This window comes from Lactuca sativa, chromosome 2 (genome assembly GCF_002870075.4).
Source record: "Lactuca sativa cultivar Salinas chromosome 2, Lsat_Salinas_v11, whole genome shotgun sequence".
NCBI classification, from domain to species: Eukaryota; Viridiplantae; Streptophyta; class Magnoliopsida; order Asterales; family Asteraceae; genus Lactuca; species Lactuca sativa.
Genome location: NC_056624.2, coordinates 199,276,476 through 199,348,564, shown reverse-complemented (window position 1 = coordinate 199,348,564; position 72,089 = coordinate 199,276,476). Strand labels below are relative to the sequence as shown.

Below are 72,089 nucleotides of genomic sequence, written 5' to 3'. Positions count from 1 at the left end.
AGGGATCAGATTGTGGATATTTTTACGAAGCCTTTATCTTCTCAGCGATTCCAGTTCTTGAGGTCAAGTTGCAAGTCGTTCCCCGCCTTCAACTTTGCGGGGGAGTGTTAGAACGTTTAGTGATTAATTATGATTATGATAAATAAAGGGTACTTAATTATAATATTCATCTCTATATAGAGAGAGATCATATGTAATCCTTATCTGATAATAAAAACTCACGCTTTTACTATTTATTCATATATCTTTATGTTTTTATTTTTTTATAATATTAAAGTTTTTTCTAAAAAAAGAAAAGAAAAGAAAACATGTTCTTTGTATCACGATTATAAAACCACACATTAAAACAATGATTTATAAATGATTTCCTTCTGTTATATATTCATGTATAAAATATTTTCAAAATATAAGAACTCGTCGTAAATAATTGTAAGATATTTACTACTACTTTTAAAATCATGTTTGGTTTTTGGTATTAAATTTAATACTATATTTATCTTGGATAACGTATTTAACGGTCCGATCCGACAACAATTTTTTTTATCCTATTGATTTTGCCATCGCATTTAAAATGGACACCTATGATTTTCAATCTTAGATTCGCCATTGCTTCCTCCTTCCACATCGGCGGCCGTCTCTCTCTCTCTCTCTCTCTCTCTCTCTCTCTCTCTCTCTCTCTCTCTCTCTCTCTCTCTCTCTCCCCGAAGTTTTCACTCGGACCACCATGAAATCACCATTGTACAGGTACACTACTAGAAAACTGGTGCAATAGCTACAACACAATCCGTAGCAATACGATGATAGCTACGGAAAAATGGGTGTAGCATAATGCCCCGTGACTAAATTATAGCTACGGATTAGCTACAAAATCGCTACGGAATTTTCCCTAGCTACCATAGCTACGGAATAGTTACGGAAATAAATAGCTACGGATTTCCTATAGAATAGCTACGGATCCAAATAGCTACAGAAGTGGATAGATACGGAAATAAATAGCTACGGAATAGCTACGGAACTAAATAGCTACGGAAATCCATAGCTATTCCGTAGCTAACTTCGTTTTATTTAAAAAAAATTAAAATTTAAAAATTTCCAATATTTTGTTAAATAACATATTCAATTCACATTTGTCCCAAACTAGGGAAGAATCCCCATGTTGTGGGGTTAGAATTGGTAAAGAAAACAACATAAAAACGTGAATTTATTAGCATAGATGCACCAACATTTATATAATGTTATAATTAATATAATGTTCTAAAATGGGCTGTTATTCTACTTAACTCTTCTCTCAGTGAAGAGGCTATTGCTGAGGTACTTAGTCTTAACAGTTCCCGTTTAATCTTTGACAGCTTTGGAATCTGTTTACATCAACTCATATGTTGAGAGAGTGCATTCCCTTCGTGATTCTCTGCGAAGCATTTCAAAATGTATCAATATATACCAATAAATGAAAAAGTATAATCTACAATAGATGTTACTATGATGTTTATGATTGAAACATATATGAATTGTAACAGTATAATATATCAAATAATAAACACTATTATTATACAACTTGGACATATAATTAAAAGATTAAATGACATAATCATATATACAACCAATGGAAACATGCAAAGCATCTGATACGTGCATATTATATATGTGCATGTCATACAATCCAATAATATTAGTACTTGAAGTTTTTAATTTATTTTAGAGAATTTTAAGATATACCTCAGTCTTATATTCATAGAATGCTTGCTGCATGCACGTGCAATAAATATATAATAAAATTGCTTGGTAGATTGTAAAAAATAATAAACTATTGTAAAAAATAATGAACCATTGTATACTCACCTTCAAAATAAAAGAACATTAGTTTAACATAAAGAAGCAGTTGCAAAAACTCACGGGCTAAAGGAAGCACATGCCAAAAATAGCAACCTACTTTTATTCATTTGTTTATTAATTATTCATAGATTATTGTCATTCTACATCATCAATAATTTAATATCAGTTGGGACGGGGCGGGGACAAGGCTTAAATTTCATACCCACAGCGGGAACGAATATGACATTATCCGCTCCGTTAAGACCCGATTATATATATATATATATATATATATATATATATATATATATATATATATATATATATATATATATATAGATCCGGTAAGAAATTTTTTTTGGTAGGAAGGTAAAAAAAAAAAAATTTTCTACATAATTTTTTGACGAACAAAAGAAATGAATCACTAGATGATTCATTTGTAAGATGATTCACAACAAAAAATTCCCAAAAAAACATATTTATGATTCATTTTTAAGAAAAAATTCACTTTTGTGACAATTTTAGTGAATAACAACAAAATCATTGTATAAATGAATCATCGAGATGCTTTTTTGAGAATTTTTTCTTGAGAATTTTAGTGATGATGATGATGATGATGATGATGATGGTTATGGTGGTGATGATGATGATGGTGGTGGTGGTGGTGATGATGATGATGGTAGTGGTTGTGGTGGTGATGAAGGTGATGGTGATGATGATGAAGATGGTGGTCGTGGTGGTGATGATGATGATGATGGTGGTGGTGGTGGTGGTGATGATGATGATGGTGGTGGTGGTGGTGGTGGTGGTGATGATGATGATGGTGATGATGATGATGATGGTGGTGGTGGTGGTGGTGATGATGGTAATGATGATGATGATCATCATCATGATAATGTAGGTATATGTATTTGTGAGATGTATGTGAACGTATTCATAAAGTGTTAAACCATTAAACGTGTAATGGATCCCGTATGTGCACACGGATTTATGAATGATATTAATAGCTATAAGTTGGTGAAAATATATATAATCATGTATAATAGAGGTTTGAAAAAAACGGAGTGAAAAAAACGACGTTTGGTGCCTGAAAAATCAAAAATAAGAAAAATTTGTAGCTACGGATTAGCTACAGAATTCTAACGAAAAACATATTTCGTAGCTAATCCGTAGGTAATTACCCACAGATTAGCTACGGAGTATGCTTTCCATTAGAATTCTGAAGCTAATCTATAGCTAATTAGCTACGAATTTTTCTTATTTTCGATTTTTCGGGTAGCAAACGTCGTTTTTTTCGCTCCGTTTTTTTCACACCTCTATTATACATGATTATCTATATTTTCACAAATTTATAGCTATTAATATCATTCATAAAGTCATGTGAACATACGAGATCCATTACTCGTTTAGTGTTTTAACACTATAATGCTTATGAATACGTTCACATACATCTCACAAACACGTAACATACACATATACCACAACTCATTCATGTAAATAAATATACATATACAAACATAATCCATCACAAGTTGGTGAAAAGTATATGCATTACAATGTTAAACTGTGAAACGAGTACTTGATCCCGAAGGGGCATATGATTTTATGAACGATATTATTAGCTACAAGTCTACCCTAATAAATGAAAATGACTTTGCCACATGTCATTCTCTAATAAAATTAGCCACATGTCATTTTGTCATAATTTGAGATATATTTATTTTCCACTTGTCATTACTTTAATTTTCATTTTCAATATATCATTAATTTAGTTTCCATAAATTAAACCTACCATAATAACTATTAATTTTAAATTTTAAATTTTAAATTTCAAATTAAATTTCAAATAAATTTACAGTTTAAACCTTTATGTTTAACATTTTGTTATAATTAACCTGTTTACTACACAATAAACACATAATTTTAATTTATTTATTTTTTGCATTTTTTTGTCATAATTTTCATTTATTTCAATTTCAAATTCAAATAAAATTTCTATTTAATCATTCGTACTTAAAGTTTTGTTTTAATCAACCCGTATAATATACGGGTCTCACAACTAGTCTAATAATAAATGCATATCATTTTCATTAATGAACTTTCCCTTTAATTTCAAAAATTACTAAATTAAAGTTTCATTAATTTCATTTATTTATTTATCTAAATCTAAATTATTTGTTTAAATTGAAAAGAGAAAAAAAAACATTTTAATTTCTATAATTCAATATTTTTCTTATTTTTCTTATAAATTCAAACTTCTCAAATATTTTGAATTTTGTATTTAAATTTTCTTTTAAATAAACCCATGTAATACATGGGTCTCACACCTAGTTGGTGAATATATGGATAATCATGTATAGTAGAGGTGTGAAAAAACGAAGCGAAAAAAGGACGTTTGGTGCCCAAAAAATCGAAAATAAGAAAAATCCGTAGCTACTTAGCTACGAAATTTTAACGAAAAGCATACTCCGTAGCTAATCTGTAGGTAATTAATATCCGTAGGTATTCCATAGTCATTTCGTAGTTAATTAGCTACAAATTAACATATGTAGCTATTCCATAGCTATTCCATTATTAAACTAGGGCATCCCATTCTGTAGCGATTCCGTAGCTATTTTCCGTAGGGAAACCCTATATTTTCTAGTAGGGGTAGTGGAATTTCTCTACATGGTTTTTGGTTCCGTTGGGATGGGGATTAAACAAGCACAAGGAATGTTATCATGGTGTATTGGTGGACGAAGAAAGCAAAGTCGATGGTAGATGATACAATATTTGGTTTTGAGATGGGTTGAAACTTGAAAGGATGATTATTAGTGTTACGGGCCCGGTTCACCACTACCACTGTAAGGCCAAATCATAGTCAAGACGACCAAAGCTTTTTTTCTTTCTTTTTCAGCCGATTTGAAAGGTGCTATGGATTGCGGACCCCACGGAGGTTGACAGATGAAGGGAAGTCGTTGGTGATTTAATGGGCTGGGGGTGGGACGTGGGAATCGTGTAGTATGTAAAATGGTACCACATATGAAACATGTCTTTTTTTAGTTATTGCATTGTAATAATCATTATAATAAACCTCACTATGTACTACGTAGGATACGTACTATATTTCAATTTATACATATTTTAGCATAATACACTTAAATATTTATGACGACGCCTATGATGTAAAGAAAGGTATCCATAGTCATGAAAAGCAAATTGCAGAAAATCACAAAAAGACGCAAGCTATTATCCAGATATCCATGATTGTCGCCGAAGTCAAACCCAGCTTTTATAAACATTAAATTCTGACCCTTTTCGTCATTGCATTCCATGAATAGTAAATCAGATCTCTCTTCCACACCCACCACTAGATTATAGATATTTCCAAAACCATGTAAATCACTTAATCTCATAATAATAAAACTCAATTTCTGCAGTTTGATTGGTGAAGATGCAGGCGGCAGCGCTCGCCGGAGATGATCTGGCGAGGTCAATGAGTTTTTCATCTTCCGGTAGGAGGAGCTGGGCTTCCGCTAGTATCAGGGAGGCTTTCTCGGCGGCACCAGGAGGCGGTGATCATGCTTTTGCCACAAGTGGACGCCACGAACACGACGATGAAGAAGAACTCAAATGGGCTGCAATCGAGAGGCTCCCTACATACGACAGATTAAAGAAAGGAATCTTGAAGCAAGTTCTTGATAATGGACAAATTGTTCATCAAGAAATCGATATCACAACTCTTGGACCTCAAGATAAGAAACTACTTATGGAGAGCATACTCAAAGTAGTAGAAGAAGATAATGAAAAGTTTCTAAATAGAGTTCGAGCTAGAACCGATAGGTGAAATTAAAACCTGTATAAGTGAGTTGTATTAAATTTTAAATTTAATTAATAAATAGTAATATTACTATGTTTTAAACAGGGTCGGGATTGATATTCCAAAGATCCAAGTACGCTACAAGAACTTGTCGATCGAAGGAGACATTCATGTCGGGTCCAGAGCTCTTCCTACTTTACTAAACGCCACCATCAATACCTTGGAGGTTAGTATGCTGATTTTTAGTACTTCATAAAAATCGATACTTTCTAAACTTTTACTCCATTTGTTATGGATAGGGACTTCTTCGATTCTTTAAGCTTGTTCCATCCAAGAAAAAAGTGATCAAAATCTTATGTGATGTGAGTGGGATTGTGAGGCCATCAAGGTACGTTTGGCGCCAATTTTAAACATCAGGAAGCGATTAATTTTTTATTTTATTTTACTGAATTTTCATTCTAGGATGACGTTACTTCTTGGACCTCCTGGTTCTGGAAAGACGACATTGCTGAGGGCACTTGCCGGAGTACTGGATTCAGATCTCAGAGTCGCCGGAGAAGTTACTTACTGTGGCCACCGGATGTCGGAGTTTATTCCTCAGAGGACTTGTGCGTATATTAGTCAACATGACGTCCATCATGGTGAGATGACAGTTAGGGAGACGTTTGATTTTGCTGGGCGGTGTCTAGGTGTAGGAACCAGGTACGACCTCCTGGAAGAACTTTCACGACGTGAGAAAGAAGAAGGGATTAAACCAGACCCGGAAATCGACGCTTTCATGAAAGCGACTGCAATATCTGGTCAAGAATCTAGTTTGGCCACAGATTATGTTTTAAAGGTTTATCTCAAACTCTTTGTTTTTTTGTTCAAAATTCTATTTAGTTTAATGGCAACATTAGTTAATTTGAACAAAATGCATACAGATTCTTGGATTAGATATTTGTGCTGATACCATGGTAGGTGATGAGATGAGAAGAGGAATCTCCGGTGGACAGAAAAAACGTGTCACTACCGGTATTATTTCATGTTCGCGTGTCTCTATATGCTTGGGCCATTGTTTAGGCACCAAGAGACCAACTATAAGACAACTTTAGACACTCATAATTCATATATACACAATTTCCAAAATCTAACTCGCCTATTTTCTACAACCAAAACCAATTGTGTCCAGGGTTCAAAGTCCGTTTAGGACGTAGCTGAAATTACAATTAGTTAGATTTGCCGTTCAAAAAAAAAAAAAAAAAAAAACTATTTCTACACTCTAAGCTTTCAAACGAGTTGATAACTTGAAACAATATTTTTTTTTCTTTTTCTAATTTCAGGAGAGATGTTGGTTGGGCCTGCAAAGGTGTTCTTCATGGACGAAATTTCAACAGGTTTAGACAGTTCAACAACTTTTCAAATCGTCAAATACATGAAACAACTGGTTCACATAATGGATGTAACCATGATCATTTCCCTTCTTCAACCCGCACCAGAAACATTTGAACTATTTGACGACATCATACTCCTCTCTGAAGGTCAAATCGTCTACCAAGGCCCACGTGAAGACATTCTTGATTTCTTCTCAAGTGCAGGATTCAAATGCCCAGAAAGAAAAGGAGTTGCAGATTTTTTGCAAGAAGTCACTTCAAGAAAAGACCAACAACAGTACTGGTTCAAAACAAACGAACCATACCATTACATTTCTGTATCTGAATTCAGTCTGCTTTTCAGCCAGTTTGCAACCGGTGAGCGCCTTTATGATGATCTTGCCATTCGTTATAACAAAACCCAAATGCATCCACCTACTTTGGTGACTAAGAAGTATGGTATTTCAAACATGGAGCTCCTTAAAGCAAACTTAGCAAGAGAATGGTTACTGATGAAACGTAATGCTTTCTTGTACATATTCAAGACGACTCAGATTACTATTATGTCGGTTATTACTTTCACAGTGTTCTTTAGAACCGAAATGAAGAGTGGTAGCCTTGAAGATGGTAGGAAGTTTTTTGGTGCTCTGTTCTTCAGTCTTCTGAATGTAATGTTTAATGGGGCTGCTGAGCTGGCGACTACGGTTATGAGGCTGCCTGTGTTCTTCAAACAGAGGGATTCGTTGTTTTACCCTGCATGGGCATTTGCAATACCCATATGGATCATGAAGATTCCTATATCAATCATGGAGTCAGTAATATGGATTGTTCTAACATATTACACTATAGGGTTTGCTCCTGCTGCTAAAAGGTAAGCAATTAAATATTTTCTGAAACTAAGTGAGATTGAAACTTGAATGAATATAACATGATTGATGTTTCCCTATTTGAATATTTATCAGGTTTTTCCGGCAGCTTTTGGCTTATATTGGCCTACATCAAATGGCTTTGTCTCTTTTCCGTTTCATTGCTGTACTTGGAAGAACACAAGTAGTTGCAAATGCTCTTGCCACCTTTTCATTGCTATTGGTTTTTGTACTCGGTGGATTCATTGTTGCAAAAGGTATATATATATATATATATATATATATATATATATATATATATATATATATATATATATATATATATATATATCCCAGCTATTGTTTTTACTTTTCTGTACTCAATTGAGAATGTTTGTAATTTATCTTGTTTCTTGTAGATGACATTGACCCATGGATGATATGGGGATATTACATTTCCCCAATGATGTATGGACAAAATGCTATTGTGATAAATGAGTTTTTAGATGATAGATGGAGCACTGTAAGCTTCATTTCAAAAGTATATATTTTTTGTCCATGCATGTTTCTGAAATAAATAGCTTTCACTTGTATGACAGCCGAACCCTGATCCACGAATTAGTGAACCAACTGTTGGGAAGGTTCTTCTCAAGTCAAGGGGAATGTTCACAACCGATTATATGTTTTGGGTTTGTGTAATTGCACTCTTCGGATTTTCACTTATATTTAACCTCTTCTTTGTGTTAGCTCTGACATATTTGAACCGTAAGACTGTCCTTTCTGTTTATTTGTTTAATCTTTTGTTATCTGCAAGAGTTCTTGTTGCATCTTATAAACAATTTCGATCCTATATCCAGCTCTTGGGGATTCAAAAACTGTTGTTCTGACAGAAGATCAGCAGAATCAGAAGCACCCACAAATAGAAATGGCAGGAAGAAACATCGTTAAGAAGGGAATGGTGCTCCCATTTCAGCCACTCTCACTAGCATTTAATCATGTCAATTACTATGTAGCCATGCCTGCTGTAAGTGCCGGTTATAACAAGATTCAGAAACATGATTTCCTCGGATAATCTGTGAAAGAATGACATAAATATTTGACAAATTTATCAGGAAATGAAAACACAAGGAATCGAAGAGGATCGTCTGCAACTCCTACAAGATGTCAGTGGCACATTCCGCCCAGGCATTCTGACAGCTTTGGTTGGAATCAGTGGGGCAGGAAAGACGACATTGATGGATGTGTTAGCTGGGAGAAAGACTAATGGGTATATTGAAGGAAGTATCAGCATCTCTGGTTACCCTAAAAAACAAGAAACATTTGCTCGTGTCAGTGGATACTGTGAACAAAACGACATCCATTCTCCCCATGTCACTGTTTATGAGTCCCTTGTGTACTCTGCCTGGTTACGCCTTGCTCCAGACATAACCACGGAAACAAGCCAGGTAATAAATTTTCTACTTTTCACAACTTTTACCATTTTACCCCCAGCACGTTTATATCTTCATAGAAACAAATACACTATGGGAGTTCAATTCCAATGTGGATTTGGATTCTAGTGGAATTAGCAGTATAGGGCAGTTCAGCAGGGACGGACGCAGGAATACATAGTAGGTGTTGCCGGGATGAATAGATGTTGCGGATACATGAAAAATAGTTTAAAAAAATCGAAAAATTGAAATTTTTTACACTGCAGCCAGAAAAATTAGGGGTTGCCGGTGCCACACTGGGAACCCCTTAAAACTGTCCCTGCAGTTCAGATGTTGCTCGAAGAATAACCCTAAAACCTTTGATCATTACTCTAAACATACCAACAACTACATGTCTTTTAGTTGTTTGTGGAAGAAATCATGGATTTGGTGGAACTGAACCCGTTAAGGAATGCAATAGTTGGGCTTCCAGGAGTAGATGGTCTTTCAACAGAACAAAGAAAGAGGCTGACAATAGCAGTAGAATTGGTTGCAAATCCATCAATCATCTTCATGGATGAGCCGACATCAGGCCTTGATGCAAGAGCTGCTGCCATTGTCATGCGTACCGTTAGAAACACGGTCGACACCGGTCGTACAGTCGTCTGCACGATTCACCAACCGAGTATCGACATTTTCGAGGCTTTTGACGAGGTTAGTCATCTAAATTTGAAGTGCTTGGTTTCCATTTCTTGGATTCAATGTTCTTTAAAACTTACTTCACATGTTATTACAGCTATTGTTGATGAAAAGAGGTGGGCAGGTCACTTACACCGGACCTCTTGGGCACCATTCTAACAAGCTAATAGAATATTTTGAAGTGAGTGCATCCTTACTTTTCATGCTCCCGTTCATACAACAAAAAAAAAATATAATAACTCGAACAAACTTGTCAGTCTATTCCAGGAGTTAACAAAATCAAAGAAGGTCAAAATCCGGCCACATGGATGCTCGAAGTTAGTTCTTCAACAGTTGAAGCTCAACTTGGTGTTGATTTTGCAAATATTTATGTCAACTCTGATCTTTATAAGTATGAATCTAGAATCCCTAAGCATCAACTTTTCACATTCTACCAAGTGTCTTACTAATAGGTTATGTTGAATAGGAGGAACCAAGAGCTCATTAAGGTGCTCAGTACACCAGTAACAGGGTCCCATGACCTTTACTTCCCTACAAAGTACTCTCAATCCTTTTGGACACAATGCATGGCTTGTTTATGGAAACAACACTGGTCTTACTGGAGGCATCCACAATATAATGTTGTTCGGTTCTTCATGACGACAGTGATTGGCATTCTCTTTGGATTGATTTTCTGGGACAAAGGCCAAAAAACGTAAGATATTTGAAATCAAACACATCATTTTCAAATTAAGAATATAATTCTAGAAGATTTTGTGTCGTTTTGACAGTGACAAACAACAAGATGTAATGAATCTGATGGGAGCTATGTATGCTGCTGTACTTTTTCTTGGTGGGACAAACACTTCAGCTGTACAGTCTGTGGTGTCTATAGAAAGAACGGTTTTCTACCGTGAGAAAGCGGCAGGAATGTATTCAGCAATCCCTTACGCATTTGCTCAAGTACAATAAAATTGTTTTCACTTTTTCTGTTTCTTTTTAGTTTTTATGGAAAACTGAAACTAGATCATTATTTTGGCTGAAGGTTGCTATTGAGGTGGTTTATGTAGGCATACAGACGATCATATACAGTCTTCTGATTTACTCCATGATTGGGTTCCAGTGGTCAGCAGACAAGTTTCTATGGTTCTACTTTTACATATTCATGTGCTTTGTCTATTTTACATTATACGGGATGATGCTTGTAGCCCTCACTCCAAATTATCAGATTGCAGCCATTACGATGTCGTTCTTCCTTAGTTTCTGGAACTTGTTTTCTGGTTTCATGATCCCCAGAACGGTATGACAACTAATCTAGAGTGATACTTAATTAGAATGAATTACATTACAAAATCTAACAAAACTAACCTGAACTTTGCAGGAAATACCGATCTGGTGGAGGTGGTATTACTGGGGTTCACCGGTGTCGTGGACTTTATACGGTCTGATCACATCTCAACTTGGTCAAAACGAAAGCCTCCTAGAGGTTCTAGACCAGAATTCTATTACAGTTAAGGAATTCATTAAAGAATTTCTAGGGTTTGAGTATGATTTTCTCGGATACGTTGCTTTGGCTCATGTGGGTTGGGTCGTTCTCTTTTGCGTTGTCTTTGCCTACGGCATCAAGTTTCTGAACTTCCAACGAAGATAAGGAAATCAACGAAGATGTAAATGTGTTTAATTAATCATAGAAAATATAAATACTTTTATCAAACCTCATAAATCGCGCCGTATGTATAATGCAATTTACAACAATAGTGGTGTTGATTGTAATTTTGGTAAACCGCATTATGCTTGCGGTTTTTTTTTTTCATTAGAAAACTACCGTCCAAACCTCATTGCACCGCCTCATATGCTTGATATTGTAATATGTTATAATGATGACTTAATTTGAAAGTAAGAAAGGATAGAACATTTAAATTATGTTTTATATTGATCATTAATTATGCAAATATGAAGAAAGCGGTACACAATTTCATAAACTAGACTTTCAGAATGAGAATGGAGTATTCGACTAAACTAACCACATGACCTAGGTTGAAATTAAGAATGCCAAGAAATGTTGTTGGAATTATATATGGGTTAATTTCAATCTAGTCCTACAAACTTTTCCCATTTGTTTTAAAGAATCGTTCCTTTTTTTTTTTTTTTTTTTTTTGGCTTTGTAAGGGTATAAACTCAAATCTTTTTGGGTTAAATGGTCATTTTCAAAAACCTGAAGGGTAACTGCTTTCTCATTAAAATGGGTCCACATGAATTTTGACTATCTAGTTGGCATCTTGACTTTGACTCTTTCCCACTCTCACTTTATCTCTCAGGGACTCAAACATACACATAAACACACACCACCATTGAAAAAAAAATCAAACTACCAAAGCATATTTTTGAAAGCATCGTTCCATCGTCTTTAACATCTAAAACAAAAACACCCGGTAAGAAGATGAACCAAAAGATGTAAGCTGCAAGTACATAGATCTTAACCTCCTTCATCATCAAAATATTGAATCTTGAAAATGGGTTTTGTTTATTTGATGCTTTTTGAATGGAAAAAGCTTGTAGGTTCAGCAGTGAAGTTGATCTTGGCAAGTTTCTTGGCAGCACATATGTCATTTTAGATGCTTATCGATTTCACACGACTCCTTCTGGGATCAAAGTTTTGGCTTTCAGCTGTTTACTTGATTACATAGACTACACGTCCGTTTTTGGAATTGAGAGTTCGATCTTGTGTCATCAGAAAACCACAAAGTCTTGGACTTCATTTCCACAAAAGTCAACCCCAAATTCTCCATTACAAACCTATGGTCTCTTTGCTCCTCGCCGCTAATAACCTCCCAATCACAACCCCACAAACCCAAACCTTCCCCGCCTCTTTAAAGGTTGTAATCAAGCTTATATCTTGAAGTTTTATCGGTGCTCAACAATTTTCAAACTTCCCGTCATGGATTCCGTTGATAAGACACTGAAAGCTGGGCAGTGATTCCGACGACCACCACCATGTCACTCCCATCTCTGATCATCTAATCCTGTTTTCCGACGAGGTGTTTGCTATAGATTTGAAATCCATCAGAGCACAATCTCTTTTGTGACTGTTTCATTTTCGTGAGGTTGATTCAGGTCGTCTCTCTAGTGGTTCTCAGAGATATGTAAGGCAATTGAAGGACGGAAACAAAGGGGGAGACTGAGGAGAAATTAACGATGGTGAGTTATATGGAGACGATGAAATAAAAACAAGGCCTTATGTCATACGTACCTGGCCCAAGGCCTAAAATGGCCCAAAAGGGCTTCAGGTGAGTACGCTCGTCATACTGGACCTTCACCGAATGGGGACACGGGCTAAACCGTTATGTTGTGTGTACCTAGAGGGTAGGCCCATCGTACTAGTTAGCTGCCCAAAAATGGTTATTATGCTCTTAATTCTTTTCGTCCAACTCAGAGAACTCATCCTAAGGAACATCTTAACTTATAAAGTCGACAACTTGATGCCTTTGCATGACTCAAAGAAGCCCAAAACCGAACTCTAACCGCCTAACTTTATATCATGAACAACAACTCAAGCATGATCGAACCAAAGCCACCAAGATACGATTTTTATGCATTAGGGAGCTTAGAAACATCAAGAAATGCTAACCTAAGCTTCTGAAGTAACTTTTACTCATAATAATCAACCCATGGGACCAAAATATGCCAAAACCTTAAGTTAAACTAGATCTAAGCAATGAACCATAAAGGTTGAGATTCTATACCTCTAGAAGGATGATCAAGATGAACAAGGTCTGGATCTACAAGCTCAAAGCAAACCAACACTTCTCCAATGAGCTCCTTCTTCTTCAGTATGCACCAAAAGCACACCAAATCACTCAAATGGCTCAAGAAACTCACAAATAGGGCTAGGGTTTCGAGGCGACTTCTTTAGAGGATGGAGGCCGAAGATAAGACCGGCCACAAGAGAGATAATGAGGTTTTATAGGGTCCAAACCCTAAAATTTAGGGTTTGCCTCTGCCACGAGTACGCCCAACGTACTTTAGGTACACCCAACGTACTCCAGGTATGCCCAACATACTCTAGGGAAATCGCGACCACGTTTTAATGAGTTACGCCTGGCATAACTATTAATTACGCCCAACGTAATGACCTTTCATGCAATAATCAACTATTTAAAAAAAAAACTTAAGAAGTTTACCTGGGAACCGGGCGTTACAGTTTGAGCATAAAAGGTTTGTAATGGAATAGGTTGAGATGGAATTATAGCTAATTTAATTGGGTGTTATGTAAGTTTGAGGGTGGGGTTATGGCTAATATAACAAAGTGATTCAAGTAAGTAAAATAAGGACACCGTCTTCATTCAAGATATGTTTAGGGATTGATAAAATGCATCTATAAATACCGATTCACTAGAAGAACAAAATTGATAGAACAATGTTTACTTGAAACATACCTAAAGTTTTGATACCATGTTAGTAAACATGTATATGGGTCAATAGATCAAGAAGATGAAGTTTGGGGATGTAGAGAAACTGCAACCGATGCCTCTTTGTTCGATTAAAGAGAAAAACATACAAAGGAAATACAATACAGTTGGTATTAACCTAGCTACTTAGGATCAATTATAGAAACTATCTCTAACTATTGATAAATACAAAATATAACCTTGACATATGCTAACAAAAAAGATGAAACTTATCATACTATATATATATATATATATATATATATATATATATATATATATATATATATATATATATATAAACTATTAAGTTCCAACTAGTCATGATTTTAATATATTGAGAGACTATGATCTTGAACAAGCAACCATTGTAATCTCATTAACTTTGAAACTTTCACTCTTCCTCTCTAGAATCTATTTTCTCTTTCTAGACTCTCATTATTAGAGTGAAGATAACAAGGGAAAATGACTTAAAAGCCTAACGAAGTTTCCAAACCATTCAAAAAAACTCAATCATGTTTTGTCTGTTCAAAAAAACCCAACGAACTTAACATTTTGTCTAAAAAGTCCAACAAAGTTACAAACCGTTTCAAAAAATCCTAATTTTGTTTTATTTAAGTTCGTTAGGTTTTTTTTGAACAGTCAAAACATGATTGAAGTTTTTTAAATGTTTTGGAAACTTCGTTGGTCTAACAAGTCATTTTATCAATACGGTAATAAGCCATGTCATCTGTTTTTCTTATTTGACTTTCAGGAAAGTGTAACTTAGTTGAGCTTTTTAGACAAAATGTTAAGTTTGTTGGGTTTTTTTGAACAGACAAAACATGATTGGGGTTTTTTGAACGGTTTGAAAACTTCGTTGGGGTCGTAAGTCATTTTCCCAAGATAACAACGCTACAAATATGATCTTGACAAAGCAACCGATTATTTGACAACGCCTCTCATGATCAATGTACCTCATCAGTCAAATATAAAAATCTCCCCCTAAATGTTTGTAACTGAGCAGTACTTCAATTTTCTTTTAATCATCAAACTCCCCTAAAATAGATGTTACTCTCAAGTTCATCTAAAGGTCTCCTTTTTATAATTTTTACAGAAAAAGGGTGTAGCTGCATCTCTGTAAGGAATAGTGTGATCACTTAGAATGTTGAAGCTTAAATGATTTATGGGTGTGTAGGAACTGAAATTTCTAAACAACAAAGACAACGTCAGTGCTTTTGCTCTCTGAACAGTTATGAAACTCCAGTCTGAACTAGTTTTCTTGATCTTTTTAGTTTGGACTTCTCAGAAGTTGTAGACAACCAATCAAAATCATTCAATGATTTTCTGAACTAATATCCCTCTAATAGTTTGGAAACAATTGCTTCATAGATCTTTTAAAGCATTGAAGTGACTGATCACCAACGTATGTCTATTTTACCCATTATATATTCTTGTTTCTAAAGAGAAACTTCTACGCCTTCGATTCTTAATCCCCTTTTTTTATTTCATCAACTGGTTCTGCACATTTTAAGAACGACTTGTTTCTGGATTTTTTCAAGAAAATACCTAGTGGTCTCTGAGAATCCCTAATTTGTTTCTAGTTTACCATGAAATTCCCTAAATTCATCTTCAAAGGGCTCGTGAAGTAGTCAAGTAATTGCATACAGAGAGAAGAACTGGGCCAGTAATCGTTTGAAGATGAATTTAGGGAAGAAGCCAATACCTTTTAAATGGGTATACAAGCGCAACATTTTGGTACCAAAAGTGCCTTTTTTCAGTTTCTCCATTAAAATAATATTATTATTTTAGTTATTACAATAAATGATCATAACAATAAATCTCATTAATTCAGAAACGACGAACACTACCTTATTTCATATTATATATATTCTAAGTAGCATGATAGAGATTGATATCCACGACATATAAAGGAATCTGTAGTCTTGTCTAAAAGCCACCCTCTTAAGTGATGACAAACGCATAATAGTCAGATTGCAGAAAAACTGAAAAGGTCGGAAGCTGTTCCACATACTAAGATGGAGACATGATATGTTATTGGTTCCATTAATAGCGAATCACATTTTACTTCCACGCACACCACCAAAAAACTTGTCATCTTATGATTATGGCCATGGGTATTTTCCAAAAGCATCAAAATCACTTATTTTCATAATAAAATTCAATTTAAGCAGCTTCAAATCTAGATTTCAGTTGGGATTTTCTGCAGTTTGAGTAGATGGCCGCAGCACCTGGAGATGATGTTGCTTTTTCCACAACTGAGCGGCAGGATGATGAAGAAGAGCTGAAATGGGCTGCATTGGAGAGACTCCCTACATACGATAGATTAAAAAAAGGAATCTTGAAGCAAGTTCTTGATAACGGACAAATTGTTCACCAAGAAATCGATATCACAACTCTTGGACCTCAAGATAAGAAACTGCTTATAGAGAGCATACTCAAAGTAGTAGAAGAAGATAACGAAAAGTTTCTAAATAGAATTCGATCTAGAACCGATAGGTGAATGAACTCTACTATTTTTCAAGTTATTTATTTGTAAATCATAATATTATACGTGTTAAACAGGGTCGGGATTGATATTCCAAAGATTCAAGTATGCTACAAGAACTTGTCGATCGAAGGAGACGTTCATGTTGGGTCCAGAGCTCTTCCTACTTTACTAAACGCCTCACTCAACACCATGGAGGTTTGTTTGTTGATTTTTAGTTCTAAAAATTCATCAAATTCAACACTGTTTAACATTTTTAACCAAAATAGGGGCTTCTTCGATTCTTTAAGCTTGTTCCATCGAAGAAAAGAGTTGTTAAAATCTTGCATGATGTGTGTGGGATTGTGAGGCCATCACGGTATGTTTCGCGCCATTTTCAAACATCGCGCGAAATTAACGGATAATTTTTTTTATTTTAGTTGACCGAGTTTGACCTTTTCAGCATGACATTGCTTCTTGGACCTCCTGCTTCTGGGAAGACCACATTGCTGAGGGCACTCGCCGGAGTACTGAATTCAGATCTAAGAGTCACCGGAGATGTTACTTACTGTGGTCATCAGATGTCGGAGTTTATTCCTCAGAGGACTTGTTCATATATTAGCCAACATGATGTTCATTATGGTGAGATGACAGTTAGGGAGACATTTGACTTTGCTGGGCGATGTCTAGGTGTAGGAACCAGATACGACCTCCTCCAAGAACTTTCACGACGTGAGAAAGAAGAAGGGATTAAGCCAGACCAGGAAATCGATGCTTTCATGAAAGCGACTGCAGTGTCTGGTCAAGAATCTAGCTTGGCTACAGACTATGTTTTAAAGGTTTATCTCAAATTCTCTGTTTTTTTGTTCAAATCTTCTAGTTATTTTAATGAGAAATTAAATATACTCCTACTTTTTGTTCCTAAAAATCCTCCTACCTAATTAAATGATAACAAGTGTCACATTTAATGCTCATTTAATGATATTTAAGTATAATAAAATGACACATGTAATCATTTAATTGGGTAGGATGATTTGTAGGAACAAAAGTAGAGGATATTTAATTTCTCTATTTTAATTGAGCTGATTTAAACTAAATGTAAACGTACAGATTCTTGGATTAGATATCTGTGCAGATATCATGGTCGGTGATGCGATGAGAAGGGGAATATCTGGCGGAGAGAAAAAACGTGTCACTACTGGTATTATTTCAAGTCCACATGTATTATACTCATATTGAGACTAAAATTGATGTCAATTAGACAAAAATCACAAAACAAAAAAAGTATAATTGAAAAACTCTAAAACCAAAGAAAAACCAAGATTTTGTTGAGAGAAATTCACTACATGACAACTTTTTTATACATTCATACAGAATAATATCTATTGTAATCCCCAAGAAACCACACTTTTCACCTTAACTTATTTCTTTCTGTACTCTAAAAAAACAAGAAAAAAGGAATCAAATACCGTAAATATTTTTTTAATATCAGTAAAATCTTAGTGAGTGGACTGCATCCACAATGCACAATTTAGTGAAATTATTGAATGAAATGACTTGTTGACATTCAGTAGATTAAACTAAACTATAATGGATGCCAGATTGACGTTAACAAATTTATGATCTTTTTAAAATAAATAAATAAAGTAAAATAAAATAGGTTCCGCCAATTGGGAATAACCCAATTGATAAAGGCATGGTCTCTTAGTTTGCGAGGATGGGGAGACTAGTGATCGATCCTTGGTGCCAACTGATAGTTGATAAAATCTTTCGTGTCTTATTCTCCAATCTCAATGGTATTTATAATACAAGAATAGTTGACCTAATCTAAGTTAGGAAAATATTTACAAAATAATTTCAGCATTATACAAAATATACGACTAATATAAAATATATGACTAATACACCCCCACAGTCGAAACGGTAGGTGGCCGGATGTTAAGACTGGATTTGAAGTCATCGAACAGAATGTGTGGGAGTCCCTTTGTGAAGATGTCTGCAATTTGAAACCGTGATGGCACATGAAAGACTTGAACTTCACCCCTAGCTACTTTTTCCCGAACGAAATGGATTTCGATTTCTATGAGTTTAGTGCGTTGATGTTGAACCGGATTGGTTGACAAATAAACAGCACTCACGTTATCACAGCAGACACTGGTTGCTTTGCGAGGGGGATGATGTAACTCACATAAAAGATTTCGTAGCCAACAAGATTCTGAGACAACGTTTGCAACCCCTCGGTATTCGGCTTCGGCGCTCGATCTAGAAATAGTGGTATGCCGTTTGGAGGACCAAGAAAGGAGATTGTTTCCCATAAAGATGCATTATCCAGATGTCGAACGCCGGGTGTCGGGACAGCCCGCCCAATCAGCATCGGTGTAGGATAAAAATGATGTAGTGTTGGAGCCGGTAAGAGTTAAGCCATGATCTATTGTGCCACAAATGTATTGAAGTATTCTTTTTAGAGCCGTGAAATGGGGAACTCGAGGGGCATGCATGTGCATGCAAATTTGTTGAACTGCATAGCTAACGTTCGGGCGTGTAAAAGTGAGATATTGAAGGGCCCCTGCTAGCTGCCGAAATTATGTCGGATTCTCCAAAAGTTCACCGGTTTTGGCGCTAACTTTTCCTGATGAGTCGACCGGTGTTGGAAGAGGTTTGCAATTTTCGAAGCCTGCCTTTTTAGAATTTCCGCAACATATTTTTGCAGTGAAAGGAACATCGAACCTGCAGATTAGCGTGTGATTGCAATACCCATAAAAAAACTTAAGGGCCCAAGGTCTTTCGTTGCAAACTCCTTGGCAAGGAGACCCATTAATTTATTTCGTAGAGAATCGAAGGATGTCACAAGAAGAATATCATCCACGTATAACAATAGGTAGGCGGTATCACCTCCATGTCGGTAGATGAATAGTGAATGATCAGAGCGACTATGTTGGAACCCAATTTGGAAGGCGTATTCAGCGAACCTTAGATAACATGCTCTCGGGGCTTGTTTTAGGCCTTATAGGGACTTCTTTAAGAGACATACATGGTTGGGAAATTGTGTGTCGCGAAATCCCATTGGTTGATGCATATAAACTGTTTCATCCAAATGCCCGTGAAGAAACGCGTTTTTGACATCTAATTGGTGAATTCGCCAAGATTGAGAGAGAGCAATGGTAAGCACGGTTCTGATGGTCGCTGGCTTGACCACAGGACTACATGGTTGGGGGTGTATTAGCCATTCTCCATCTCGAGAGTGATCGAAATAAAGTTCCGAATGTTGGTGATCAAGAGAGCAGGGTGAAGTTTTCCCGCCATGTAAGTCACAGGTTGAAGGAGAATATAGAGGAGAAAGACAGAAAAGAAATATAAATCGCAGGTTTGAAGAAGATAGAAAAAAAGAGGGTTGCGACTAGGGTTGGATGTAGGTCTGCTCTGATACCATGATAGTTGATAAAATCTTCCGTGCCTTATTCCCCAATCTCAATGGTATTTATAATACAAGAATAGTTGACCTAATCTAAGTTAGGAAAATATTTACAAAATAATTTCAGCATTATACAAAATATACGACTAATATAAAATATATGGCTAATACTAACAAGAATTGGAGGATTGACAATAACACATAACCAGTCAAGATGTCTTTAAAAAAAAAGGTTCCATTGTACTTTTTTATAAAGAGTTGGACCAGACATAAGCTTTTAGGTTATTTTCGTGATGAGGAGTAGTGCGTTCATGTTTTTCGCATGTTTCAATCAAGTTGATAACATGAGACAATTGTATAATATTTTTCCAAATTTCAGGAGAAATGTTGGTTGGGCCTGCAAAAATGTTCTTCATGGATGGAATCTCGACCGGTTTAGACAGTTCGACCACTTTTCAAATTGTCAAATACATGACACAATTGGTTCATATAATGGATGTAACAATGATCATTTCCCTTCTTCAACCCGCACCAGAAACGTTTGAACTATTTGACGACATTATACTCCTCTCCGAAGGTCAAATAGTCTACCAAGGCCCACGTGAAGATATTCTTGCTTTCTTTGAGAGTGTAGGGTTCGAATGCCCAGAAAGGAAAGGAGTTGCAGACTTTTTGCAAGAAGTTACTTCAAGAAAAGACCAACAACAATACTGGTTCAGAACAAACGAACCATACCTTTACATCTCTGTATCTGAATTCAGTCAGCTTTTTAGCCAATTTGAAACCAGTGAGTGTCTTTATGACGATCTTTCCCTTCCTTACGACAAAACCCAAATGCAACCTGCTGCTTTGGGGACCAAAAAGTATGGTATTTCAAACATGGATCTCCTTAAAGCAAACTTAGCAAGAGAATGGTTATTGATGAAACGGAATGCTTTCTTGTACATATTCAAGACGTTTCAGATTACTATCATGTCGATTATTACTTTCACGGTGTTCTTTAGAACTGAAATGAAGAGTGGTCGACTTGAAGATGGTGGCAAGTTTTTTGGTGCTTTGTTCTTCAGTCTTTTGAATGTGATGTTTAATGGGGCTGTTGAGCTGGCATTAACGGTTAAGAGGCTGCCTGTGTTCTTTAAACAGAGGGATTCACTGTTTTACCCTTCATGGGCTTTTGCAATACCCATATGGATCATGAGGATTCCCATATCGTTCACGGAGTCACTAATTTGGGTTGTTCTGACATATTACACTATCGGTTTTGCTCCTTCGGCTAGTAGGCAAGTATCAACACTTCTGTGAAACTAAATTAGGTAGAAACTTGAACGAATCTAACATGTTTGAATATTTATCAGGTTTTTCAAGCAGCTTTTGGCTTATATAGTCCTACATCAAATGGCTTCGGCTCTTTACCGTTTAATGGCTGCCATTGGAAGAACGCAGGTCATAGCAAATGCTCTTGGTACCTTTATGTTGCTAGTGGTTTTTATACTTGGTGGATTCATCATTGCAAAAGGTATGTTTACTAAAAACTACCTGGAGTGAAATTCTATAATTGAGGTCATGGGTTCAAAACCCGGGCACACTCTATTTACGGTCAGGGTATCCACAATGCATTGCACTTTATGAAGTTTAATGGATTGTCACATCATCATTCTACTTTACATACAACTCTATCATCCTTTTTCTATAATGCATTAGATCCTACATAATTCAATGGAACATATTAAAAAGATCATTTATTACAAAACCTAGTTTATGATATCTATTTAAGGATTAAAAGTTTTTCTTTTTCCCATTGAAGAGTCTAATGGCCACTGAACTCCAAAGTGACATCCCACTATTGAGTTTAATCCATTGAATGTCAAACTAGGCATTCCACCTCATTCAACTCTTCTGTTAAACTATACATGGTCAATTTTGCCCTCACACATATGGTTTACCCTTTTTTTATACATAGTATTTGTATCTTGCAGATGACATTGAACCTTGGATGATATGGGGTTATTATATTTCCCCCATGATGTATGGACAAAATGCCATTGCGATCAATGAGTTTTTAGATGATAGATGGAGCACCGTAAGCTTTGTTACTCAAAATTTACATATTTTTTGCTTGTCTATGAACTAAATAGCTTTCCGTTGCCTTACAGCCAAATCCTGATCCAAGAATCAATAAAACGACTGTAGGGAAGGTTCTTCTGAAGTCGAAGGGGATGTTCACAACTGATTATATGTATTGGGTTTGTGTCATTGCACTCTTTGGTTTTTCTCTTCTCTTCAACCTCCTCTTTGTGTTAGCTCTCACATACTTGAATCGTAAGATTTTCTTTCAGTTATTTTTGTAATTCATTATCTGCACACGTTATTGTTTCTTATATACCATTTTCATCCAAAATTCAGCTCTCAGAGATTCAAAAACTGTTGTTCCGACAGAAGATGAGCAGAATAAGAAGCACCAGAAAACAGACACAGAAATGGCAGCAAGAATGAAAGGAATGGTGCTCCCGTTTCAGCCACTGTCACTGGCATTTGATCATGTCAACTACTATGTAGACATGCCTGCTGTAAGTCCAAGTTACAATAAGATTCAAAAATCTGGATTTTTCAGTGAAAGGATGACATAGAAATTTGAGAATTTTATCAGGAAATGAAAAAAACACAAGGAATAGAAGAGAATCGTCTACAACTACTACAAGATGTCAGTGGGACATTCCGGCCGGGCATCCTGACAGCATTAGTTGGCATAAGCGGGGCCGGAAAAACGACCCTGATGGACGTGTTAGCTGGAAGAAAGACCAGTGGGTATGTTGGAGGAAGTATCAGCATCTCTGGTTACCCTAAAAACCAAGAAACATTTACTCGTGTTAGTGGATACTGTGAACAAAACGACATCCACTCTCCCCATGTCACCATTTATGAGTCCCTTGTCTACTCTGCTTGGTTACGTCTTTCTCCAGACATAACCACAGAAACACGTCAGGTAATTTTTTTTTTTTTTCTAGTTTTCACTACTTCGACAATTGTGCCCCCGGTACGGGGTTTATCTTTGCAAATACACACGAAAGTTCAAGTCTCATCAGCAGCAGTGTGAGAGTTTCAATTCCAATGTGGAATGGTCTGTGTGGGGCAACTCAAGGGTTGTTGGAACTAAAAGCATATATAACCATTTTGAAGAAACTTTGATTACTGCTCCAGATACCAACAACTACATTTATTTCTTATGGTTTAGATGTTTGTGGAAGAAATCATGGATTTGGTGGAACTGAACCCGTTAAGGAATGCAATAGTTGGGCTTCCAGGAGTAGATGGTCTTTCAACAGAACAAAGAAAGAGGCTGACAATAGCAGTAGAATTGGTTGCAAATCCATCAATCATCTTCATGGATGAGCCGACATCAGGCCTTGATGCAAGAGCTGCTGCCATTGTCATGCGTACTGTCAGAAACACGGTAGACACCGGTCGTACAGTTGTCTGCACGATTCACCAACCGAGTATCGACATTTTTGAGGCTTTTGACGAGGTAAGTCATCTAAAGTTGAAGTGCTCGGTTTCCATTTCTTGGATTCAATGTTCTTTAAACCTTACTTCTCATTTTCTTGCAGTTATTGTTGATGAAAAGAGGTGGGCAGGTCACTTACACCGGACCTCTTGGGCACCATTCTAACAAGCTAATAGAATATTTTGAAGTGAGTGCATCCTTACTTTTCATGCTCCCATACATACAACAAAAAAAAATCTAAAAACTCGATCAAACTTTTCAGTCTATTCCAGGAGTTAACAAAATCAAACAAGGTCAAAATCCCGCCACATGGATGCTTGAAGTTACTTCTTCAGCAGTCGAAACTCAACTTGGTGTTGATTTTGCAGAGATTTATGCCAATTCTGATCTTTACAAGTATGAATCTTTGAACCTGTCTTTTAGATTCTACTAAGCTTCTTGCTAATGGGTTCTTTCTAACAGGCAGAGCCAGGAGCTCATTGAGGTAGTAAGTACACCAGTACCAGGGTCCAAGGACCTTTACTTCCCTACAAAGTACTCTCAATCCTTTTGGACACAATGCATGGCTTGTTTTTGGAAACAACACTGGTCATACTGGAGGCATCCACAGTATAATGTTGTTCGGTTCTTCATGACAACAATAATTGGCATTCTATTTGGAGTGATTTTCTGGGACAAAGGCCAAAAGACGTAAGAAATCAAAAGCATCATATCGTTTTCACATTCAGAATGTAATTCTAAATGAATTTGTGTCGCTTTGACAGTGAAAAACAACAAGATGTAATGAATCTGATGGGAGCTATGTATGCTGCTGTATTGTTTCTTGGTGGAACCAACACTTCAACTGTGCAGTCTGTGGTGTCTATAGAACGAACAGTTTTCTATCGTGAGAAAGCAGCAGGGATGTATTCACCAATCCCTTATGCATTTGCTCAGGTATGAGAAAGCTGTTAGCTTTTCTGTTTCTAATGGCATTTCTAGAAAACTCAAAGGAGATGATTATTTTTATCTGCAGGTGGCCATTGAGGTGGTTTATGTAGGCATCCAAACGATCATATACAGTCTTCTGATTTACTCCATGATTGGATTCCAGTGGTCCGCAGACAGGTTCTTATGGTTCTACTTCTACATGTTCATGTCCTTTGTCTATTTCACATTATACGGAATGATGCTTGTGGCCCTCACACCCAATTATCAGATTGCAGCCATTTCTATGACCTTCTTCCTCAATTTCTGGAACTTGTTCTCCGGTTTCCTGATCCCTAGAACGGTATGACAACCTAAATCACTAATCTAAAAGTCACTGATTAGAATGAATTACGTTAATAAAATCTAACAGATTTAAACTAACCTGAACATTACAGCAAATACCGATCTGGTGGAGGTGGTATTACTGGGGATCACCGGTAGCGTGGACTTTATACGGCCTGATCACATCTCAGCTTGGTCAAAACGAAAGCCTTGTAGAGGTTCTAGACCAGAATTCCGTCACAGTGAAGGAATTCATTAAAGAATTTCTAGGGTTTGAGTACGATTTTCTCGGATACGTTGCTTTGGTTCATGTTTGTTGGGCCGTCCTCTTTTGTGTCGTCTTTGCCTACGGCATCAAGTTTCTGAATTTCCAACGAAGATAGCAAAATCATCGAATACTCAGTCTAAATGCGTTTAGATGATTATAGAAAATATACGGTTGCCTTTTCTTTTCGGGAAACCATTGATTGATTTACGAACAGTCCGAACACAAACAAACAAACGAGAACCTAATATTCTAAAACACCGTAGTTGAAGTATATGTGCGATCATCAATTTTCCTGCTATCACTATTAGGAATTCAGGATTCAGGTGTGCATCAATGGCAATCAAGGCAACGGAGAAGCAAAATTTTATGGGCTGCTTGACTTATCATTTGTGTTTTATTTTTATTTTTATTTAATAAAATATTATATTTCTATTGTTCTGTTTTTATCTAATTTATATTTATATTTTTGTGCAATGAAATATTATCGATGTATTGTTTTGTTTTTATGTAAGGTTTCCATATATATATATATATATATATATATATATATATATATATATATATATATATATATATATATATATATATATATATATATATATATGTTCAGATATTTAAAATAATTATTGTATTATTGTATGTATAAATGTTGGTCAATCAAAATTTAAAATAAAAATAAATAATTAAATTAATAAATAAGGGTAAATAGATAATTTGATAATTAGTTTCCACAAATAATATTTTATAATTATGGTAATTTGATATTAATCACATATATTTATAGATGACAATTTTAGGGTTTCAATTTTCCAATTGACTTCTACCCATAGCCAAGATCAAAATCCCGATTTCTCGACATCAACACATCACTCATCAGCTTCGTGACATTCATTGTCCGTCGATACTCGATTGCTTGTCCGTCTTCACCGAATCACCGTCTTTGGTCGTCTTCACCGTCTCTGATCGTCTTCCTCGTCTCCGTCTGCCGACTGCCGACCTGCTGCTGCCTCCGATCAAGCCTCACCGACCCTCCTATCTTGACGAAAAAGCAACCCTAAGAAGCCCCTACACCATGTCGATATCGCGCGACTACACCCATTCCGACCACAAACAACCCCACCTAAGAACCCCTACACGATGTAAAATTAGGTTACAAATCAACGAATCTGATTTTGTTTATTTACATACTGCAACTAGCAAGGGAGGCTATAAGTGGGCTTTTCCCGCTAACTCCTGCAATGTGGCAGCAATGGGCAAATGACGAAATTTCTCTCACCCTGTGTCTTCTAGGTAGGCTATTGTTATGGCTGGAGTGTTGGGTATTTATGGTTTGATTATCGTTATGATTATCAGTACTGTAATTAACACTAAGGCTACATCCTATTACCTTTTCCATGGATATGCTCATCTTTCCTCCGGTATTGCTTGTGGCCTTGCTGGTCTTTTTCTGCTGGTATGGCTATCGGAATCATCGGTGATGCTGGTGTTAGGTAATTTCCTTCAATATCTCATTCTATACGTCTTTGGTACTGTTTTATTTTAAATACTTCAAACTTATATTTTCCACATCTCAGATCAATATCCACATTATAATCTGTAAGATAACATGAACGTTTTATCATGAATCCATTAAGATTAATTCAATTTCTCATAAGTTGAAAGCTTTATCATACATACAGTTGAAGTTCCAAGATTTTGATTATCTCAAGTTCTTGTTTTCATACATTGCAACTGCAACAAGACTACAACCCTTCATTCATCTCTAGTTTCTTGAAATCTTGGTAACTTGAATTTGTTTCTTCAGAGCCAATGCACAACAACCAAAACTATTTGTTGGGATGATCCTCATCCTTATTTTTGTTGAAGCTCTTGCCCTATATGGTCTCATTGTTGGCATCATTCTTTCTTCTCGTGTTGGTCAATCCAAAGCAGATTAAAAGGTATTCATTCTTTCTGATTTAACACTTCATTTATGTGGATAGTGCATGATCTTGATAAGGTTGAATTCTAAAAAGGTATCAAGTTTGTTTTTTTATAGATGATTCAATGGTTGATATTGATGAGATTCAAATTCTACTAGAATGGAATCACGAATTCCAATTCTGTTGGAATGCAAAACGGGAGCCCAATTCTGTTGGAATCACAGAATTTGATGCTTGAAGAACGGACCACAAAATTGAAACGGACCACATTATTCTTTTAGAAAGTATTAGTCGTTGTTAGATTTTGATGTTTTCTTTCCCGTTTTGAAAGTTTTTTTAGTTTAATTCTTTAACAATAAATATAATTCTTAACGATTGTTACCTGCATTCTATAAGAAATAATGTATTTTTTTGTTTTTATTCTTCAATTGATTGTTCAATAATTTGTTATTCTACAAAGAAGTTTTTAAATTCATGATTAAGAAATAGGTTCAAGAATATTTTTATTATTTATGGTTTAAGAATGTTTTTATTTTTTGAAGACAAAATTACAAAAATGGTCTCTATGGTTTGCCAAAAGTCACAAAGTTAGTCCCTACTAATTTTTTTTATATAAATGGTCCTTATGGTTTGCAAAAGTTGCACTGATGGCCCTTTTTACTAACACCGTTAGTATTCAACCGTTAGGGACTGAATCTGTAAGGGCATTTTCATCTTTTTAAGTATAAAGACATTTTCGTCTTTTCAAGTATAAAGGGAATGAATCTGTGACATTTAGTAAACCACAGGGACCATTTTTGAAATTTGTTTAAAAAAGACAATTATATGGCGGTGGAGGGTTCGAACTCATGACCTCCACCTCCTAAAACCAAAGCCTTAACCAATTGAGTTGCATGCATTCTTGGTTTATTGTTTCCCAAAACTAATTTATATAATAATAGAATCGTTAAAAATAAACAATAAATAAACTACAAAAAACATTTTTTTAAATAATTTTTTTTTAAAATAAAACAAACGTATTTTAGTTATATTATACAAAAATATTTTTTTTACAAACAATTTGTATGTATTTATTTTACCTAAAATATATTTTTTTTTTGTCTTTGAACCCTGAACTTGCACTCCTGAACTCGGGATGTTACAATATTTTTTAAAAACAAAAAAAAAATATATTTTACGTAAAATAAATATATAAAAATACATACAAATTGTTTGTAAAAAAAGTATTTTTTCTATAATATAACTAAAATACGTTTGTTTTATTTTAAAAAAATCATTTAAAAAAATATTTTTTGTAGTTTATTTATTGTTTATTTTTAACGATTCTATTATTATATAATTAGTTTTGGGAAAGAATAAACCAAGAACACATGTAGTTCAATTGGTTAAGACTTTGGTTTTAAGAGGTGGAGGTCATGAGTTCGAACTCTCCCCAGCCATATAATTGTCTTTTTTAAACAAATTTCAAAAATGGTCCTTGTGGTTTACTAAACGTTACGAATTCAGTTCCTTTATACTTGAAAAGACGAAAATGCCCTTACAGATTCAGTCCCTAATGGCTGAATACTAACGGTGTTAGTAAAAAGGGCCATCAATGTAATTTTTGCAAACCTTAAGGACCATTTATATCAAAAAAAATTAGGAGAGACTAACTTTATGACTTTTGGTAAACCACAGGGTCTATTTTTGTAATTTTGTCTAAACATATAATTGTCTTTTTTAAACAAATTTCAAAAATGGTCCCTGTGGTTTACTAAACGTCACGGATTCAGTCCCTTTATACTTGAAAAGACGAAAATGCCCTAACAGATTCAGTCCCTAACGGCTGAATACTAACGGTGTTAGTAAAAAGGGCCATCAGTGTAATTTTTGCAAACCACAAGGACCATTTATATCAAAATAAATTAGGAGGGACTAACTTTGTGACTTTTGGTAAATCATAGGGACCATTTTTATAATTTTGTCTAAAATATACTCAAAAAAATATTCTGTCAGAATGTCCGAATTAAAAGAATTATAATTCGTAAAATCGGATTTTTAAAATTAATAGAATCTATGATCCCTTAAAAATGCAATTTTTATTTATTAAATCTATATTAATTAACTAAATTACCCTTGTAATTAATTAAGATGATAATTTTCAATTATATTTAATTCAATAATATATATTAATCACTTTCTTAAAATAAATAAATTTGATTGACCCACATTTATGCATACAATAGCACAATAATTACTTTGAATATAATAATCTAAGCATATATATCTCTATACTAATAAAAGAGTAGTTTTTTTTGCCATGTGTCATTATATTAGACTTCTTAATTAATGTATTGCCACTTGTCAATCTATTAGTTCTCAATTTTAAATTTATTAGACCTCCTCATTAATGTGATGCTATTTGTCAATGTATTTATTCTTTATTTTAAATTTTAAAATTTATATTATTGTTTTCATTAGTTCACAAATAAAAAATGTCTAATATATATTAAAAATTAATTTTACATATTTATTTGAATCAACGATTATAATTTCACATAACTAATAAAAATATATCTTAATTAGTAATTTATTTAAAATAATTGATTAATAATTTTGAGTTTGTATTATAAAAGTTTAATTAATTTTATAACCGTGGTTCCCACGGGTTATAAACTAATATATATATATATATATATATATATATATATATATATATATATATATATATATATATATATATATATATATATATATATATATATATATATATACACTTGAATTTTTTTTCCAAAAAAGATCTAACTTTTATCCATAATTTGTTATTCCAAACATCAATGGGTCACTAACAAGTAAAACGTAGATAAATTTGAGTTTTTTTTCTTTCACAGACGATTCTTCATTCTATATATATATATATATATATATATATATATATATATATATATATATATATATATATATATATATATATATATATATATATATATATATTCGATTTAGACCTAAAACTTTCTTTTTGCTTAAAATAAACTCAACTTTAACATATTTTTTTGTTATTTCTTTAAATGTATATTTTTTATTTTATAAATATAATATATGCTTAAAAATAGAAATTACATGAGTGGCTTTTTAAAATATTTCTTAAAGATTAAAATAAATTAGATAATCGTAAAATAGTCATTCATCTAATTGTTGAATATTTGATAATCACATGAGAAAACTATCAAACCAATTGGACACCAACATCCCTAAAATGGACATTATCTGATAATCATCCTTGAGGACGAGGGGTTTACATGAGAGAAATTTCAAACCAATTATACACAAGTGTCACGCTTTCTATCCAGGAGACTCTGGTTATAATTTCAGGACTTGGTTGGTACTTAAATAAGTATGTGAAGTGTGTCTCACAAATGCTATATTGACGGTTACATGTAGAATAATGAAAAGTTACCTTGTAATGGATAAACTGTAAGTATATCTCATAAACTATATTTATTATAGTTTATATGTTTGTTTTCCATAATGTTTTATGAGTATGTAAAATGATCCATAAGCTATATATATATATATATATATATATATATATATATATATATATATATATATATATATATATTATAGTTTATATGTTGGGTTTCTGCATTGTATTATGAACTTTGAAAAGTAATATGTAAGTTCCATAAACTATACCTATTATAGTTTATATGTTGGTGTTTTACTGAAACGAAAACTTATGTATTGTTAATAATTCGACAAGTTTAAATCATAAAATTTGTGATACGGTTGTTCCGTGAATTTCATATTTATGTCAAAATGGCGATGCTCTTTGTGTTAAAATACGTGAAATTATTCGATGTCGTAATAGTATTTAAACATATAATAATATGTGATTAATATTATACAAGTAATATAAGCGTTGAGTAACACAGGTTTTTATCAATAAAACTTACCAAAGCTTGTAAGTATTTGGAAGCAAAATAGTTTCCTGGAGTTTACGTGATCCTAAAGTTGAAGGAATTTGGGCTTAATATTTGAGAGAGAATTGAGAGTATTTTTGTTACTGTAGGTGTGAGAATGAAAGTGATTTCCATTATGTGACTTAAATATGAAGTAAAAAGTAGGCGATTTGAAGCTAAATATCTAGATATTATGGGGTTTTCGGCCATAAAGTAGATGATTTTGACGCATGTTCTCGGTCCAAGGTTTGCGGTGTGAAATGGAGTTTGCGGTCTGAACCGCAAACTTGATTTCGGTCCGAGAGGGGAGGGGGGGGGGGGGGGGAGGGTCCTACGAAGGTTCTCGGTTCCAAAGCTTGTTTTTGGTGGGTGGTTTTCGGTTTAGGCTTTTTAATTCTAAAAATCAAAAACACGCATATATAATAAAGTTATTTCCCTTATATTAAATCAAATGTTTTTATTTATTTGACTTTGTTTTGACTTTCCTCGACTTTTATTGATTCGGGTATTAAATTATATATGCATAATTTTTTTTAATATATAAGTGTTTATAACTTATATATAAGTATGATTATCAAAGCATGCAAATAAAATAACTTATATAAACATGCCCTTAAGGCATTTAAGTTCTTATTGTATTAATGATATAACATGGATTTACTTGTATACGATTGTAGTTTAAACTTTTATTTGGATAGGTTTGATTTACATTGACCTGAAATAACGGGTTGTTACATTATCCCCCTGTTAGAGGGAATTTTGTCCCGAAATTGTTTTTAAACTGGTATTCATGAACTAGGGAAAAAATGTGGGTACTTTTGTTTCATTTGATCTTCCCGTTCCCAAGTGAATTCAGGTCCCCGCTTAGCATTCCAACGAACCTTCACTATTGATATACGACTTTGTTTTGTTCTTTTGATTTCCCTATCTATGCTCTCCACTGGTTCTTCTACGAAGTGTAGACTCTCGTTTAACTCAATTTCGTCGATTGAGATAACAAGAGTCTCGTCAGACAGACACTTCTTGAGATTAGATATGTGAAAAGTGGGTGAATGTTACTGAGTTCATGTGGTAGTTTGAGTATGTAAGCCACCGGGCCAATTCTAACAAGAATCTCGAATGGTCTGATGTACTTTGGATTTAGTTTTCCACGTTTGTCGAAACGTATCATTCCTTTTCAGGGTGAGACCTTTAACAGGACGCGGCCACTAACCTGGAATTCCAAGGGTTTTTGACGTTTGTCCGCATTACTCTTTTGTCTGTCTCTAGAAGCTTTCAATCGTTCCCGGATTTGGACGATCTTTTCTGTTGTTTCTCGAATGATCTCGGGACCAGTCTGAGTACTGTCGGGTATTTGGTTCTTGGCTAGCTATGTGTCACCCACTTCAGCCTATCACAGAGGGGATCTGCACTTACGACCATAGAGGGCTTCAAAGGGAGCAACTTTGATGCTAGCGTGATAACTGTTAATGTACGAGAATTCAATGAGTGGTAAATGGGTATCCTAAGCTTTACCAAAATCTATCACTAAGCCTCAACATGTCTTCCAACGTTTGTATGGTTCTCTCAATTTGCCCATCAGTCCGAGGAAGGTACGCTATACTCATGTCAAGATTGGTTCCAAAGGACTTTTCGAGGTCTTTTTTTGACAAATATTGGGCCATGCTTAGCCTACGGGCTTTTGTCGGGTCTGCTTGATGGGGGGCATCATCTTATTTCTTTTTTATACCTTTACCCATACTTTTTAGAGTTAGATTGGGCTGACCGAATCTTGAACATAAACACAGACATCATGCTTTTTTTAGTTTTATTTTTTTTATACATTTGGCACAAACATTACACGAACGAGAATTTAAATTTAAATTTCGATTTGATTTCATTTTGTGTTGTATCATGGAATGTCAACCTAATATGTCATTTTCTAATGGACTTTTATTTATTATTTAAGCTAGAGTAATCTTAAATTTCTTTTCCATTAATTGTGTTTATTTCCTATTCTTTGTAATTTGGTTTTGTAATGTTAAGGCCATTTGGTATACCCAAGACGAACCGACTTGCAGTCTATGTGGCCACGAGCATTTTCTGTGCACACTACCCCGACCATTCGTGGTCGGGCGTTTTTGTTGTGGATCATTGTGCCAAAGACAAGAGACAACACCCAATCGACGCTTCTTCCTCTCTTTTTCTCTCTCTCTCTCTCTCTCTGTGTGTGTGTGTGTGTGTGTGTGTGTGTTCGTGGTCATGACCGGTACACCGATAATGGTTCGTGGTTGGTGATGTCACTCCTCGTTTGTTGTCCGTCCTCGATATTACCATTACTGGATGGTCTAATAAAACTAATGGGCTGTTTAGTAGGATCTGAATTTTTAAAATCTGAATTTCTAAGAGGTCTGAATTTTTAAGATCTGAACTTTTAACATAATGTTTGGTTGAAACCTCTGAATTACTATGTTGAATGATAAAAATGACTTTTTTACCCTTCTGATTAAAAATAATAATAAATATCCAATAAAACTATCAAAATTTTGAGAAATCCACATTTACATATAAACATTTTACCAATATTTAAACCACTTTCAACATAGCGTTTATGAAAAAATATTGACCATTTTTTCCAAGCTAATGACTCTGATGTGAACCTTCCAAAAGAGATTCAATCTCCAAGAACATGTACATGGTTCCTCTATAAACAAGTAATTTTAATAGATTTATCATTTTAGATTAAAGAAACACTCCAATTATGTGTAAGAAAACTGCTGAGAGTATGCTTTTAGTGAAGTTCAACTCATTGGAGCATTTCTACAAACACTTTGTAGTCAATAACTCACTCCCAACATTCTACAATAAGAAATCTGTCGAGTACCCATAAAAGTTCACCAAAACATATTTTCAGTAAAATTCAACTCAATGGAGCACTTTGACAAACACTTGGTACAATAAGAAATCAGTCGAGACTTACATGGTTATTGGGTTAAGGTAGAGAATGCAGGAGATATGTTGACTCTCCCATGTCTATCAAGAAGACGAATCACAGAGAAGAAAATGACCCAGAAGCAATAAAGTATATCAAGGTAAGGGTTTCGTTACAAAATATTTACTTCAATCGACCAATTACTCAAAGACTTGAAATTCAAATAAAAAGAGTCGTATGCTTTAGAAAAATTCGTCTGGGTTTCTTCTTTTCCAAATGTTGGTTGGGTCCTGCCGGCGCTGTCAAAGAGCTTGGCGTTGGTGGTCGTAACTTGGCGAGGCGATGATGGGTGTGGCGGTGCTGTGCGAGGTCGATGATGGGAGGAGGTGGGAGGCGCTGAAGTTGGTCGGAGGAGGGAGAAGACTAGAAGGATGATCACAGTGAAAGGTGTGTGTGTTTTATGGAAGCATGCGTACGAATGCAAAAGAGGAACGACCGTCTCTTCTTTTTATTTAGATACTGAGCAAATCTGAAAGTTTAAGATGCTTTTAAAAAATTAAGAGACTTTTATTAATATGTAAGCACACTGAATCTGAAAAATTAAAAGGTTGCCTCTTAATTTTACAATTAAGAGGCTACCAAATAGCCATAAAGCCGTTTTGTTTCTAAATTATTATGATTATCACTTTATCAGTATTCCAAAAATAGAAAAAGCTGCAATGATTACTGCTTTGATTACGCCATGCTTAACTCTTTTCATTGGCTTACTTGTAGGTGCATAAAAGTTAGAATTGATTGGGCGTCGTGGGTGTATCCTCTTGAAATGATGTGATTTCTTCGCAACTCTTTGTTGTTTCAGGCTTTCAGCCCTGCTAGTTTTTTTGGCATTTCTTAATATATTTGGCCGTTTCAAAAAGGCCCAAAAAAGTCAACTTCTAAACTGTCATATATAAAACAGCGCTTGAACAAGGAAAGGAAAACGAAGAAAATGACAGCTGCAGCAATTCTTTTGGCGTAGAATCTCATTAATTCAAATACGAACACCAGCAAAGCTTATTCATATTATTATATACATTTTAGCATGATAAACATTGTTGTTCACGACGTATAAAAGGTGAAGAAGACTAAAAGAGGAATCTGTAGTCTTGTAAAAGCCACCCTTTAAGTGGACGAACACATTATAGGCAAATTGCAGATAAACTTAAAAGGACAGAAGCTATTCTACATACTACAATGGAGACATGTTATTCATTCCAGATTAGCAAATAAGATCTTACTTACACACCCACCACCAAAAAACTTCTCTTTTTATGAGTATGGATATCTCCAAAAGCATCAAAATCACTTCTTTTCATAATGATTCAATTTCAGCAGCTTCAAATTTAGATTTTATTTGGGCTTTTCTACAGTTTGAGTAGTGAAGATCGGAGGAGGAGATGACGGCAGCACCTGGAGGTGGTATTGCTTTTTCCACAAATGAGCGGCAGGTTGATGAAGATGAACTCAAAAGGGCTGCCTTTGAGAGAATCCCAACACACAGATTAAAAAAAGGATTCTTGAAGCAAGTTCTTGATAACGGACAAATTGTTGGTCAAGAGATTGATATCGCAGATCTTGGACCTCAAGATAAGAAACTACTAATAGAAAGCATACTCAAAGTAGTAGAAGAAGATAACGAAAAGCTTCTAAATAGAGTTCGAGCTAGAACCAATAGGTGAAATTAAAACTTACCAAAAGCATCCACAAAACTCGAGTTTAATGAATTGCATCGTCACAATTCTACTTTTATGCAAGTTTATTATTATTTTTTACAATGCATTGAACTCTATAAAATTAAATAAAATATATATTTTTTTTAATATTTATTACAAAACTTAATTTACAACATTTACTTAAGGATTAAACAGTTTTCTTTTCCCATGGAAGAGTTCAATCATTAAAGTCCATAATCTAATAATAGCTAGTGTTTTCTTCTAGTTATTTATTCATAAATCATAGTAATATTATACATGTTAAACAGGGTCGGGATCGATATTCCAAAGATCCAAGTCCGCTACAAAAACTTGTTGATCGAAGGAGACGTTCATGTTGGGTCTAGAGCTCTTCCTACTTTGCTAAATGCCACACTCAATACCATGGAGGTTCGTTTCTTGATTTTTAGCACTAATTACAACGTATTAAAACTCGGCACTTTCTAACATTTCTTTAGAAAAAAAAATAGGGACTTCTTCAACTCTTCAATCTTGTTCCTTCGAAGAAAAGGGTTGTCAAGATCTTACGTGATGTAAGTGGGATTGTGAGACCATCGCGGTAAGTTTTGCGCCAATTTTAAACACTTTGGGAACGATAAATTCTCAATTTTAGTTGACTAAGTTTGACCTTTTTCAGCATGACCTTACTTCTTGGACCTCCTGGTTCTGGAAAGACTACATTGCTGAGGGCACTTGCAGGAGTACTAAATTCCAATTTAAGAGTCACCGGAGAAGTTACCTACTGTGGTCACCGGATGTCAGAGTTTATTCCTCAGAGGACTTGTGCGTATATTAGTCAACATGACTTTCATAATGGTGAGATGACAGTTAGGGAGACATTTGACTTTGCTGGGCGATGTCTAGGTGTAGGAACCAGATACGACCTCCTGGAAGAACTTTCACGACGTGAAAAAGATGAAGGGATTAAACCAGACCCGGAAATTGAAGCTTTCATGAAAGCCACAGCAGTATCTGGTCAAGAATCTAGTTTGGCTACAGACTATGTTTTAAAGGTTTATCTCAAACTCTCGGTTTAATTTTATTTAACTTTTCTAGTTATTTTATACGAGCTTATTTGAACTGAATGTAAACAGATTCTTGGATTAGATATCTGTGCTGATATGGTGGTAGGTGATGTGATGAGAAGAGGAATATCTGGTGGCGAGAAAAAACGTGTCACTACTGGTATTTGTCCACACGTATTGTACTATTCCATTGAGACTAAAACTGATGTCATTTAGATCAAATCATAATAATAGAAGAAACTCCAAAACTAAAGAAAAACACAGTCCATAGACAAATTCAATATAATTTACATTTGATAACATGAGACGATTGTTTTATTTCTTTTTCAAACTTCAGGAGAAATGTTGGTTGGGCCTGCAAAAGTGTTCTTCATGGATGAAATCTCGACTGGTTTAGACAGTTCGACCACTTTTCAGATCGTCAAATACATGAAACAACTGGTTCACATAATGGATGTAACAATGATCATTTCCCTTCTTCAACCCGCACCAGAAACATTTGAACTATTTGACGACATCATACTCCTCTCTGAAGGTCAAATAGTCTACCAAGGCCCACGTGAAGACATTCTTGCTTTCTTTGAGAGTGTAGGATTCAAATGCCCAGAAAGGAAAGGAGTTGCAGACTTTTTGCAAGAAGTCACTTCAAGAAAAGACCAAGAACAATACTGGTTCAAAAGAAACGAACCATACCATTACATCTCTGTACCTGAATTCAGTCGGCTTTTCAGCCAGTTTGAAACCGGTGAGCGCCTTTATGACGATCTTGCTCTTCCTTATGACAAAACCCAAATGCATCCTGCTGCATTGGTGACCGAAAAGTATGGTATTTCAAACATGGAGCTCCTTAAAGCAAACTTAGCAAGAGAATGGTTGCTGATGAAACGGAATGCTTTCTTGTACATATTCAAGACAACTCAAATTACTATTATGTCGGTTATTACTTTCACAGTGTTCTTTAGAGCTGAAGCGAAGACTGGTCGACTTGAAGATGGTGGCAAGTTTTATGGTGCTTTGTTCTTTAGTCTTCTGAATGTGATGTTTAACGGGGCTGTTGAGCTCGCATTGACGGTTATGAGGCTGCCTGTGTTCTTTAAACAGAGGGATTCGCTGTTTTACCCTGCGTGGGCATTTGCAATACCTATATGGATAATGAGTATTCCTATATCAATCATGGAGTCAATAATATGGATTGTTCTAACATATTACACTATTGGGTTTGCTCCTTCTCCTAACAGGTAAGTAGTTAAAAAATTTCTGAAACTAAATGAGGTTGAAACTTGAATGAATCTTACATGATTGATGTTTCCCTATTTGAATATGTATCAGGTTTTTCCGACAGCTTTTGGCTTATATTGGCCTACATCAAACGGCTTCGTCTCTTTACCGTTTCATGGCTGCCCTTGGAAGAACGCAGGTCATAGCAAATGCTCTTGGTACCTTTATGTTGCTATTGGTTTTTGTACTCGGTGGATTCATCGTTGCAAAAGGTATGCATCCTAAATCTTCATAGTTTGTTTACTACAAATTGCTTAGGAAAACGGTTGAGGAGTGAAATTCTATAATGGAGGTCTTGGGTGTATGTTTACCCCTTTTCTATACTTAATTTTTTTTTCTTGCAGACGACATTGAGCCATGGATGATATGGGGATATTACATTTCCCCAATGATGTATGGACAAAATGCCCTTGAAATCAATGAGTTTCTAGATGATAGATGGAGCACTGTAAGCTTCGTTACCAAAAAAAAGTTATGTATTTTTTGCTTATGTCTATGAACTAAATAGCTTTCCCTTGTGTTACACAGCCAAATCCTGATCCAAGAATCAACGAAACAACTGTAGGGAAGGTTCTTCTAAAGTCGAGGGGGATGTTCACAACCGATTACATGTATTGGGTTTGTGTCATTGCACTCTTTGGGTTTTCTCTTCTTTTTAACCTCTTGTTTGTGTTAGCTCTCACGTACTTGAATCGTAAGATTTTCTTACTTTTATATGTGTAATATTTTTTTTATATGCACACGTTCTTGTATCTTATATACCATTTTGATCCAAACTCCAGCCCTTGGAGATTCAACAACCATTGTTCCAACAGAAGATGAGCAGAATAAGAAGTACCCAGAAACAGGCACAGAAATGGCAGCAAGAAAGAAAGGAATGGTGCTCCCGTTTGAGCCATTGTCACTTGCATTTGATCATGTCAATTACTATGTAGATATGCCTGCTGTAAGTACCAGTTATAACAAATTAAGTTCAGAAACTTGATTTTCATGTGGAAGGATGATAGAAATTTGGGAAATTTCTCAGGAAATGAAAACAAAAGGAATAGAAGAGAATCGTCTACAACTCCTACAAGATGTTAGTGGAACGTTCCAGCCAGGCATCCTGACAGCATTGGTTGGAATCAGTGGGGCAGGAAAGACGACATTGATGGATGTGTTAGCTGGGAGAAAGACTAGTGGGTATATTGAAGGAAGTATCAGCATCTCTGGTTACCCTAAAAAACAAGAAACATTTGCTCGTGTCAGTGGATACTGTGAACAAAACGACATCCATTCTCCCCATGTCACTGTTTATGAGTCCCTTGTGTACTCTGCCTGGTTACGCCTTGCTCCAGACATAACCCCACAAACTTGCCAGGTAATTTTTTATAGTTTTCACAGCTTTGACCATTTTGCCCTCGGACATATCAACACACTGTGGGAGTTTTAATTCCAATATGCCACATGACAATGTAGGCCAGCACAGGGATTGTTGGAAGTATATATAACCATTTTGCAAAAACTTTGATTGCTGCTCATGATACCAACAACTACATTTATTTCTTATGGTTTAGATGTTTGTGGAAGAAGTCATGGATTTGGTTGAACTGAGCCGGTTAAGGAATGCAATAGTTGGGCTTCCAGGAGTAGATGGTCTTTCAACAGAACAAAGAAAGAGGCTGACAATAGCAATAGAATTGGTTGCAAATCCATCAATCATCTTCATGGATGAGCCCACATCAGGACTTGATGCAAGAGCTGCTGCCATTGTCATGCGTACTGTCAGAAACACGGTAGACACCGGTCGTACAGTTGTCTGCACGATTCACCAACCGAGTATCGACATTTTTGAGGCTTTTGATGAGGTAAGTCATCTAAAATTGAAGTACTCAGTTTCCATTTCATGGGTTCAATTTCAATGTTCTTTAAAACCTACTTCTCATTTTCTTGCAGTTATTGTTGATGAAAAGAGGTGGACAGGTCACTTACACCGGACCTCTTGGGCACCAATCTAACCACCTAATAGAATATTTTGAAGTGAGTACATCCTTAAATTTCATGCTCCCATTCATACAACGCGGAGAATCTAATAACTCGAATAAACTTGCCAGTCTATTCCTGGAGTCGACAAAATCAAACAAGGTCAAAATCCTGCTACATGGATGCTTGAAGTTACTTCTTTAGCAGTCGAAACTCAACTTGGTGTTGATTTTGCAGAGATTTATGCCAATTCTGATCTTTATAAGTATGAATCTGTAAGCCTGTCTTTAAGATTCTAGTAAGCTTCTTGCTAATGGGTTCTATCAAACATCAACCAGGAGAAGCCAGAAGCTCATTAAGGTGCTAAGTACACCCATAAAAGGGTCCAAGGACCTTTACTTCCCTACAAAGTACTCTCATTCCTTCTGGACACAATGCAAAGCTTGCTTATGGAAACAACATTGGTCATACTGGAGGCATCCACAGTATAATGTTGTTCGGTTCTTCATGACAACAATTATTGGCACTCTTTTTGGAGTAATTTTCTGGGACAAAGGCCAAAAAACGTAAGAGATCAAACACATTTTATTTTCACATTTAGAATGTAATTCTAAATGATTATGTGTCGCTTTGACAGTGACAAACAACAAGATGTAATGAATCTGATGGGGGCTATGTATGGTGCTGTACTTTTTCTTGGTGGAACCAACACTGCGGCTGTGCAGTCTGTGGTGTCTATAGAAAGGACAGTTTTCTATCGCGAGAAGGCAGCAGGGATATATTCACCAATCCCTTACGCATTTTCTCAGGTATGAGAAAAATGTTAACTTTTTAGTTTGAGAAATTAAATATCCTCCTACTTTTTCTTCCTACAAATCTTCCTACCCAATTAAATGATGACATGTGTCACATTTAATGCTCATTTAATGGTATTTTAGCATACTAAAATGACATATGTAATCATTTAATTGGGTAGGATGATTTGTATGAATAAAAGTAGGAGGATATTTAATTTCTCAGTTTGAGAAATTAAATATCCTCCTACTTTTTCTTCCTACAAATCTTCCTACCCAATTAAATGATGACATGTGTCACATTTAATGCTCATTTAATGGTATTTTAGCATACTAAAATGACATATGTAATCATTTAATTGGGTAGGATGATTTGTAGGAATAAAAGTAGGAGGATATTTAATTTCTCTTTTAGAGAAGTTTTATAGAAAACTTAAAGAAGATGATTATTTTAATTGTAGGTTGCCATTGAGGTGGTTTATGTAGGCATCCAGACAATCATATACAGTCTTTTGATTTACTCCATGATTGGATTCGAGTGTTCAATATACAAGTTCTTATGTTTCCACTTCTATATGTTCATGTCCTTTCTTTATTTTACATTATATGGGATGATGCTTGTGGCCCTCACACCGAATTATCAGATTGCAGCCATTACCATGTCGTTCTTCCTCAATTTCTGGAACTTGTTCTCTGGTTTCTTAATCCCCAGAAAGGTATGACAACCTAAAGCACTAAACTAGAGTGATATCTGAGTAGAATGATTTACATTAAAAAAAATTAACAAAATTACGTGGACATTATTGCAGCAAATACCGATCTGGTGGAGGTGGTATTACTAGGGTTCACCGGTGGCATGGACGCTATATGGCCTGATCACATCTCAGTTTGGTGAAAACGAAAGCCTTGTTGTGGTTCTAGATCAAAATTCCGTCACAGTGAAGGAATTTATTAAAGAATTTTTAGGGTTTGAATATGATTTTCTCGGATACGTTGCTTTGGTTCATGTTGGTTGGGTCATCCTCTTCTGCGTCGTCTTTGCCTACAGCATCAAATTTCTGAACTTCCAACAAAGATAGGCAGATCAGATAGTCAAATATTGTAGGGAAAATAACTCAGTGTATTTTGTTCAAATTTGGTCCTTTTTTTTAAGCAAACTTATTGTTTGTGTTTATCATAACTTTTTTGACCGGCTATCATAGCCGGTCAGAAAGTTTATGGTGAACACAAACAACAAGTTCGATAGACCGGTCCAAACTGATTAGGGGCTCGAGGCAAATAAAAAAAATAAGGCTCTTTAAAATTTTAAAAAGTAGTATTTTATGAAAATCAAGGGATTTTATATGTTAAAATGCTATCATATACCTAGTACCTAGCAAATACAAAGACAATAAAATGAGAGTGTTTTTTATGTAGTGTAGGTACAACGTTTGAGAAAATATCAATAAACTTTAGGCTGTAAAATCCAATCATCTAAGGTATTAAAAAGAAAATTTTAAGCAAAAACATACTTAATTACACATGTGTATATCCAAAACACAATGGCTATTGTCTTACACTTACAAGTTCAGTTCAACAATTTATGGTGCTTTGAGTTCCTGAACAACAAACAAGGTGAGATAGAAGCTGTTCTTAAACTTCCATTAGGATCCAAAATTTGAGCCATAACTACAATTTAAGAATTCAATCTACCCGAATTATTATAAAAACATCAAACAAACAGCCAAAAGTTTAACTCTAAATTGTATAAGTCTCCTAGGCATTTTATCAAACATGTGGTGCCCATACCCATTAAAGGGAAAAACAAGCTTCAAGATATCATTCTATCTTTCCTCAATGACGGTTATTTATCTTTCATTTACCCTATTTGAATATCTCTGCCTCTCTACAATTTTCAGTACCTAAAAATTAACAACTTCATATTATGTATTGTACAACTAGACGAACAAAGAAAAGCACATACATAAAAGTGAGCTTCAACAGTTAAACCTAATATGTGGCATCCTCATTTTTACGGCCAGAAAAAACCGATTTTGTTTATGATTTTATAATAAAATCAGAGTAATATTTTAAAGAAAAGTGTTGCGGAATTTGTTTCCAAAAACAAAATATGATAAAAAAAATTTATCAAATCATTTCTTAAAGAAATGTATTTTCATTACATTACAAAACTTGGGATGTCATCGTTAATACAGATCAAAAGCATAAACAAAATATCATAGGCCACAAAACAAAATTGGCCTCAAAACAATATAGGCCTTACAACATTCTATTTATTTTCTACTGGCCTATAAATCCATACTCTCTCGTCAGATCATCCAACTATGCTTTTGCCACTACCTGTAATACAAGAAACTGAGTGGGTCAGGCTGGGGAGTCTGGTGAGCATATAGGCTTTTCAATCCACAATAAATAAGTTTATTATTTTCAACAGTTATTCAACCCGATTACGTGTTCCCGTTATCCTCACTTTACGTCCCTAAAACATCTATTATAAGGGACCTATCCTAAGGAATTTCATCGGGATGGATACTACTGCTAAGGGGATTCCTCAGTCATAAGGGTCCGTAAGGCAACCATTGGGGGCGGGGGGGGGGGGGGGGGATGGAGTACACCGGTGAACACATCGTTCACAAACACCTACAGGTTGCGAGGCTGCTAGCATTCCACTAGACTTCCTAGAAAAGTCCGTGGTCATCATCCATACTCCGCTAGATGACTGGATCATCGTCAACACCGAGGCCTCTCATCATTTTATTTCATCACACACCAACTATTTCATCTACCCATGTTTTACCCAACATATTTGTAGATATAAAATACATATACAGCTCAGATATAAAAACGAAGTTTATATCTTTCATACAACTTAGATCTCAAGTATAAATTATTCATATATAAGGTTTAGATCTGAAAAGTTCAGATCTGAAGTGAGAAAGTCTAGATTTGAAGGAAAAGGTTTAGATCTGGAAGAAAAGTTTAGATCTGAAAGAAAAAGTTTAGATCTGAAGGAAAAAGTTCATATCTGAAAAGAAAGAGGTTCATATCTTTCATCCAGCATAGATCTCAAGTAAATAGGTAATATATATACACATAACAATGTAATTTATATAAAATACTTCATATATATGTGTAAGATGAAAGTGACTATACACTCACCTAATAAGGAGGTGATTCGTACAGTGCTTCGCTTCTTAAAATAATATTCTTTGATGAAACCGGTAGGTTTGCTTGAAAACCGGGCTCTGCAGGGGCAGAGTTTCAAACCGAAAAACTTTTTTTTCTCGGAGCCTCTAGGGGCTTCGGGGCTTTCTTTTAATGCTAGGGAGGTTTCCTAGGATTCGGGGGTGTTTAGGAAGGCTAGAGAGAGATAGAGAGAGTAGAGAGTGAAAGATAGTTGAAAAAGTGTGAAAAATGGGGCTGCACCTCGCACCCTTATATAGGAGCGAGGCCTCGCAGGTACGCGGGGTGTACCCTCGGTTTATGCGGGGCATAGAGACACACGTCGTAATTCGGATGGAGCTTCGTGGCCACTTCGGAACCGCATAAAAAGTCAAACCACGGGGCGTACGCTTTTCGTATGCAGGGCGTACTCTAGAACGCTTGGCGTCTGAGGATACGCTGGGCGTACCCCCTCCCCCTCGGACAGTCTCACAAATTGTCATCCCGAATTCTAAAATTCATAACTTTCGCATACGATCTCAGTTTTCGATGTTCTTTATATCCACGCGTGGGTGGGACCATACTCTACAACTTTCGTTTAGACTCCCTCAGCTAATTTTGACTTTGTTTTTAAAGTTATAGTTTTAATAGGTCGGGACAGGAAAAGTCGGTTAAATATTCATAATTCCTTCATCCAATGTCCGTTTTCGCCTGTCTTTTTACCATTGAACTACTATTAACGAGACCTTCGATTCTCATTTAGGTTGCGTCGGCCAGAAATCGTTCGATCTAATATTCGAACTCCGGGCTACATACTGCTAAACCGAAAGTTAGAAAAATCATAACTTCTTCATACAAAGTCAAATTTGGGAGTTCTTTTTATGCATGTTCTTGGTTTGATGAACACTATGACTTTAGTTTAGATCGCTAAGGCTAAAAAGTCTTATATCACAACTTCACTATTTACGTTTCACAGTGTCGTGCCGGTTCTGTCGCGAAACTTCGACAGGTCATAACTTCTTCGTTATAACTTGGATTTTGGCATTCTTCATATGCCTGGAATCCTTGTGACGACCACTACAACTTCCTTTATAGACATTGGGCTTATCTAACGTTTTATTTTTGACGTTTATTTTTATTATATCTTTACAAACAAGTATATAATCACATGAAAGCACATAATTCACATAATACTCAAGTAATTCATATTTATTACTTTAAAATAGGTTACAACATTTGACCTTGACTATTAAATCATCTCATAAATGCTTAGCCTTGAAACACGAGTGTTACAATTCTCTCCGCTTTAGGATGATTCTGTCCCGGAATCTTGCATCAGCAAACAAGTGCAGATAGCGACTCATAATGTCACTCTCCGATTCCCAGGTGAGATTTGGCTCATTCAAATGTTTCCATCGTACAAGCACTAAGTTGACCATCTTGCGTCGCGACTTCTTCGTCTTATGGTCAACAATCGCTTCCGGTTTTTAAATTAGCCTCTTGTTTTCATCCATCCTTAACTCAAAAATTGGAATTATGTCGGGAACTTCTCCCGTGAATTTCCTCAAATAACACACATTGAAAGTGTTATGAATACCATCTAGTTCTTCAGGCAATCACAGCTTGTAGGCATGGTTCCCAATCCTCTGGAAAAGTTTGAACGATCTAATGAACCTTGGACTCAACTTTCCTCTTACCCGAATCTTATAAGTCCCTTCCACAGTGAGATTTTAAGCAAAACCGAATCTCCAACTTCGAATGTCACTGATCGTCTCTTTTTGTCAGCATAGCTCTTTTAACGATCTTGAGCTGCTAACATCCTTTCCTTAATTACCTTCAGCTTTTCAGCAGTCTGATGGACTATCTCGGGGCCCATAAGCTGCTTTTCTCCAGCTTCAAGCCAACAAGACGGCGTACGACACTTTTGTCCATACAAAGCTTGATAAGGTGCCATCTTGATGCTCGAATGATAACTATTGTTGTAGGAAAATTCTACCAGAGGCAAATGTTCATCCTAGTTACCTTGAAACTCTAGGGTACAGGCTCTCAACATATCTTTTAGTGTTTCAATCGTTCTTTCGCTCTGACCATCGGTCTGCGGATGGTAGGTTGTACTTAAACACAACTTCATACCCAATTCCTCTTGTAGACTCCTCCAAAACCTTGACGTGAAACGGCTATCACGGTCTGATACAATCGTTAAAGGAACACCGTGAAGTCTTACTACTTCCTTCACGTAAGCATTTGCAAGCTTATCCATATACCATCTTTCATTGGCTGCTATGAAGTGCGCACTTTTAGTGAACCGATCAACGACCACCCAAATCATGTCGTGACCATCCTTTGTTCTGGGCATTTTAGTGACAAAATCCATGGTGATGTATTCCTGTTTACCCATGGGTACCAGTAAAGATTCTAAACTCCTATACGGTTTCTGATGTTGTGCCTTAACTCTCGTACATGTCACACACTCGGCCACATACTTCACAACATTGAGCTTCATTGTCGGCCACCAATAGTAGGGTTTAAGATCCTATACATTTTTGTGCTGCCTGGATGAATCGAGTATATGGTCTTGTGAGCTTCTTCCATCAGAAGATCTCTTATTCCTCCCGTCTTAGGTACCTAAATCCTATCTTGGAATACCTTTAATCCTTGATTGTTTGTACTGAACACTAACATTTTGCCCAAACGCTCTTCCTTTCGGTCATTTTTCTCTGTAGCTTCTTCCTGAGCTTTCTTGATGCGTTCCACAATCGTTGAGACAACTTTAATCCTTAATGCTCTTGGCCTTTTCCTTTCAAGGCTCACTTTTCGGCTCAAAGCATCAGCTATGACGTTTGCTTTACCAGGGTAGTAAAGTATCTCACAGTTATAATCTTTAAGCAACTCTAGCTAGCGTTGTTGCCTCATATTCAACTCTTTTTGTTCAAAGAGATACTAAAGACTCTTATGATCAGTGAAGAGTTTGCACTTTGTTCAGTAAATATAATGCCTCCATATCTTTAGTGCAAATACTACCGTTGCCAACTCCAAATCATGAGTGAGGTAGTTCTTTTCATGCTCTTTCAGTTGTCTCGATGCATATGCTATCACCTTATCCCTTTGGGTCAGAACACAACCTAACCCAACTCCGGATGCATCGCTATAAACTACGAAGTCTTCAACTTCATCCGATAGAGAAAGAATTGGTGCTTCATACAACTTCTTCTTTAGCTTCTCGAATGTTTCCTCGTGCTTCTCACTCCAAGTATAAGTAGCTCCTTTAGGTTGCATAGGCCAGAAATCGTTCGATCTAATATTCGAACTCGGGGCTGCATACTGCTAAGCCGAAACTTAGAAAAATCATAACTCCTCATACGAAGTTAGATTTGGGCGTTCTTTTTTATGCACGTTCTTGGTTTGACGAACACTACGACTTTTGTTTAGATCGCTAAGGCTAAAAAGTCCTATATCGCAAATTCACTATTTACGTCTCACAGTGTCGTGTCGGTTCTGTCGCAAAACTTCGACAGGTCATAACTTCTTCGTTATAACTCGGATTTCGGCATTCTTCATATGTCAGAAATCTTTGTCATGACCACAACAACTTCCTTTATAGACATCGGACTTATCTAACGTTTTATTTTTTACGCTTATTTTTATTATATCTTTACAAACAAGTATATAATCACATAAAAGCACATAATTCATATAATATTCAAGTAATTCATCTTTATTACTTTAAAATAGGTTACAACGGTTGACCTAGACTATTACGTCGTCGCATCAATGCTTAGCCTCGAAACACAGGCGTTACACAAATAGAACTTACAAACTACAACTCTTTGTAAACAAATTCATCTTAAGCAACCATAAATCAAAACCAAGTTTACATAAAAAAAACTAATAAACATATGATCAATATCATTGAAGGAAGGATCAAACAAGATGGAAGGTTGATTGAGGATTTGAGGACTTTGATTAAACTTGTTAAAGCTTGATTCTTGAAGGATGGCCTATGAATGAAGAATCGACAGTGTAGTGAACTAAAATACATAGAACTCTCGGTCTGAAATCTGAATCGATAAAAAGCCATAAAAACATAACTCATTATAAAAAGGTTGGTTCTTGAAAACCGAGAAGTCGGTTTGGAAATCGAGAGAACGTGAATATGTTATTGAAAAGTGAGAAGTCACTAAAACATTCAAAGACTACGTCAAAACAATTAAAACAAGATTCAAACTAAGTTCTTCCACCCTAAAGTTTTGTGTGCCGTAATTATCTCAACTACAAATGTCTTCGGTGTTTTTGCTACAACGTACTTTTATATCTACTAAAACTATATGTATAAATATTAACCATGTTTCTTAGGGGGGCCCAATATTTGGTGAGGCCCAGGGCATTCGCCCAGCTTGCCCGCCCTCTAGGGTCGGCCCTGTATATTGCATACAAAAAAAAAAAAGGAAACGAGCCAAATATGAAAAAAAAATAATCAACAGTTGGTTACCATTTCGAGTCATTTTCCCTTTTATTATTTCTTCATATTTTTTTTCCAATAGTTAGATGGCTTTGTGGTTTTCAAAAAATATCAAGTTCACGATAACAATTATTGGATTACACTGGTGGTCTCTAAATGTTACATAGTTGGTCTTTCCGCTGTTAAATCTAATTTTCGACTTGTTAAATTTTTATGAATGACCAATTTATCCTTGTATCAAATATGAATATATAATATACCCAAACGAACATTTATATAGTTTATTTCAATTATTTATATTTAACTGTTCCTAGTGACTTTAACGTTGTTCCTCTACTTTTAGAATTGGCTTAAAAATAACTTGCTCAGAACGTTATGCTTATTATATCATTATATGTTTAGGCTTCAGTGATATCTTATCACCTTTTTGTAAAAATAACTTATTTATAATATTATGCTTATTAACAAAAATAAAGCCAAAGCATCATTTCTATTTTCTCATAATAAAGATTCCACATTAACAAACAATACCAAGGGTAAATAAGTTATTTCTCGTGAGTAAATTCTTCGCAAAAATAACTTATTCATAATATTATGCTTATTAACAAAAAAAAAAGAGCATCATTTCTCGATATAAAGAATAAAGATTCCAGAATAACAAACAATATCAAGGGTGAACAAGAGTAATGATCAATTGTGAGCAACCTAGTGACAATATTGAAACCAAGAACAAATAGTACGGACACCAAGAAAAATAGAAGCTTTGATTGGTTTAAGAGAAAATGAATTAGGATGGTAAGTAACTGTTGATTTTGTTCACAGTTGGTCCATTTTCTTTTTTAGTACACAATATACAATCGAACTTGTTGTTTGTGGTCACCATAACCCTTTTGAACGGCTATCACTTGTGATAGACAGTCAAAAGGGTTAATTATGGTGAACGCATACAACAAGTTTGATGGTATATTGCGTACAAAAAAGGACCAAATGTGAACAAAATCAATAGTTGATTACTCTCCTAGGTCATTTTTCTAATATTGTAAATGTTTTTATAAAATTACACAAAATGTGTTTTTAATCTTCGATTTCCTTATAAAACCATTGATTGATTCAAAACGCATTGCAAAAAAAAAATATTAATAATAAATAAATAAATAAGATTTTTACGGAGTACACTGTAAATTTTGTTATTTGGTTTTGTCAAACTTGTTTATAGTTAGCTTATTAATTAGTTATTTCAATCCAGCTTCAATAAGTTATCTTATATGTATTTTATAAACTACAATATCCTATCTTTATGGTTTTAACAAACGCTAAACAACACCAAACTAGCTTATTTTTGTCAAACGGAAAACATAATTGTTTTTTTTTTTGGATTCACACTCTCAAATTCAATTTTTTATGGATTTGGTTTACATCAAATTTGAAATCTCAATTTATATATTAATGAAACATCCCATAAATACGGTCCAAAAATTTCATTTTTAATTATAAGTAAAGCCGTAGTAAACGAAATCATCTCAAAAAAACATAGAGGATAGTATCTCAAATCATCATATCAAAACACTGTATCAAAATCACATGTCTAAATATCAGAGTAAATCATCCTAGACTAAACGTTGTGGTGTGTGCAATGCAGTCATCCCCAGCACTTCCCCTTACTAGCGGAAGTACCTGAAACCAAAGCTGAAAACTGTAAGCACAAAGCTTAGTGAATCTCTCCAAACTACCACATACCATACACATATCACATAATCAAATAACAACATATCTTGGGCCTAGCCCACTACATCAGGCCCCATCCGGCATTGAAACATAGTCCGACATTGGGCCCCGCCTGACATCGGACCGAAATCCGGCATCGGGCCCCACCCGGCATTGAGCAAAGCTCGGTATACATAAGCATATCAACAAATACATATAAACATAATCATCTAGCATACATATAAACATTCCTCGGGCTTGCCCCGACATCGGACCGAAGTCCGAAAGCATTCTAACAAACACATGCAAGAATCATGAAGACACCAAGCATACAAACATTCCTCGGGCTTGCCTCGACATCAGACCGAATTCCGGAAACACATAAACCTATATCGGACACAGCCCGACATCGGACCCTAGCCCGGTATATACTAACATACATAAACGGGTCGACATTCGTGCCTTCGACCTGTTCCTACTGGAGGAAAACTCACCTCACAAAGCTGACTGTGAAATCTTGCGGTGAGGAATCTCTAACAGATGCTCCATTGACTCCCAGACTATCATTATCACAATAACACTTAGTTAAAATCCAATAATCCTTCTTAGGGTAAAATGACCATTTTACCTTGGTCAAAGTCAACATTTTGGTCAAAGTCAACATTTTGGGTTGACTCGACTCATCGAGTTGACCCATCAACTTGCCGAGTTCTATAAATCTAAAACCCTGAAATCATGATCCAACTCGTCGAGTCATACCCCTGACTCGCCGAGTTTCCTTGGTACACATAGTTGTGATAAAGCGAGTCAACTCGTCGAGTCCCTCCTCAGACTCATCGAGTTCTACCCTATTTAGAATCAAGACAAATCGACTTAACTCGTCGAGTTCCTCTATGGACTTGACGAGTTCCTCAGTCTGTTTGGGCCATCTTAATGGATCAATCCCCTACTCTTCAGATCCAAGCTTTATACTTTTCATATACACTGGAAATGTCCTTTTAAGGGTAAAGTTTTCAACCTTACCCGTTAATACCTTTACTTAATGGGTTTAGCTCAAACCCTAACTCTTTAGGACCTAGATCTTTGTCCATAAGCCATACATACTCCAAGCTAAAGCATACAAATAGAGATCTAGACCCTAAACACTACATAAACACGTAAAGCTTCCACCTTTCTCTCCATGCATGACCTTTTGGAGCTTAAAAGGCCAAAATGGCATCCTATAGCTTGCATGGGGCTTCAATGGCCATAAAGTTTGCACCTTTATGCCATGAAAGCCCTCTATGATTCTAAATCTGATGGTTTACTCACTTGGGACGTCCATATCCCAAAGATCAAGCTTCTTGGACCAAAAACCCAATAAAATGGTAAATAAGAGATCTATGAAGCTACTAAGCAAGTTTGAGACTGGTTTACCAGAAAATGATGAGGAAGAATCGGAGTCTCTGGATCTACTAGCTTTTTCTTGAATCCTTAAGCTTCTCCTTCCTTCACAAGCTTCAAAACACACAAAGTTTCACTCATAAATGGCTCATAAGCTCACAAATGCATTAGGGTTTCTGAATCTAGGGTTTGGGACGTAGAGGCTGGAAATGAGGCTAGCAAATGGGGATTAGGATGCTTAAATAGGATGCAAAACCCCGAAATTAGGGTTTCATTCTAACAGCCCTACTCGTCGAGTTGATGGCTCTCAACTTGTCAAGTAAGTTACTTAAAACCCACATCAATTCTGGTTTCTACTCGACGAGTTTGTGGCTCCCAACTCATCAAGTTGCTCTACAAAAATAAATAAATTATAATTTAAATGTGTACCAGGAACCAGACATTACACTTAAATTATTATTTTTTAATTTAATTATATATATATATATATATATATATATATATATATATATATATATATATATATTATTACTATTATTTTAAAAAATGATTTAGGGCCCACATCCACCCTGTCCCCACAAATAGGAATGAACATGGGTCAATTTTTAACCAAATAGAATAACATCGATTTTCAACTAGCACCGATTTTATGTCTATTTCTAAATCGCAATAAATCGGCCAATTTTACAAAAATCCGGTTGAATCGATTATATTAAACTGGTTGAACCAGTTAAATTAAATAAATACACATGCAAATGAATCATTTTTATACTAAAGTTTAGTTTTTCTTTTCCACATCTATTTAGATTTCTTTGAATAAAAACACATGGTAAATGTTATAAAGTTTTTTTAATGTGTTTGTATTTATCTAAAGTTATATTTTGTTTATGTATTATACTTTATTTAATTTTTGATGAACGTGGATTGATGTAGAACTTACGGTTATGTGTTTTTAATGTATTTGGATTGATCTTCAACTTCTATTTATGTGTATTTCTACTATTTAAACTTGCAAATGTCTACATATGTGTAGGGAAAAAAATTATAGAAATCGGTTGAACCGACGATCGAACCGGTTGAACCATGCCGGTTCAACTAAAAAACCAGTTTTTAAAATATTGTCTTAAACTGAACCCAAATGCAAATCTAAACCTATAGGTTTAGGTTCTCAGTTTTCGGGTTTTATTTGGTTCGGTTTTAGGTTCAAAGGTTTTTTAAACCTTAAATCTTTATATTGATTTCATTATCTTTTGGGAAATCCCTGTATCGAGCATGAGGAAGGAGATGTTTTTTTTATAACTTTCGATTTGGGATGGACTCCTCAAAGTGAAAAGCAATGAGATACCCTTATGTAAGGGATGGAATTTAGGGGTGGGTTTCATCTTTTGATTGATATAGGACTACTTAAATGTGTCTAGTAAAATAAATATCATATGAAAAAGTATGGGATCAAACTTCAGACCTCATGTTTGAGGATCAAAAGCCTTAGTCATCTAACCATGTTGCTCTTTATGTTTCTAATGCACATAAATGATCTATATATTTTGTATACAAAATATATGTTTCTAAAGTCTTCATATAAATCGGTCTAATTTATTTTTATACTTTATCATGGTAGCTCTCCTGATGCATGAAAATACAACTTAGCACCTAAGGCCATGCACCACATGGTTTGCGTCTTCAACCCTACAACTTAGCACCCCCAACATTGCAACCATGTATCTCGCACCACCAGTAGCGAACCTAAAAACAAAAACCACATGGTTCCTTATGTAAATAAAATTGAAATAGGTTGGTCTGTTAGCAAAAATAGGTAGGTCTTTTAGCAAAAAATAATATAGTTCCTACATATTTTCTATATATATTTCTTGTATTAAAAAAATAAAAGGTAGGTCCTAGGACCTACCTTCTACAAGGTTAGATACGTCCCTGCGCACCACAACTTCACACCTCAACATCATTGCTTTAGAGTAACTAATCGGCAAATCTTTGCGTCGAAATATTTTAAGTTTATATATAATTCAACTATATTCAAATCCATCATTTTACACTAACTTTTCACACCCGAATATGTTTTTACAATGAATTATAACTCCAAAATTATATCGTTGATATACTCAATATTTTGGCCCGCTCGTTAAATTGACCATTTTGTGTATGCCATGCAGAAGATTGCTTTTTTTTTTTTTTTTTTGAATTGAAAGTGTCTTTGGTGGATATTTTCTTGATTAAATTCTATGCAACCTATGCATATAAGATCAAAATATTAAACATGAAAATCAAACTCACACAGCCCATCAAATGCATGTCAAACTTGTTGATTACAAAGCCATCTTGTTTTCTACCTTGTTAGAGTATCTCAATGCAAACATTTTTTAGATGCTTAATATTAACTAGGTGCATAACTTGGGCTTCGCCTCGGGACAATTTTTCTTTTTTTTGGACCAAAAGCGACAACTCCACAAAATATTGTAAACTACGGGGACAATTTTTGTAATTAGTGTTGTACATAGGGTTCAAACCTGCCAAACTACAATAATCTTACACATATGGATTAGTTTTGAAAAAAAAAATTACAAAGACCTTTTCTATAAATTAAAAAAAATTTATAGACTAAATCTGTCAAAATATAAAACCTTTATTAAAGAGACTAAATCTGTCAAAATGGACTAAAATCTGCAAAAGGTTTTGCTTTGGAAAGCCAAATGAATAGTAAAATTTTGATACTTGAGACTTTGATCACACTATTTTGAGGGGTTGGCAAGTTTAATCCCTTGGTCGGCTTCCTGGACACGTTTCCTTTTGATGTGCCATGTTTGGTGGTTATCTAGTACACCAATGACACATTTCAATGGGCATAGAACCACTTCCTTCAAAACATGTTCTACCTTCCCCTCTCTCCTCCTAACGCCAACGACCATGTTCAACATCTCTAAAACCCCATCGTCTCCATCTCCGCTCTCAACTGCCGTTGGGAAGGAAATCTCTTCATCGTTCTTAACCTCCTTCAGTTTCTTATTGCTTTTGAGAACTATACTTTTCAATCACACTAAAGAAGGTAAGCCATATGATTTGACGACATCTCACTTCCTTTTTAAGCATCTATGTCATATCGATTTGAGAATAGAGGGGGACGAGAGTAGAGAAGCAACAATTCATCACCTGCGTATCTCAACCCTAAATTAAAGCTCCTTTCTATTGTTGTTGAAGGCCGTCTTTTCTCGATTCCAAGTTTCCTGATTGAACATCAGCTTTCTTCTATCACTATGTTTTATATGCATGTTTTTTTTCATTGTATTTTTCTAAGATGTTTTCCATAGGATTAGATAATCTAATTTTCCTTCTTCATCATCTATTTTCCTTCTTCTATCACAATGACTGAACATCAGCTTTCTTCTATCGATGATGCAGAAACATGTTTTCTCATCATATATAGAGCGAAAGAGGTGATTGGGATTTGTTGTGCTCTTTCGGTTCTTATCATCACATGGTTTGAATTCTGATGGGTTTCTTAGGCTGGAGGGAGTGGTGTCACCGAAACCGCACTTCCTTCACTGTCACATGTGCGCCACATCATTTTTTACCACATAAGTGTAGTTTTTTTTGCCACACCCAAGGAGTGGTGCCACACTTTTTTTTTTTTTTAATAATTTAATCAAATAAAACTTTATTTAAAAAAATTACATTGCATTATTTGGGTTTATTTTATTATTTTTTTAATGGATAATTTTTTTAAAAGATATTTTCTCATTAATTAAAAATAAAAATGCCATACATAACTTAAAAAAAACCTAAAAATTTAGAAAAGCAAATTAGAAACATAAAACCTACAACTTAAAAAAAACACCACACGATTAAAAACTTGAATAAAAAACTAGAAGTTAGCTACGATTTGCGTACCGTTTTTTCACTTCCTCCTTCATCGCCAAAATAACTTGAAGCTTGTCCCCGGTCATATTCAACTTGTCCATCGATGGTACTCTCATGTTGTTGTCCCTTTGTTTCTGAAGCTCTCTTTCAGAAGCAATTTGCAAGATCATGTCCATTCTATCTTTTATACCTTTCATATCGGCCCCCATTTCTTTCAACTCGTCTGAATTCAACGCTTTGCCTTTGACTTTGCTTTTTTGCTTTGTCTCTTCCCATTGGTCGGGAAGATGTTAAACTGGAACATGTTGATCCTCGTTCAGATCAAATTGAACACGCACATCTGATGTAGTGTGGTCGGACTCAAATGTTCTGCTGCGTTTTGAACCACTGTCGATATGCTCATCTGATGTTTTGATGTTTTGCCATTTCTTGTTATCTTTCACAAAATTCCAAACTTCAAGAAACTTGAAAGCCTTCAGGTTTTCTTTTTGATACACTTTCAACGCTTTCCTCAAAATCATTTCATTGTTTTCTCCACTTTTCCATTGACGTTTCATGTTGGTATACAAATCACTAAACAACATGATTTCCTTGTTCATCTTCCCCCATTTCGAGTACACTTGATGTTTTGAACGATATTCTCCACGGTTCATTCCTTTATGGAATCTATGTAAAACACAAATCCAAAAGCGGTCATGTTTTTGGTCTTTTCCAGTCAACGCATCTTCTGAAATATCGATTCAAGATTGTGGCAACACTAAAACTTCTAGTGGTTCCCAACCTTTAGCCTCCGCCTTCTATTTTCTTTTAGTTGCTGCTCGAGTGGCTAAGTTTCTTTAACGAATCCCGGTTCGGAATAAAAAACGACCATTTATGGTTGTGTTTGTGTTTGTTGAACAAACTCGGGTTGGGACAAAAAATTAAATGGATTAAAATATGTGTCGGGTTGTGGTAGTGGTTGTGTTGGTCGTTGTGGAAAATACGAAAGCATACCGCCATAGTGGTAATACGGAGGTGAAAAAATGGGTTGATCAAATGAAGGTATTGGGGTTACGGTGCTTCTAGCGGATGTGTTTTCTTTGGTGGGTCTTTTGGAAGAAGACATTTTGAAAAAAAAAATTGAGGAAGAGATAGTAAAAAGATAAGAAATTATTGTGAAAATTTTATAAGTAATGGTAAGTATATATAAGGTGAGTTTAAAAATAAAAAAATTAAAAAAATTAAAAAATAAAAAAAATAAAAAAATTAACTATGCAAAGGACTGTTCAACGATCAAAAGAAGCAACAGCCAATCACGAGACACGGCTATAACTCGCCGTACTACGGCCAAAACCATAGGAAATCGCACCCAGGGGGCGGTGTGCACGGTCCAGCTGGCAAAACCGCAGTATGGAACCGCGCCACACTCCGTATAGTCTTATTCACTAATTCTATAATTTCAGATGATTTTTACAATGTACATACGACGACTGATTGTCGCTAGCAATTTCTTTCCTTTTTTGTATCGCATCAAATTCCTTACAAAAGTCGAAATTAACAAGGTTTTATTGTAATTGAAGTTCTTGAGATTCTTGTTCACAAATAAAAATTGTTAAATATATGACTTATAATCTGTTCAAACGGTTTGTTGTTCTAATTTTTCTCTCCTCTTCCTCCCTTTTGATCGCAGAATGTTGGATTGATTTTTTCGTGTTTCAGTGAAGATGAAAAACCCTAATTTTTTGTTTGATTGTTGATTTACTTTACAGATGTCTGCCGTTGGAACCACAATACCATCACACCACCACACTTGTGGACGATCTTCCCTTTCCAAATCCTTTTTTTCTCTCAATCTCACCATAAGAAACCCTAATTGATTCAAACCATTGTATCCATTCCTCATCAGCTCCTTTGGATTCCAACTACGTCGACAACCTAATATCTGGTAATTATCAGTTTTTTGCTTTTGACGGTCTTTCATGATTTTATTTATATTTACTGAAGTTAATTTGTGCTTAAAAAATGTTTATGAAATTGGTTGGTTGTTGCGATATCAGGTACACAAACTATAGAGGATTTTTTGTTGTTGTTCATCCTATCTTAGCCAGGTAAAGAGTCACTTGCTTCTTTTCCTCATGTTTTTGTTCTTGGATTGTGATTGCATTAGATTAGCTAAGGTATTTATGTTGTTGTGCATCTAAAGTTTATAGATAAATGTTTCCGATGTGCCTTTTGGGGAAAAATTAACTATATTTTTTTTTATCTATTGTTATAGGCTAAAACTCATGTTGAAACAGAGATCCTAACAAAATAAGATATTGTCTCACATTCCTATTATGTTTCATATGGTTTTTGCTTATATGTTCATTTTTTTTATAATTATACATTATTATGTGGATTTATGAAGTTAAAGTATCTTATTTCCAGTTTTTTTATCCATTTGAATGTGTTGTATCTGAATCTGATTTCCAATTTATGGGTTCACGCTTTCTATTGTCTTCACCATGATAGCATATCTATTTCAGGTTCATACTCTTGACTTGGATTTGTTTATAGTATGAGGTAAAGACAATTTCTTAACCTTGAATGGTTAGTATAACATTCTCTCATTGATGTGAACTCTATTTGATTCATACCCTCAGTTTATTTTCAGAGGGAGGGTAGAATTGTGTATTCCTATTTCGGTATTCACTCACTATCCTTGAATTTTCTATTAATTAGTTTATTACATGAAACATCCCAAAAATGCAAGCCAAAAATTTCATTTTTAAATCATTAATAAAACCATAAATCATCCATCATCATAATAAAAACCAAGGATCATGTATCTTAAAACATCATGTCAATACTGTATCAAAATCATATAAGTAATCATTAGAGTCTAAAACAATCCCAGGCTGAATCTGTGGTGTGTGCCATGCGATCATCCCAAGCCCTTCCCTTTGCTAGTGGAAGTACCTGAAACCAAAACTGAAAACTGTAAGCACAAAGCTTAGTGAGTCTCTCCAAGCTACCACATACTATACACATAATCACATACTGGGCCTAACCCATTGTATCAGGCCCTGCACGACATCGGGCCGAGGTCCGGCATACTTAGGCCTAGCCCCTACATCGGGCCCCACCCGACATCAGACCGAAGTCCGGTATATATATCATGAACATAATATAATCATATACATAAACATAAGCATAACAAGAAAGCTAACATTCCTTGGGCTTGCCCCAGTATCGGACCAAGTCCGGAACACATAATCACACACATGCAAGAATCACGAAGACATCAAGCATACTAACTGCATCGGGCCCCGCCCGACATCAGACCAAAGTCTGGAACTTAAAACCTACATCGGGCTAACCCCAGCACATACAATCACACATAAACGGGCCGGCCTTGGTGCCTTAGACCCGCTCCTATAGGAGAAGACTCACCTCTCAAACTGAATGCTGAACTCGAGTGAGGAGTCCCTGTCTGCTGCTCCGGCGACTCTTCGACTATAAATTCCATAATAACACTTAATCAAAAACTGATAACTCTTCATAGGGTAAAATGACCATTTTACCCCTGGTCAAAGTCAACACTCTGGTTAAAGTCAACATTCTGGGTTGACTAACTCGCTGATTCAACCTTTCAACTCGCTGAGTTCTATTACTCAGAAATCCTGAAATCGCGACTCAACTCTCCGAGTCGCTCCACCGACTCGTCGAGTCTTATCGAGCTGTTCAGTTGCGACTTGGCTCATCCACTCGTCGTGTCCCTATACAGACTCGTCGAGTTCTACTATCTGAAATCGGGACAACACGACATGACTCGTCGAGTTCCCTTATGGACTCGATAAGTCCTTCTGTCAGTTTGGCCATCTTAATAGATTAAGTCCATATCTTCTAGATCCAAGGTTCTTAGCTCGTTTGCCCACTGGAAAGGCCTTTCTAAGGGTAAAGTTTCCAACTTTACCCGTTCATAACCCTTCTAAAAGGGTTTAGACAAAACCCTAATTCCTATAAGACATGGATCTTGTCTAAAAGGCCATATAATCTCAAATCCACGCATACAAACCTAGATCTAGGGTTTTAGCATATGTTGGACACATAAAGCTCCGAACTTTCCTTCCATGCATGGTCTTTTAGGGCTAAAAAGACCATAAACTTGCTCATATGCTTGCATGGGGCTTCCATGGTCATAAATTTTACATCTTTATGCCATGGAACCCTTTCTAGATCCTAGATCTGAGATATGAGTCACTTGGGACGTCCAAACCCCAATGACCAAGGTTCCTGACCCAAAACTTTCATAAAATGGACATAAATAGATCTAAGAGAAGAATGATCAAGTTGGAAACTTGATTACTAGAAAATGTAGCAAAAGGAGTGTAGTTTCTGGATCTATTCCTTCCCTCTTGAGTCTTTTATCTTCTACTTCTTCCACAAGCTTCACAAGGCACAAATAACACTCAAAATGACAAGAAATAGCTCAAGCTCACTTATGGAGGATTAGGGTTTCGATAATAGGGTTTGGAGGTGATGAGGGCTGGAATGGAGGCCAGATATGATGCTTAAATAGGGTGCAAACCCTAAAGATTAAGGTTTCATCCAGCCTGTCGTACTCGTCAAGTTAGGGCTACGATTTGTCGAGTAGGTCATTTAAACCCCACACACAAAGTGCCTTCTACTCGACGAGTCAGGGCTACCAACTCGCCAAGTCAGTATTTCAAAAAAAAAAATACTTTATTAAATGCATACCAGGGAACCAGGCGTTACATTACATATTTACCCTTTAGTCCTTAGTTCTAGAGGTGGCAATCGTGTCGTGTCGTGTCGGGTTCGTGTCGTGTCGAAACACTATACGGGTTGAAAGTGCTTGACCCTAACCCGAACCATTTAATTAACGTGTCGTGTTGTGTCAATCCGTTTATTTTCGTGTCGAGTTCGTGTCGGGTTTCGGGTTAGGACTATACCTTGAAAGATGTCCTGTCATATGAGGTTAAAAGATTGAGCATGTTAAAAGAGTAGGAGTTTGTTAGGCGGAGAGGAAAAACTAACAGTTTGGAGGCAGAATAGATGAAATCATAGCAAATTTAAATGACAAAATTAAAAGAGTGGGAGTTGGGGAGGCGAATGAAAAGGTCGCGAGGATGTGAGAGAGGTGAAAGAGACTGGGTAGTTTGGGAGAGAATGGAAAAACTTAAATTAAATCTTGATCTAGACGGCTAAGTCATTTCAACATTACAAAACGACTCAATTCGAAGGTTTTCTTTTACTTATGGTTTTGGTTTTGTATATTTCTAGTTTGTTTAAATAATTCAAAAAATTTACCTATAAATAAATGGGTCATTTTCGAGTCATATTCGAGTTGAAATTCTCAACCCGAACCTTACCCGTTTAATTTTTATGTCATGTCGTGTCAACCCGTTTATTTAAACGGGTTGAAATATCTTACCCAAACCCGTTTATTTCATGTCGGGTTTTGTGTTGTGTCAATTTTTGCCACCTCTACTTAGTTCTACCACAATATTTTGAAATTTTATGATAGACCTAAACTCGATTGCTAGATGTAAATTTGATTCTCCTTCAACTTCTGTATTAGTAGACTTAAAGTCTATTTAGGTTGTGCTAAAGTCCAAGATGGCTAGAAAAAGGAAACATATATGGTTCAACAAATCAAGTACAAGGGCTTACGAATAGTCAATGTTATATATGGGACACTCATGTTTGGTTCGCTTACAGAGGTGAAATCAATAGGGTTAGCTCCAAACAAGGTTTGTTTCATATGCTTAATTGCCTTCAAATATTGTATTACAACTGTAAAGCTTTCCTTGGATGTTGCTTACAACTTAGAGATTGGAGGTTGTTTTGACAACGTTATTGAAAGTGTATGTTAAGAGGAGGCTTATTTAACAAGTCAAAAGAGTTTCTAAATGAACTAGAAGCCCTTGCCTATGTCAAAGAAGAGGTAATACATTATGAAATTTTTTTAAAAAGTATGATGGGTAAAGCCCCATCTTGCCTAAATTTATGCTTCCATATTTTTCCATTGTAAGTGTAGTATATCATCCTACTTTCATTAACTATTTTTTGTAATTTTTCATTTTCATACAGTTTTAATTTTTTTTTTGAACCGGTAAATACAATATTATAATCTACTCCTATACAAACATTTAATTTCACATATGTCCATCATGGGGCTTGAACCCTCGACCTCAAGAAGAAAAGACACCACCTGATACCGCTGTGTTAGAAGTTCTTTGGTAGATTATCAACAAACCTAAGAAGCCAAGATCGAATTCACAATAAAGGTGAACAAAGGTTGTGTTTCCATGGGTAATTGGGTTTTTTCCTACTTTAATGTTATAAGTGGGTCATTAAATAGTCGGGAAGCAGTGGAAGATTTTGGAACCTATCTGAAACCTATGGCAACTATGTTTTTTCATTATACGTGCAGTTTTATTAAAAATATCTAAAGTCTATTATCTTGATGTTGTACCAAGATTTAGAATTCACTTCTTTTTTATTTTGATATTTTCATTTGTTGAACCCCATATGTTGATATTTTACTAAGGTCCACAAATGAAAATGTTGGTCTTATTACGTTTTGTTCACTAAAACTTTATGGTTGTTTATGCTTATTGTTCAACGGATAGTTATTTTAGCATTGTTGTTTATGATAGTGTTCTTTTTTATTGTCTCACTCCCAACAACAAATAAAAAATGAAACACCTCTAACCCATGCGTAGGATGGGTTCGCCACTTCGCCTTCTAGTTTTTCATTAAATAAGATATTGTCCGATTAATTATAGTTTACATCTTTCTAATCCATTTCTAGTTTCCATTGTATCGATGAAGATGCAACTGTAGTTAATTTCTAACAAAATTTATGGCAATAAACATAAAACTTTAAAACGTTTTCAACCAAGTTCATTATACATATATAGTCATAAATAAACAACATTGCCAACATAGGTAAAGTACAAATATTAGTATTTATAAAAATATAATAGTGTATTTAAATCGCTATAACGATTGATAAAAATGCTACATTTTTGTTAATTATAATCAAGACATAAAATAGAGATGATCTAAACATTAACCATGACATAATAACTACCGTGATATATAAAACTTTCTTATAAAATAATTATTGTTTGTGCGTACGTTGTTTTGTCTCTTAGAAAAAAATATGGTATTGGTTATCCCTAGCCAGTATTCTAATTAATTATTATTATTTTATTTTACTTTTATAAAGAGTATAAATCAAGAGAAAGATTTGGGTGGCGGGGTCGGCACCGGCAGAAAGCATTAATTAACGTTTGTCATTAAGCTCTTAATTGTCTCCCATGCATTAGTATATATATATAATGCTCTATACCACACTTCTATTCATGCATTGCTTGCTACGAGTCTTTTTTTTTCTTCAACTTGTACGAGTCTGATTATATTAATTCAGGTAGGCATGTATTAACTAAGATAATAACATAAATAATACGTTGACGTACTAGGAATCTGACTATTTAAAGTGCTCCTCATACCTCCTAATTGCAAGCTTAAGAAACCAGGAGTGAAAAAAATCAAGCAATCCAAATTAAGGATGATTTGTGTTGTATATGAAGGCTATGGTTCCTCCATACCCACACTTATATTCATTACTTGCATCTGGTTACCATTTCTTCAAATCAAACATGCACTTTTTGACATTCTTTCCACCATTTTCACCTTCTTTAACGCATGCCATCACGACCATCTTCATCAGGACGTCTTTCCTAATATCTTCCACCATTCGGATCTCCAGTTCAACGACCTCTTAATAAATAACAATGGTGGTGATAATGCCGGATCCACCATGAGATTGGTAGACGAAAGTTGTTCAATTTGCCTGGCTGAGTTCCAGGATGAAGATATCGTGAGTCAACTCAGCAGATGTCGTCATGTGTTCCATACGTGCTGCATAGAGAGCTGGCTCCACCAGGATCAGTTCACTTGTCCGCTTTGCCGGTCAAATCTGTTGCATATTCCGGACAAACCGGTCAAGTAGAGGCAAATCTATGACCATCCTTTATCTTAGCTCAGAAAACAATGGTATTTTTGATGATAAAATTTCTAGGCAAATTATCATTGTTTCACCAACTTCTTGGACATAAAATCACTAGTTACAGCACTTCTCTAAATTTCATGTATGGTATGATCATATAGTATCGTAATTCATAGAAATAGTTTCCCATGTAGATTTTCTTCATAACTGATTTCAGTAACATAAGATGATAAGAGTGACAATAATCTGTATAATATGACTCAAATACCATTTGGTTTCTGTGCAACGTATAACGTTATTAATAAAATTGCTTTAGATCAGAAGCTTATATTGTAGCCTACAAGCGTATAACATTGGTTTAAAATCAGAAAACATAGTTATATTTAGTAAAATAAAATCGAAAACACACAATCGCATTTTAAGCTTTCAATGATCTATTAGGTGCTTAGTTATAGAAATCGCATAAACAAAATCCTTAAACCCGAAAACGAGTTAGGACTTAGATTTTCTGGGTCCTACATGTTCACGATTTTCTTTTCGTGAAACATGGCAATTTTAAAGATGATGATCTTATGTGACAATTAGAGAAGTTCTTAATATGATAACTAAATGATCAACATAGTAACGAGCATTGTGTTGGTTATTCAATCACTACTAGAAAAAGGATTTTACCTACAGATTTTAGCTACAAAATTAATTCGGTCGTTAATTACCGACCGAATGGGATGCCCTAATTTAGTGACAATTTTAGCGACCAAAGACAAAGCGTCAGAAATCCATCAGTAATACCAACAAAAAATCATATTCGCTCTTTCTTTCTTTTTTTTTTTTGGCCGTCGCAAATCAATCGCAAGGAAAAATAAAAAAAACACAAGGGCCGGTGTTCGAACAGAACCAATGTTGCGAAGATACAACAACTTTACCATATGGACGCATATGCCACATCCAAACTTCTACCATAACATATATTACTTATTCGTTATTTTGATCGTTTTTGTTATTATTATTTATCCCATCATCCCATATTAATAGTATAGTCCATGTTTTCATTTTGATTTGTTCAAAAATACTAGTCTATCTCTAAAAATAAATATTATTTTTATTAAAATACCGCTTATTGTTAAACTATCATCAAATTAAATTCAACTACCATGAAATTAAATACAACAAACGGTAACTATTATTTCATTTAATAAAGTTAGTGATAATTAATATTTCCTTAATCTATATGTTTTTTGTTTGTGGATAATAATTTTGAGGCGGATGTATTGTTATTATTATTATTATTATTATTGGAGTATTAAAATGTAGTTTTTTTTCGGTTTGATTTTTTTACATATTTAAGACACATACAATGAAAAAATGATACTAATAATATTAATAATTACAACAACAATATTTATAAACATAATGATAATATATAATAATAGTAATGAATGTGTTTAACACACAAATAAACGACAAAAAAAAACTACGTTTAACACATCAATAAGGGGAAATAATCTACGTTTAATGCACAAATAATGAAAAATGATGATGATGATGGTGATAATAATAATAATAATAATAATAATAATAATAATAATAATAATAATAATAATAATAATAATAATATTGTTTAACACATCCATTATTGTCTTACATACACACATATGGCATGAAGCGAAATAACCGAATCGTAAAAAAACTATGTTTAACACACTAATAAGCAAAAGAAGCTACGTGTGTGTATGTATATATGTGCATGTGTATATATGTATATGTATGTATGTAGATATGTGTGTATGTGTATGTGTATATGTGTATGTATGTGGATACGTTTGTATGCATGTGTCTAGGTGAAAGTAGTGATTGTAATGTTAAAACATGAAATAAGTAACGAATCCCGTGATGATTATTGATTCTGAAGGTGCATACGGCTTTATATATGTGTATGTAGATATGAATTTGTAAGTATGTATGTGTATGTGTATGTATATGTATATGAATGAATGTGTATAAATGTATGTGTATATGTATGTGAATAAATATGTATGTATGTATGTATGTATGTATGTGTATGTGTATGTATGTATATGTATGTATGTATGTCATGTGTGTATATGTATGTACGTTTATATATGTATATATATGTGTATGTGTATATGTTTGTGCATATTGTATGTTTATGTGTGTATGTATATGTATTTGAGTGTGTATGTTTATGTATGTATGTGTGTGTATGTGTCTATGTGTATGTATGTATGCGTATCAAAAATCACAAGTATGAATAGGCATTACAATGTTAAACAATGAAATGAGTAACAGATATTGAAGGTGCATACAACTTTTTGAACGATATTAATAGTTATAAGTAGGTAAAAGTATAGATAATCATGTATAATAGAGGTGTGCAAAAAAACTAAGCGGAAAAAACGACAAAGTTTTCCCCCCGTGGAGTGGGCCACAATGACATAGGAGCAGTTCTCAGAGATGTTCCACACAAAGTGTGTCCCACTTGTGGACAAAGAGAGGTTGGCTCACGAGTACCTATCGCTCAAGCAGACGACAGAGATGGTGATCGATATCACTAAGATGTTCACCGAGAGGGCCCTACTTTTCCCCGAGTATGCAACCCCGAAGCAGGTACATATGTCCCGGTACTTGAGTATGCTCAAGACAGATATTAGGGAGTTCGTGTCGACCACCCAGTATCGGAAGCTAGCAGAGCTGCAGTTGCATGCCCGGAGAATAAAGATAGATCTAGAGACGCAAAAGAAGGAGAAGAGCCAGACCTTGATTCAGACAAAACTGCAACTAAGCGGTTCAAGCTCGTTGATTCTCGATCCGAAGGCCCGAAGGACCGCACTTGAAGCAACTGTAGTAGGGTTCATGAGGGTTCTTGTCACACCCCCGAACCAGACGGCGGAAACGTCTGGGGGTTTGCGCGTGACTTCACCTTGAAATATCATTATAGTGAATATAAATGAAACATAACATCATCATTACCATGCATAATATAATACAACTGTCATTGTTTACATCAGGTGCAATCTTTTAAATAACATGACCAAAACATTCAATGTATGATGTTTAATAGTACACAAAACAAAGTCCCCTATTCTTGTTGATTCTTCTGCTTAACGAGTCCCTGAGAATACAAGTTATGTTAAAAACGTCAACATATATAATGTTGGTGAGTTCATAAGTATATTTGAGAAAATGATTTGTATAACTTTGTAATCACAAGAAAATCCTGTATTTTCTTAAATTAGTTTGGTATGTTTATGTCTGATCTTGTATTAATGCATGTTTGTTATTGTTTAATAGAATGTCAAAAGTGATTGAAGAGAATGTATATAGAATGTCCCTAGACAACCCGATGTTGCCCGCAATAGAAGAATAGTTAATGTTGTCGTACCAACACCGAGGTGGGGTACCAATGTGAGTAAGTTACCGAATAATCCAATCATGAAAGAAAATAGATAATGTTGCCGTACCAACACCAAGGTGGGGTACCAGTGTGAGTAAGTTTCCTAGCAATCCAACATAATAGAAAATGATCTTCTGCAAACTCAATAACGTTAATTTCTCTAAGTTAGCCGTTATAACCATACTAAATAATGACAACTTCGCCTGTCTTGGCATTTGGGAACGTCAACTGAAAAATAGAATAAGGTTATAGTCACCCTAGACCGATGTAGTCTAACGGTAGCGAACAACTCAGGTGTGGGGTGCCATCCCCGTATAGATCTATACACAAAACCCCGCTCTCCTTCCAAGAGACTCTGATTATACTACAGGCTACGATTATACACTTAGAGGTGCAAACCGACAAGACTCACTAGATCCTTAATCGAATTTACGCGAAGATAAACGTATAAAACTCATTCCAGGCCCAATGAACCATGTAAATGAGCCACTAGGGCATCACTAAACATGTGAGTCATTTCAAGACCTAATAGAAATGAGATTTATATAACATGGGCCCAAAATATATGTATAAAGACAACTAAGGTCCATTTCACATGTACGGTATTTATAGGCCCAAATAGCACGCAAATAGTATACACAACCTATCAAACATATAAATGGGCCACTAAGGCCCAGCAACCTAAAATTATCAAAATTAATCCGTTTGTTAGTTTATTGTTGGTTTCAATTCAAGTATTCACTAAAATAACATAAAAGGACCACTTTTTATAAAAATGACGTTCTTGGCCCATTAAGCCAAAAATTTACAATTAAGGCCCAATTTTTGTAAAATAACACTTTAGTCCCCATTTTGTTCAAAGCTTGTGTTTATCACTAGTTTGTGATAAAAATAACATTTAAACCCATTTTTGGCTTGATTTTTGTGAAAATACACATTTTTCTGGGTTTTGGCTTTTTCTGACCAAGTTGTTGGAAAATTTGTAGAAAAATCATCGTAAGTCGAAATTTAGATCCGTAAATTCTGGAAGTTTGGAGATTTTGTCTAATTTGTTCACAATTTTTCTTAAAATTTCTAATGGCCTCTAACAAGGGTGAAATTGCTCACCTCCACAGACTGGTCCGAAATTATTTCAAATATGATAGGCAGTTTTGTAAAATTCGCCAAACATTTTAGAAAAATGTATGAAAACGTGAGAGTAGTCATTTTAAAGGTATAAACCTGAACTGTTTGCATGTAAAACAGTTTTGAAAAATATTGTCATTAAGTTGGTCAAAACAGTCCGAGATTGGACCAAAGCTTTTTTGTCAAGGGCTGAATTTTGAGTTTAGTTTATAGATCTTTGAACACAACACTCATTTTTGCTATTTTAAGTGTATAAATCCCATATCTACAAGTTTACATGTATTATATGTGATAACACATACTTTTCTCAAGGTTTTCATGTAGATCTAAGTGATAAACTTGATATTCTTAACATATTTTTAGACTTATGAAGTAAATAGCACATAATCAACAAATAAGTTATGAAAAACACACATATTCATGCATATACACATAGATCTACATAAAGCAACTTGTATTCTCCCCCAAAACCAAGTAAAAATCAAAAATAGGGGGTATGAACTCACCTTGGGGTGATGGATCAGTGTTAATGAAAAAGTGGAAGAAGATTTTTGATCCTAGCAAGCTTTCTTGAGTAGATCTTGAACTTAGATGGTTCTAAGAGCATGATCCACAAAAGTATGGGTGTAAGAGGAGACTTTTGAAGAGATAAAGAAGTTAAATCATACATCTAAGCAAAAACTTACCAAAGATGATGATATTGATGAAGACTCCTCATGAAAGCACCCACAAAGCTCGAAAAATTTAGAGTAAGATGAGGAAGTTTCTTGAGAGTGTTTGAGAGAGTTTAATGTTGTGTGTGTGTGGTCTTTGCTCTTGGCTGTAAATAGAAAGAGAGATGGGAGAGGAAGGTAAGGATGGGATGGTCACTTGGATGCATGAGATGTATGAGTTATTTAGTGGGAAAATTGCATGGAAGTCCATTATACAATAATGATGTGTCTAATGCTAGTTAATCCCCTTATTTTCCTTTTCCTTTTTTTAAACATGGACCGAGATTTAGGCTAGGAGGAAGGAGGGTGAATTAGTTTGGCCCAATTCTTTCTTTGGTTCGAAATTATGAAGCCCATAAAGATAATTTTCGGCCCATTGGGCCTTTAGGGTAGTTCACAGCCCAAATAGTATAAAGAATGGGTTTTATGGTCAATTAGGGTTAATTAGTTGTTATGGCCCAATAAGGCCCAGTAAGGGTAAACTAATTTATTTTGGACCCAAAATGGCCCAAAATGCTAAGTTTTATGGAAGTGGGTCCAATTAGAGCCCATTTAAGGGTCCTAAGCCCAAAATAGTCGAGTCGGAAGCTTATTGGTCCATTAGGCCCAATAAGGAGATCCTAGTCCAATATGGACTTAAATCGAGATTCTTAGGGTTTTCAGACTATTTGTTGTACATGAAAGGTGCATTTGAATGAGCATAGAGTAAGAGATTCGCTTAGAGTACAAGTTATTATACTAGGTGAATGATTACATGAGAGTAGAATTTCATAGCAAAAATGCCAGTTGTGACGGTTCTTGTTGGCCAGGGTCCGGTTGTTTCAAGTGCAGCAAGGAGGGCCATCAGGCGAAGGATTGAACATAAAGGTTTAGGGTTTGTTTCCATTGTGATCATGCATGCCATGTAAAGGTCAATTGTCCATTGTTTTCTGTCAGTCCAGTACAGGCACTAACTCTTACGACTTTACGATTCATGGATGGCCGCCATGGGAGAGTTGGCTAACAACGGAGGAAGAAAGGGTGGTGTCTAAAGTCGTTACTAGTATGTCTCTATTAATTTTCTTGTTAAAGTTATTCTTGCATGGGGAATGTTTGTGTGATTGTGAGTATGGATTGGTTGAGCTAGTTTGGGGATCTGATTGATTACAAGCGGCACTTAGTGGTGGTTCATACCCTAAGTGGGGGAAAGATGACCGTGGGGGTACTAAGGGTTGCTCGGCCTTCTGCTCTAATGAAAGGGCTAGGAGAAATAGCCAACATGGTTGTAGGTATTACCTTGCTTATGTGGTTGATACTCGAGAGGAGAAGAAGCGCTCGATGTCCGATTTACTAGTAGTCCGAGAGTTCCATGATGCTTCCCCAGAGGATTTGTTTGGTGTGCCTCCGGAGAGGCATTTTGAGTTTAGGATCCATCTGATCCCTAGGGAGACTGAGATAGCTAAGGCACCATATCGCCTCGCATCGCCTGAGATGCAAGAGTTTTCCTCTCAGCTACAAGAGCTTTTAGGCAAGGAGTTTATCCGACCAAGTAGTTTGCCATGGGGAGCGCCAATATTGTTTGTTAAGAAGAAGGTCGATTCACATCGTATGTGCATAGATTACCGAGAGTTAAATAAGTTGATAATGAAGAACCGCTATCCACTTCTGAGGATTAATGACCAATTAGATCAGCTGCAGGGTGCATATTGGATTTCCAATATCGATTTGAGGTCTAGGTATCATCAGATGAAGGCCAAAAAGGATATTAAGAAAATGGCCTTTCGGACTCGTTATGATTAATATGAGTTCATGGTGATTCCAGTTGGGATAAACAATGCACCGACATCGTTCATGAATCTGATGAACTGGGTGTGTAGGGCGATGCTTGACCGGTCTGTTATTGTGTTCATTGATGATATTTTGGTCTATTCCAAGACCAAGGAGCAACATGAGGAGAACCTGTGAGAGATTCTTGGGGTTTTGAGGAAGGAGAGGTTGTATACCAAGTTCTCCAAGTGCGAGTTTTGGTTACGCGAAGTTTAGTTTTTTGGACACCTCGTCAATCAAAATGGGATTTTGGTCGATCCGGCCAAAATTGAGATTGTGATGCAGTGGGAGGTCCCGAAGTATCCATCTGAGATTCAGAGCTTTCTTGGGTTAGCAGGTTACTATAGAAGGTTTATTTAGGACTTCTACAAGATTGTTGTCCCACTCACCCATCTAAAGAAGAAGAGTGTTGTTTTTTAGTAGGGGCCTGAGCAATAGGAAGCATCTAACACTTTAAGGAAGAGATTATGTGAGGCTCTAGTGTTAACCCTTCCAGAGGGTGTAGTGATGCTTCGATCACAGGTTTGGGTGTGGTGCTCATCCAACAGGGTATAGTGATTGCTTATGCTTTTAGGCATCCGAAGCATCATGAGGCTAATTATCCTAATCATGATCTAGAGTTAGGGGAAGTGGTTTTTCCCTCAAGAGTTGGCGACATTATCTTGTAACGTCCCATTTTTACAACCCAAAATTTTTCATTTTTATCAAGGTTAAATTTCCCAATTTATAAATCCATTATTAAGAAAACCGTTTATTCCCAAGTACCTTTATTAAAAATCAAAGTATCATAGAAAAACGCCTTCCCATAAACACTGATGATACCTGAAACAATAGACAATTGGATAAGCATAAAGCTTAGTGAGATTCCCCCAATACACAATACATAAAAGAAACATGTAAACGAGCAACAGGTCCAGTCAGTCATCAGACTGGAATGCCCAACTATATCGGGTTTGTTGGCCTTACCACCTCAACCCAAACGCTCATCCCAAGCCTCTATGCCTACGGCTTACAACCGGCCCGCACCAGGTATTTTTGCCTACAACACAAAGCAGGACCGCCTCAACCCAAACCAAACACAACATACCGGCATGTAAATAATCAAGGATCAAGTAGGTACATAATATAGGCAAACTGAAGGGTTTTGAGCATTCTAACACTTCCTAAGTGTACATGCAACCCTAATAACCTTGGATCTATGTTTGTCTAATTATCATGCAAAGTTGAATTTCCAAGGTTATATTCCTATCTAGCATACATGGGGAACAATTTTAACTTGAATGAAAGATAGAATAACTTACCTTGTTGTTGCTTATGTTCCTTGAAACCTTGTGAGCCTAGCACCCCAAGTGTGATGCCTCAAATGCTTCACACAACACCAAATACTCTTGGAAAGACCTTTGAGATAATACACACTTCTTAAAATCGGCCAAGCCCTCTAGTTTCTTTAGTCTAACCGATTTTGGTGGAGAATGGGATCCTTATATAGTGTTGACACATCTAGGGTTACACCATGTAAACCCTAATGTGTCATGACTCTTCATTTCCATGACCCATGGGTTTGTAACTCCCATGGAGCATCCTATGGGTAGAACCCAACTTGATAATCCATGGAGCCTCTTAGCC

General features: G+C 35.5%; 3 protein-coding genes, 2 long non-coding RNA genes and 1 pseudogene across 6 annotated transcripts; 4 read left to right on the top strand and 2 right to left on the bottom strand.

Moving 5' to 3' along the window:
- The first annotated feature begins 5,027 nt into the window (after positions 1 to 5,027).
- Positions 5,028 to 11,733, top strand: LOC111915019 (pleiotropic drug resistance protein 2). The gene is made up of 18 exons (XM_023910724.3): positions 5,028 to 5,634; positions 5,717 to 5,837; positions 5,911 to 5,999; positions 6,074 to 6,449; positions 6,535 to 6,625; positions 6,934 to 7,834; positions 7,926 to 8,086; positions 8,228 to 8,331; positions 8,408 to 8,573; positions 8,666 to 8,832; positions 8,921 to 9,253; positions 9,641 to 9,931; positions 10,014 to 10,097; positions 10,174 to 10,307; positions 10,383 to 10,610; positions 10,687 to 10,858; positions 10,941 to 11,195; positions 11,277 to 11,733. The coding sequence occupies exons 1-18, from the start codon at positions 5,246 to 5,248 to the stop codon at positions 11,544 to 11,546; spliced, it is 4,332 nt and encodes a 1,443-aa protein (XP_023766492.2). The 5' UTR covers positions 5,028 to 5,245; the 3' UTR covers positions 11,547 to 11,733.
- LOC128132234 (uncharacterized) lies at positions 10,086 to 11,401 on the bottom strand. The gene is made up of 2 exons (XR_008230364.1): positions 11,264 to 11,401; positions 10,086 to 10,589 (listed from the first exon to the last, which is right to left on the bottom strand). It is a non-coding gene; the product is annotated as an uncharacterized LOC128132234 (long non-coding RNA).
- A 4,750-nt stretch (positions 11,734 to 16,483) lies between the features above and the next one.
- On the top strand, positions 16,484 to 25,744 carry LOC111915020 (pleiotropic drug resistance protein 2). The gene is made up of 18 exons (XM_023910725.3): positions 16,484 to 16,842; positions 16,909 to 17,029; positions 17,101 to 17,189; positions 17,274 to 17,649; positions 17,921 to 18,011; positions 20,602 to 21,502; positions 21,578 to 21,738; positions 22,199 to 22,302; positions 22,376 to 22,541; positions 22,626 to 22,789; positions 22,870 to 23,205; positions 23,455 to 23,745; positions 23,828 to 23,911; positions 23,987 to 24,120; positions 24,187 to 24,414; positions 24,489 to 24,660; positions 24,740 to 24,994; positions 25,089 to 25,744. The coding sequence occupies exons 1-18, from the start codon at positions 16,562 to 16,564 to the stop codon at positions 25,356 to 25,358; spliced, it is 4,224 nt and encodes a 1,407-aa protein (XP_023766493.1). The 5' UTR covers positions 16,484 to 16,561; the 3' UTR covers positions 25,359 to 25,744.
- On the bottom strand, positions 23,946 to 25,214 carry LOC122196527 (uncharacterized). 2 transcript variants are annotated; one of them, XR_006188443.2, is made up of 2 exons: positions 25,076 to 25,214; positions 23,946 to 25,017 (listed from the first exon to the last, which is right to left on the bottom strand). It is a non-coding gene; the product is annotated as an uncharacterized LOC122196527 (long non-coding RNA). The 2 variants fall into 2 exon arrangements; XR_006188442.2 differs by having other exon boundaries at positions 23,946 to 25,004; positions 25,076 to 25,213.
- A 571-nt stretch (positions 25,745 to 26,315) lies between the features above and the next one.
- Positions 26,316 to 27,537, top strand: LOC111915012 (V-type proton ATPase 16 kDa proteolipid subunit-like; annotated as a pseudogene).
- A 6,258-nt stretch (positions 27,538 to 33,795) lies between these two features.
- Positions 33,796 to 42,156, top strand: LOC111915022 (pleiotropic drug resistance protein 2). Its single transcript, XM_042899401.2, has 20 exons — positions 33,796 to 34,464; positions 34,792 to 35,331; positions 35,427 to 35,731; positions 36,038 to 36,158; positions 36,239 to 36,327; positions 36,406 to 36,781; positions 36,863 to 36,953; positions 37,131 to 38,031; positions 38,123 to 38,283; positions 38,416 to 38,519; positions 38,600 to 38,765; positions 38,854 to 39,017; positions 39,099 to 39,431; positions 39,628 to 39,918; positions 40,007 to 40,090; positions 40,165 to 40,298; positions 40,372 to 40,599; positions 40,671 to 40,842; positions 41,289 to 41,543; positions 41,637 to 42,156. Exons 3-20 carry the CDS (start codon positions 35,454 to 35,456, stop codon positions 41,667 to 41,669), a joined length of 3,981 nt encoding a protein of 1,326 aa, XP_042755335.1. The 5' UTR covers positions 33,796 to 34,464; positions 34,792 to 35,331; positions 35,427 to 35,453; the 3' UTR covers positions 41,670 to 42,156.
- The last annotated feature ends 29,933 nt before the right edge of the window (positions 42,157 to 72,089 follow it).

Bases quoted from the DNA above. Each gene is read 5' to 3' on its own strand.
- LOC111915019 (XM_023910724.3), top strand. From the start codon at position 5,246: ATGCAGGCGGCAGCGCTCGCCGGAGATGATCTGGCGAGGTCAATGAGT. The intron at 8,087-8,227 runs GTATATATATAT...TGTTTCTTGTAG, and splicing joins TGGATTCATTGTTGCAAAAG to ATGACATTGACCCATGGATG. The intron at 9,932-10,013 runs GTTAGTCATCTA...ATGTTATTACAG, and splicing joins TTTTCGAGGCTTTTGACGAG to CTATTGTTGATGAAAAGAGG.
- LOC111915020 (XM_023910725.3), top strand. From the start codon at position 16,562: ATGGCCGCAGCACCTGGAGATGATGTTGCTTTTTCCACAACTGAGCGG. The intron at 22,303-22,375 runs GTAAGCTTTGTT...GTTGCCTTACAG, and splicing joins TAGATGATAGATGGAGCACC to CCAAATCCTGATCCAAGAAT. The intron at 24,661-24,739 runs GTATGAGAAAGC...TTTTATCTGCAG, and splicing joins TCCCTTATGCATTTGCTCAG to GTGGCCATTGAGGTGGTTTA.
- LOC111915022 (XM_042899401.2), top strand. From the start codon at position 35,454: ATGACGGCAGCACCTGGAGGTGGTATTGCTTTTTCCACAAATGAGCGG. The intron at 36,782-36,862 runs GTTTATCTCAAA...GAATGTAAACAG, and splicing joins CTACAGACTATGTTTTAAAG to ATTCTTGGATTAGATATCTG. The intron at 38,766-38,853 runs GTAAGATTTTCT...TCCAAACTCCAG, and splicing joins AGCTCTCACGTACTTGAATC to CCCTTGGAGATTCAACAACC.